The sequence below is a fragment of the Mytilus galloprovincialis genome, chromosome 7 (assembly GCF_965363235.1).
Source record: "Mytilus galloprovincialis chromosome 7, xbMytGall1.hap1.1, whole genome shotgun sequence".
Lineage (NCBI taxonomy): Eukaryota > Metazoa > Mollusca > Bivalvia > Mytilida > Mytilidae > Mytilus > Mytilus galloprovincialis.
In genome coordinates this window covers 50,363,833-50,417,754 of record NC_134844.1, presented here as the reverse complement: position 1 = coordinate 50,417,754, position 53,922 = coordinate 50,363,833, and the positions used below count along the sequence as shown (strand labels likewise).

Below are 53,922 nucleotides of genomic sequence, written 5' to 3'. Positions count from 1 at the left end.
TTATTCTGTGTCAGAAACCTATTACTAGTATGTGTCAAATATTTAATTTCAAATTCAGACCAGTATCAAGTGCGAGTATTGTGTCCATTTTTGTACCAACTGTTCAGGATTGGACCTCTGCGGTCGTATCCAGCTGCACTCGAAGAAGCAATTTATTTCATTTATTCCTATTTCTGGGTAATATATTACTGGAACTCTAACAGAAAAGTTTGAATGATTAATGGAAAGAACATCATCAAGTCATCATGTGAAAATGAATCATCTGGCTTCGTTGCTCTTCTTGTTTTTTTAAAGTTTCGGAAGGAACTTGAAGAAAATAAGAAGAGGTCGGCAAATGGATACACACAGTTCATTCCCATAGGAATGACGAGAATTTGTTGAAATAGATTACCTCCAAATTCAACAAATATTTTGTCAATACAAGAAACTCCAGCATACTGATCACTTGTTCCGCTGTGTACATGTAGCATGTTAAACCTTTTCTTCACTTTTAACAAAATATGCCGTATTGCATCCCAAAGTTATCAATCTATGGCATATGCTAGCACTTTTTTTGTTGGAAAGCATTGTAGATTTGTTTCTTAAGGCGATTTTTCAATTTCATATGGGGAATGGTGGTATACAGGGTTGAAAAGGCAAAAGTAATTTCAAAGAAAGATCGAGATTTAGAATTATCCTAAGAAGTTCTTTAGAGTTTCTTAGAATCCACTTATGCTTTCAAAATTGTCGATCATTCAGATAAGCAGGCAATGTACCGTTATTAGTACGGAATTTTGTGAAGCCTTAGTATTCAATGCGAATAAGTTAAGTCCTCCGATTTTCTATTCAATGTAATGTTCATTGAAGCCATGAAGGACTTTTGATTCGCCCATGTCAAATGGTTTGCTTTTGTGTGTTGTATTTCCTGAGTGCTAATTTACTCCTATTTTTACACGACACTCGCGGAAGTTCGATACATACAAGACAATATTATTTGAAGCTTTGTCCGCAGAAAAAACCGCATACTTATTGTGAATAGATGACAGACATTTCACAGCTTCTTTTGTCTCAAAAAACGGACTTTCGGAAAAAGAAACAGCTGTGGAAGTTTAGAGACATACTGACAATGACACGTATTAAAAACATATTTTTCCAGCATGGATATTTGATTTCTCACTAAAGAGTGGAATAACTGCAACAACATACGTAAAAGAGTCATGCCATTTTTAATTAGTCATCGCCAAGTCTCAATGGACCACTGTGTATGTTTTGAAATTTGCATTTCTTCCAATATTTCAGCCAGAGGTTTTGATCACTTTGACATAAGCCAATGTAGCTGTTGGGTCAGCAATGAAATTATTAGAATATAAGTGCGTACGGGAATCCATTTGGACGAAGTTTATAAATGGCAATATATAATGCACTCAAGTGTAACTTTAACATCTCTTCTGTTTCCTCATAATTTATTTATAGTTGTTGTTTCACAGTCAGATCCGAACATGGTATCAAGTTATAGGCCTGTTACTGTGAATGCATGCTTGAACAGCTAGCGTCAATAACTAGTTGGTACATACATGATAAGGAACACTAGCTGTAAAATACAAGTAAAATACCATTAAGCTTTTTTGTTTATTATGATTTCAGAATAATATTTCTTTAATTCTAGCAAGGTTTCGTAAAAAAATCAACTTTCTAAAGTCGGTATTTCGAAAAAGGCTAGCTATAATATATAGGGAAATTAATTGCTTATCTATGAAAACTATAGAAGGTTCCATTGTAATAATTTTCTCATGTACAATGAATATTTGTATCTTTAGTGGTAAGTATAGGTATGAAAGAATAAAATGTGTGAATTTTGCCTTGGTCTTGAAGTAGATATGTCGGTTAAATGGTGTATGATTTTGTAGAAGAAAATGATGCTTGTTCATATTTGCCTTTTCTCAAGCGTTAATTGTTTAATTCAAAATATACAAAGTACAGCATTTCAGTGACTGTGCTGATGTTGTGGTACATGTTGCATATTTACCTAGCTGGTCAGCGCGGGGTCATCTCAAGTTGATTTGTTTATGATTTGGTATGTGGGTGCTGTATGAATTACAGTTTAATTCTTTCTTACAAGTGCTATTTGTGCGTTTTCTCTCACTGTTTTTGAATTTACCTCAAATTTATCTTTTAAAATAAAGTACAGCTTAATTTTGTGTGGCTGCAGCGGTGATGTTATTTACATGTTTGATCCATTAAAGGACAGTGGCGGATCCAGAACTTTTCCTAAAGGGGGGCTGACTGACCTTAGGGGGGCCCGCTCCAGTCATGCTTCAAGTGATTCCCTATATAATCAACCAAATTTTTCCGACGAAAGGGGGGGGGGGCTCGGCCCCCAGCCCCCCCCCCCCTGGATCCGCCTATGAAGGATTTGTAAAGCCTATTACTATACAAATTCTTGTTCCATTTTATGTCAGTTTTGCTAGAGACATTAGGTCCGAGACCACAATTAATTCGTAGTGCATTTCTTTCAGAACATAAATGAAATCCTCCTCCTTTTCCTCACCTCCTTTAAAATTTGTAAGTTGAAAAAATGTTATTGCTTTCGTCATTACATATAAAACTAAATACAGAAAATTTCATGTACTTACTGTATATACTTAACTTTGACTGAACTACACCCGTATGGAACCTCAACCCGTATGGAACCTCATTCCGGGTTTTTCTTTCAGGAACATTTTTATTTATAATTCAATTCTGGGTTAGACATGCGCTTACTATCACTTAATCATGGATTGGTTTAAAGTTTGTTGATGACATTGATTCTTAAGAGAAGGACACGCTTCTGGAAAAATAAAATAAAACGAAGAAGCTTAAAACTTATATAATTCAACGGAAGGAAGGTTAAATTCTTGTCACAAAACACTGCTCTGATTGATAACATTATAGACGAAGTTTTTGTTTTTTATAACTTATTGGATAATAGGAAATAATAGTACATTGTAGTACGTGATGACGAACTATCTCACCTTGTCGTGTTGTTTACTATTTACATTGATAGTAGTCAACGTTTTAAGTTTGAATGGACAGTGTATTTCAAACACATCACGGATATTTTTGTCAGACTTTATGTACAATATAAGTGGGAAGGAAACTGTCACTTTAAATAAATTACAAACTGTTTTATATGACACAAGTTTACAATCAACCACAAATAAAACCAACAATTTTACATCATGTTCTAGTTTGACTAACAATGACGAGAGAAAAGACTGTGTTTTAAAACATGTAAGTTGGAATTTATATAAGCTTTTTGAAAAATATTTTCTGAAACAAAAAAGAAATGTAGGTCATGAATGTAGGTGAGTCAAGAAAAGCTATACTTCTATTCTAGTCCAAATAATTATGCCGTCTACAGAAGGTGTCCCAGAATTTTTTTTGAAATAGCCTTGCAAGACAGAATAACTATTTGGACTTCTTCTATATATGCACAAGCAGGGAAAATATTGTAATACTAAACACTCAAAAGATAGAGATTGAATTAATTTTGTGCATTTTGAGACATTTTAGCCACACAACCTGTTGAGATACTGGCTGTTCAGTCGCTACTATTTCTGCCACACAGTTTGGACAAAGCAGACCGGGGGTAATTGATTACATTTTTTCAAGTAATCAATGATTGTCATCATCATGATTATAAATCAGCTAAAAATCTGATTACATGTAATTTAATTCAATCAATTACTTTTGATAATACCCTGTATTGTGTAGTCCTGATTACTTTTTGATAACGTTATAATACAATGGAAGAAAGTAATTTTGTTCTGACTTTTTCTTCATGTTGTATTGTATTTTATATTGAACAAAGAGTTGGATGATGGATAACATCCTGAGTTGGTTGATCTGTTTCAAAAATGACAAAGCTGGTCCCCATCTACTCATGTGACCAACAATGTACCAAATGAGACATTAACATGATTAATGTATCACTGGGTTTGTATCTCTACATCATACATGAGCAACATAATTGGAGCAGGATATGCTAATCCTTCAAGAGCTCCTGAGATCACCCTCAGATTTTGGTCGGGTTCATGTTGCTCAGTTTTATACTGGTTCTACACATGTATGTCACGTATGTTGTGTGTGTCTTTTTCTTTTTTAGCCATGGCATTGCAGGGGTTTCATTATCTTTCATGTTGACCGGTACATTCCTATTTGTAGGTGGTACTTTTCAATGTATTCAATAAACATCTTATATAAAAATTCCTGAATTCAGGCGGTACTTACATTGTATCAGTAGCATACATGTAGGAGGGTAAAAGTACCGGGTACTGCCTCCTAATGAATGGCCTGGCATTGTCAGTTTAGTTTCAACTTATGAGTTTGAATTTCTTAACATACAAATGTCTTTGTAATTAACTAAATATACATGTAACGCTCTGACTGTTTGGATAGAAGTTTGTTTTGAAAGTCATTTTGTCATTATCATGATTACATGTACAGTGTATAAGCTGTGTAAATCTGAAAATGACAGACTTATTCAAGTCAATTTAGGCCAAACTGAAAGTATGTGAGTTTACTGCAACCCTACTGCCCTACCTACCCTAATTTTTATTCCCAACCCTAAAGTCATGAAAGTTTGTTTTACCATTTTTGATTAAGCACTGTTAACAAAAATGGTTAAAGGTCAAAATGTTGTTTAAAAGAATTTTAAAGATAAGAAAAATACCTTCCTCATGTCATGCATTTATACATGTGTACCTACATGTACATGACCTACATTGTACCCTATTTTTATTCGGCAAGTGACAGTTAACACACAAACTTTTTTGTTTGGCCTTATGCTTCTTAAAACACGATGAAAACACATTTGTGTGACTTTTTTTATCAATATAATTGTAAACTCAAATACTTGAGTTAACTTTTAAGTCAGAAACGAAAAACAGACTTGTCTTTATGCTTATATGTTCATTTATGTCTGAGATCCGACTAATAAGAACAATTTCCTTTTTAACTTTTAATAACTATCATTTCTTGTATCGTATGAATTCATTTTTTTAATTAATAATCATCTTTTTATAAATATTTTTGTGGCATTCATCATGTTCATTTGCCCCATAAGCATGAAAAACACATTCTTTTCTTATCAATAATCATGATAAATAATATAAATGATTTTGCCATTTATTTCTTACATGTCTTAGCGTCATTTTCTTTTTTCTCCTTATACATGTAAATGTACATGTTATATAAAACATGTAACAAGCCATGGCCCAAATTTTTGTAAGCTACAAATGTACATTGTAGGCTGTACTATAGCATGTATAGCTACATGTAGCAGTAACAGTAGTACTATACATGATGTACATGTATGACAGAAACTCAAGAATTCAATCTTTCAGTTGTGTTTTTTATGCCCCACCTACGATAGTAGAGGGGCATTATGTTTTCTGGTCTGTGCGTCCGTTCGTCTGTCTGTCCCGCTTCAGGTTAAAGTTTTTGGTCAAGGTTGTTTTTGATGAAGCTGAAGTCCAATCAACTTGAAACTTAGTACACTTGTTGCTTATGATATGATCTTTCTAATTTTAAGACCAAATTATACTTTTGACCCCAATTTCAAGGTCCACTGAACATAGAAAATTAAAGTGCAAGTTTCAGGTTAAAGTTTTTGGTCAAGGTAGTTTTTGATGGAGCTGAAGTCCAATCAACTTGAAACTTAGTACACATGTTGCTTATGACATGACCTTTCTAATTTTAATGGCAAATTAGATTATTTACCCAATTTCAAGGTCTATTGGACATGGAAAATGATAGTGCAAGTGGGGCTTCCATGTACTTTGGACACATTCTTGTTTAATTATTGTTAATTGGCTTATTAATTTATTTAAACTTTGTCATACATGTACATGTAGTTGTTTGGATGTTTGACAGTCAAAGAAATCAAGGGTACATTTTGTCATGTTTGTAGTTTATCACAAGTGTGATGTACATGTAATGGCAATAGTTTCATGTAGTACATGTAGTAGGTGTATTAGTAATAATACACCTAACCCTCTGCATTTTGATCATTGTATGGAATAACCTAACCTTGAACTGTATGACTGTTTCCCCGGTGTAAATAATAGTATTATCAACTGATCCAGTACATTGTTCTCTTTAACATCATCCCAGACTTACTAGGGCATAACGATCATTGACAACCACAAACTATTATTTTGTAAGATTTAAAAAAATTAAAAACAGGTGAAAGTTTATAATAATTTTAAGAAAAAGATAATCATGTACATAGAAATATCAATAAGTTTTAACCGTAAATACCACATAAATTGAATAAATGCAGAGGCGGATTTAGAGGGGGGGCCCAGGGGGCCCAGAGGGCCCGCCCCCCCCCCCCCCCCCTTTTGGAAAAAAATTTGGTTGCCTATATAGGGAATCACTGAAGCGTGACTGGAGCGGGCCCCCTCTTAGGTCAGTCAGTGGGCCCCCACTTATGAAAATTTTTGGATCTGCCACTGAAATGTACAAGTATTATCTTTCGTTTTTACTAATCATTAACTCTGAGGGTGTGTAAAGTTGTACATATTTAGGACAATTATATACATTATATACTTGAAAAACAAATGTCAAACTACAGTGTACATTATCATACTTGTAATAACCCTGCCATTGAGATTATAATAAGCTTTTAGTTTTGAAAATAAATAAATTTCAAATTATGCTTCCTTTGTTTACTACTTTAAACATTGTTTAAAATGAAAATTATTAAAGCTTGAGATAAGAATAAATTTAAATATATAAACTTTAGATGAAATACATGTACATTGTACATATTGTATGGAGTCATACATTTACATTGCTTATACAAGTATTTATGTACTTTCACATTAGCTCATTATACAAACATGTACATGTACCAACAGAATAAACAGAAAACAAGTATTAAAAAATGTTGCAGTTATTGTTTTCATCTTATTTTTTGTTTATCTGAATATCATGAGTATATTTGATTTTAACATTCCACTGTTTACATTAAATTTTTTTAGTAAGATATTTTCCCAAATTGATTGAGTTGGAGTTATTGATCATCTTTACAATATATATATACACCAGGAGCATGATATCTATTCTCAGTTTTATGATATAAATAAAAGCTGCAATATGGTTAAGAAAAAAATTAGTGAGGACTCAGCAGAGCCTTAACTTAGTGCAATTATTCTGTTTGCATAAATCTTTCAAAATTATAAAGTTCTAATGCGCTTAGAAAATTAATGTGAATATACATTTTTTTTGTACATTAATTGTTGTGAATATGTACGTAGCATTTAGATTATTCCTTATTTAACTTCTTTGAGTTAATTTGAAAAATCAGGAAATCAAGTCACAGTGAGAAGGGATAGAAAGGGCTTAATATGAAATAATGTATCCCCCAAAAATAAGTTGGTTTACACTTATATACCATGTATACATGTAATACACTCCCATTTGCAATACCCTCTTTGTCTTGAAATACATTACAGTATACAAAAAAATTACATACATGTATATATTCAAATGTATAATGCTATTGACAAGACTGTCAGGGATTGACTATCAGTAGTCAGTAGATTCAGGACTTTATCCCTGCTCACATATCACATGTCTGCACCAATAAACAAATGTGTGTTTGGGCCTTAATGAGCTTGTCATTTCAGTTATAAGATAGAAAAAAGTAATAAAAAAACATGCTTGAATCATTAAGAGTTTAAAAATAAACATCATGTTAATGTATAAATGTAACACATAGTTAACCTTTGGTTTGTATTTAGTGAATATATATATACTACATGTACATATATTTCTCTTATGGTTGGGGCCTGTTATCTAACTCCCACGTGAATAGATATTTTTCGTATCACACCGTACGGAGTGTGATATGAAAAAGTGATATTAAAATTACGTTAATTTGATTGGCTTATCTCGTAAATTTCCAATATTTTCATTGGCCGTTGATCAGGTCATTATTCACTGGAAAAGGTCATGCCGGGACTACTTTTTTTCTTGACAACTGATTGTTTACTTCCGGTTTTCGCAATTTTCGTCTGCTTTATCGTCTGCATTATCTAATATAAATCTTATCATGGACGAAGAAAAAAAGAAAGGAACCCGTGCACTTGTTATGAAACCTATAAAAATATAAAAAAAAGATATATCTGGGAGTCAATGGAACAGTATTCTGTTCACACAAGAACATACAACACAATAAAATAAAACCATATTAGTTCAAAAAGTATACAGATCAGTACGCGTTGCAAAGAAAAACGGCTGTAGCAACACAACTCGCAACAAATAGGCCACGCACATACAACTTTTTGCCATAAGAGAAATAGGTTTAACAACTTGTGAGAATTAGATATCGCTTGATATCAACTCTCGTTATTTAATTTCAATAATAATAAACTCGCCATAGGCTCGTTTATTATTATTGAAATTAAATAACTCGAGTTGATATCAATCGATATCTAATTCTCACTCGTTATGAAACCTATAAATATATATACTACATGTATATAGTAGTATATATACAACTCGTCTAAACAACAACCCAACAATGTTAGATCTGTAAATTTGCTTTCACAAATTTTTTGTTCTTCCCTTGCCGGTATTCGAACCCATGCTACTGAGATATCGTGACTATATGTACAAAATGTATATTAAGTTCAATGCTTCTTCCTAAGTACAATAACATGTAACTGAAACTCCAAAAGGATGTTATTGATATATTATCCCTTACTGATAAAGCTCAATGAATATATGGAAAATTTGTGGTAAACAAGATTTTATCAGTATGTTTGTGGTCTACATTGTACTTGAATAGTATTAATAACACTAAGGAATTATAGTTACATAGATGTAAGAAGTTGAGGTATGAGTGCCAGTGAGACAACTCTCCATTCAAGTCATAATTTGTAAAAGTAAACCATTATAGGTCAAGGTACGGTCTTCAACATGGAGCCTTGGCTTACACCTAACAGCATGCTAGAAGGGCCCCAAAACTGACTTGTGTAAAACCATTCCAACAGAAAAACCAACAGTATATGAAAATCGAGACACGAGAAACACTTAAGAACAACATCAACCAACGACAACTACTGAACATCAGATTCCATGATATATCATATATATATTTTGAAACTTTAAAGCAATAAGTTTAAAGATGCATATATATCTGTTAATCAAACCTTTAATTAAAGCACATGTTTAGAGTTAGAGATTTTACATAAAAAGTGCATGACTTGTTTGGATAATTTAGAAATTTGGTAATGTCTTAAGGTAAACCAGAGATGTTCAGAGATGTTCAGTGACAAATATTTCAAACTTATTCTAGTGAGGACAAATAGATTTGTATATTATGTTTTGTGTTATTGATTGTAAACTATCTATTTTAAAGACATTACGTAGGTTTACAAAAAAATATTTCACTCTATGCACTTTATGCCAATGAAGTGTTTTTGAGCTTAGACTTAAGTTATGATTAGCTCCCTTGAGAATTCCTTCCATCTTAAAATCTAACAAGGCATTGTCAATTGATAAGAAATGACATTTAACTAAACGGCAAATAATAACTACCATTGAATTTCATATTATTGTACATCTTCATGTTCTTTCTTTACATACATTGTAGTTAGTCAGTTATTGTCAGTATTAAGGATGTATATCAGTCAGGGGACTTACTGAAATAAGTGATTTTTAAATCACTTATTTGAGTAGCAAATTTGAAGTTTTGTCACAAATTGTGATTTTGTAGTTTTACCAAAATTTTAATTTAAACACATAGATTTAAATAATATCTTTTCATTAGTAAAATTGAAAAAAAAAAAAAAAATTTGCTTCTTTTAAGTAGCAAGGTTTATGCCTTAGATGGGGTTGGTGTTGAAATTAGTAGGGGTTATTAAAATAATGGTACTTAAACAAGTGATTTTTATGTCATTAATAAAATTCCTAGATTCAGTACAAGGTCATCACCTGAAATGACCTGGTCATCCTAGACAACACAGATGTTGGTTCTGATAAGTTTAGAAATATGATTAGTCCCTGGATCATTAGTATTCTATATTTAAAGCTACAGTAAAATTAAATCACTTCTTCTAGTGATTATTTTGTACTACTTAAATAAGTGATTATCAAAGAAAGACAACTCTTACTTTCAACCTTTATGGAAATAATGTTACTTGAAACAGTGATTTAGAAAATCACTCATTTAAGTAAGTCCCCTGACATAATATTGGTAAATATTGTCTAAAAAATCTAAGGTAATAATACTGCATGCACTTTTTTTTCTACTACATGTGTACTTATTAACTATTAAAACAAAGCAGGCTGTACTGAGGGGGGGCAAGGGGGGTTCCAATAACAGCAAAACAGTAAATTGATTTGGCTTAAAACAGATAACAAGGAATTGAAAAGGGACAATAACAGATAACAGTAAATGAAATCTTAAAATCAGTCCGGTCCAGAACCAATACAGTACTGTCAGTAGATCTTATTATATAACTGCTTGTATGGATCTGGTTCGGCTTTCACAGAGACATATATATTCACTTATTTAAAGGATATTTTATCGAGAAATTAGATTTTTGAAGCTGTTAAAGACACATCTTTAAATGTAGCAACAGTTTCTGAGCTTCACTTTTCACTATGTGAACCAGTTAAAAAGCGTTTGAAAAATTGATAGTCAGGGTTCTCTTTCATGTAAATACAAAGTAAAGGAGTAGAACTCCTAAATATGAATGCTAAAAGCAAAAGATGTTGTGTAATTCCCAAAGGCAATATTTCACTCACATGCTCAAACAAATGATACATATATACTATTTTTGTATTTTGTAAATAAAAAAGTATAAAAGGAGATGTATGATTGCCAATGAGACAACTCTCCAAAAGAGAAAAAAGACAAAGAAATTAACAACTATAGCTCATCATACCACCTTCGACTATGAGCAAACCATTTAATGCAGCAAAACTGCATAGTCAGATATAAAAGGCCTTTAAATGACAAATGAAAAACAATTCAAACGAGAAATTTAACAGCGGCGAGCCTGATTTATCTACAAAATAATAAACGAAAACAACCACTGAATTACAGGCTCCTGACTTTGGACAGGCACATACAGAATGTGGCGGGGTTAAACATGTTAGTTGGTGCCTATCCTTGGACAGTGGTGTAACAGTACAACATAACGTTTATTGTTTGGTCATTATATATGGTGTATCAATGCTTTTTTTATAACAAAATCCATATGATAAGTTATTGTAATAGTTATAAGTGAATTTTATACAAATTTTTATTTTTACAAATTATAATTTGTACAAAAAATATGTACAAAGTCAAAATACAAATTATAATTTGTAAGAAAAATGTGTACAAAGTAAAAAAAAAACCTATAATTTGTACCTATTTTTTGTACAAATATATAATTTGTACAATATTATACAGACAATGGAATTTATTACAAAGAATGATAATAATGTATACTGGAATGGTCCTGTACTCGACTGTTTTTATGTCAAGTTGTTACTGGAATTCTTCTGCAAATATGTGACCTCCATATCACCAGTGGAAAGACCCCAATAGTGATAATAAGATGATGTGGTTTGAGTGCCAATGAGACAACTCTCCATCCAAATCACAATGTTTAATTTTCTTCAATTTCTATTTAAGATTCAATTTGGCTGTCAAAATGCTAACATTCCAATTTTCAATAACAGTTAACAGCAAATACAATCTCACAATAACAGATAACAATAAAAATAATAGTCCTATAACAGCTAACAAGGAATAAGACAATAACAGCTAACAGTAAATATATTTTCTCTGCTGTTGTTTTTTATTTGGTCGGGTTGTTGTCTCTTTGACACATTCCCCATTTCCATTCTCAATTTTATTTCAGAATAACAGATAACAAAGAATTAAATTACCCCATAACAGCATAACAGTTAAACCCCTTGCCCCCCCTCTGTACTTTTGATAATATTAAAATCCAATTAAATGGCATCATAAAAACTGATGGTATGTACATTAATGAATTATGATGGTTTACCCTATGTTATGTAATCCTTAAGGTACATTTTGAACAAATGCCACGAATACAGAGAAATGTTAACAGATATGGTTCATTTCCAATTCATGTTCAATTTATAATAGAATCTTTTCCATATTCATGATATTTTGGCAGAAGTTTCAGTGGTTTTTTTTCACTTTTGGTCAACATGGTCAAGTAATTGTTCAACCATTAGTCATGTTAGTCAGGTTCAGTAAGTGTTTAGCAGTCTTTTACATTATGACTATTACAAAATTCTTATATATCTACAATGGTCATATCTGGTCCAGTAATTGAAAGCATTTCATAACTTGACCTGAAAACCATGTACATGTATTACTGGACATTGCCACACGTCTGATTGACCTTAGGAATGGCAGTTATGGTCTGAGTATGATTTACAGCTTACACAGCAATTTTAATTTTCAAACTTACAATGTAACATCATGATGTAGGTACATTGTCACTGTACTTTGACTTTGTTCAAATTGTTGTTGATATTTGGAATAGTATTATTTGGCAATCATACTGTGACATCGGACTATCTCCTTAAATTCACATTCATATTTGTTTATAGAGTCAAACTTCAATTCAATGATTTTCAGAATTTTATCTGTTAGTTACAAGACTTTTGTAGTTTCTTTTGATCTCATCAATGCTCATGTAAAACCTCTTTATACACATATATGTTTGTAAAATTAGTGTTAATACATGTACATGTATCAGGTAAATGTATAGCAAATAATTTTATGTATTTTACAGTGTGTTTCCATAGAAGAAGTATTGAAACTTCACTCCATTCCATTGAACAAACCATTAACATTGGAAGATGTCAATAACATTGCTCCTGCTTTGTTGTTTCACAAGACGTCATGTCAAGGAATTGTGCATAAAAAAGAAGAAGGGGCTCATAAAGTTGAGGCCCCATCAGGACAAGGTAAGCAAGTGAAGGTTATGAAAATATTTTAAAATATGTATCATTGAATTTTAAAAGCATAATACATGTATATACATTGTACTTGTGTTTTGTACATTAAGCAAAAGGTAAGTTAACATAGCCTATTCAGCCGTAGAGAAAGGATCCGCTGGCAGTACAAAATACATGTCGTTAGTGTCGATAACTATTGAGTTAAACAAGGATATTGGGTTATCAGTATTCAAGCTGAAAACCTGTGAAAAGTTTAACCCTTATTTGTCTGTACATCTACATATATATATTTTGATGAAGTCACTTATCCTCTCTAGAGTTGTGCCCTTTTACTAATGGAAAAAATGCTGACTTCCACAAACTAAAGATCAGTTTGATTTAAGAGGGTGTCACTTTTATTGTTCTAGAGTTATGTCCCTTTACAATTTGAAAAATTGCTGAATTTTTCTTTGCATTTCAGCCTAAATCAAAGCAAATGTTATGAAACTTATACACAATGCTTATTACTACAAAATGCAGATACGTTTTGTTTTATGGGGGTGTCACTCTTATTGTTCTTGAGGTATGCCTCATCATGCTCATTACAAATGGAAATATTGCAGAACTTTCCATTTCCTAACTTTTAAAGTTAGCCTCAACTAAATGTTATGAAACTTATACACAATTGTTATTACCACAAAACTCAGATCAAGTACAAATTTCGGTAGCATCACTTTTGCCAATTTTCAGTTATATCCTTTTATAACTTCATATGATATACAAGCGAGGGCATCATCTGTGTCCCATAGACACAGACACATTCCCCATTTATTTGTTAATTCATGTTTCTTGACACGCTTGATGTTTACTTAAATCAAAATGCATCATACTGTCTGAAATTTTCTAAACTTATTCAAATTCATTCATTTGAGGCAGCTTGAACCTATGGTAACAGATAATGTAATTATAGATTATAGTCGATCATCTCAACCAGATTGATTTTCTCGCTTGAGCCGGGTCGGCAAAAGCGAGAAAGGCAATCGAGTTGAGATGACCAATGATAATCTGTTTATCCCTATTTTACCTATGAGGACGTTGTCAATTTCGTTAGCAACGCAGCGTGCCTGCTTAGTTTCTAGCTATAATTTTCCATCTCAAGCGAGTAGGATGATATGAAAAATTATCACAAAAAAAGATCAAAGGTAAAAAATGCACAAAATAGCGATAATTAAATTTATTAAACGGTATCAATGCACTAATTTTAAGATTATGCAATTTTTCAAGTCAATCATTGTGTTAATGGATGAAAATGTTAGAATAGGAGAATTTTAATCTGTTTCAATATTTTATGAACCGAAATGTGTTGCTGTTAAAGGCAATAGGTTGGGTCAAAAACATTGCGAATTATGTTAAAATGACTGTCTCTTAGGAAAGTCTTGAACACTAAAAAGTAGGACAATATCGGGTAAAAAATGTAAATGTCGGATATATACATGTATGATGGTTTTGGAAGCCATTGTCTACATGTGCATATGCATTGTATTATTTAGCTTTTGTTACTTTTCATGGTGCCTGAATAAGAAATTAAAGTTACTATTTTAACATATTATATTGAGACAAAAATCACTCTTGATGGGAAAAGAGAATTCTAGATACTATTATTATATCGTGTATGAGTAGTTATCTTCAAAACAGTAATGTATGTTGCACACACAAGATAATGGTATCTTACTAGTAAAAGTTGTGTGAAACACTGTTATACTGTTTGATTGAATCTGATATTAATTCTTCATTCTCAGGGCTTTCCCTTGAAATTGAAGTAGAAGGCTCAGTTAAAATTATAGGCGGCTGTGTCCTTGTTTATCGTGACCGCGACTTTGCGACAATACGTCTCTCGGCTGCCTGTAAACATTTGAAAAAGATATTTTTTCATTTTGAATTTATATTTTTGTCAGTGAAGTAGCCAGCACTTGAAGCCACCGTAAACGGCGGATTTCCGCCAGCTACCAGCTTCAATGGAAAGCCCTGCGTTCTTGAGGTAACAACCATGTCATACATTTTATATCCTGTCCCAAGTCAAGAATCTCTGCCCTTTGTTAGTCTTGAAAGTCTTTTAGTTTCGTTTTATTTATATATTTTTTCAGAGTTTTCTTGTGACCTTCATTTTCTTTGAACAAGTATACATTTATGTTTAGGGGCCTGCTAAAGTCAGCCTCAGTGTGCAGGATTTTCTTGCTGTGTTGAAGGCCGTTTGGTGTCCTTAAGCAGTGTTCTGCTCTTTGGTTGAGTTGTTTTTACGACACACTCCCTGTTTCATTCTCAAATTTACAATTCTTCATTATAAAACTAAATAGATATGGGGTGAATCGCCAATGAGACAACTATCAATCAGAGTCTCAATGGTGTGGATGAAAGCACCTAAATGTCACTGTTTAGCCTTTAACAATGATCAAAACCAATTTGGTTTATATAAAAAAGAAGAGAAGATGTACATGTAGTAGGATTGCCAATGAGACAACTCTCCACAAGATGTAGTTTGCTATAACGGTCCTCAACATCACAAAACCTGAAGGAATTGATACAGGTAAACAACAATCTGATTTATGACAAATAACACGTTAACTGAAAAACTTATGTGACAAATTGTAATTAATGACACTGCTGAACTGCAGGCTCCTGACGTAGTACAGGGTGAAATCAACAGTTTTTGAAAATGACATCATATTTGAGGGACCATATGCATAAGTGACCCCTAGTGGTGGTACTGTCATTAAAGATACTGGAATAAAAGTAGATATCACTGATAAAACTTAAAACATGATACTTTTTCACCATTTATGTTAATAAAAAGGGATTGCCCTCCATGGTTATTTTTTAGTCGGGAACAACCCCTAGTTCTTATACGAAACTGTTTGTAACTCACACAGGCAAATACATTGAATTATCATGATTATAGGAATATTTAAAGGTTAATGCACCTGTTGTACTTAAAGTTAATTAATGGCCTAAGATCACCAGAAAACATTTAGAAATATCTCTTGTGTACAACATGACAGGTTCATAGATCAGAGGGTTATATCTTCCAAGTACCACCAATCACTTGGAATGAAGTTCAGATATAACTGTATCTATAATTAAAAAGGGGATTTTAGGTTAAAAAAAAGTCTTTGAGGCAATGTAATAACACAAATCTACAAGTATAGACTTATGGTCAACAAATATTTCTACTTAATTAGTGCTAGTAGCTAACTTTTTACTTGAGCCATTTTTGAGGGGGGAAAAAGTCACTTTGGTGGCTAGCTGTCTCATTTTCAATCATACCTCATCTCATCATTATTTTTATATATTTTTGTAGCTGTTGATTAGTTTGGTTAATTGCCTTTTGTGATGTCCAGTGGAAATGTTTATTAGGAATTATACAAATGATACTAAAATCTGATTTCAGATCATTTGTTTTAAAAAATATCCCTCTGATCTTAAACATATTATACTTAATCAATCAAAATACTAAATCATCTAGATATTGAAATTTGTTGCTATTGGAAACAGTTTATTGTAAAATAGAATTATTTTGTTTTGCAGTTGTGTAATTACCATTAGTTACCATTAGTCATTTGTTAGTTATATCATTGTATATTATGATAAAATAACAATTTGTATTCTTATTTTTCAGTTTGGGGATTTGGGTTCCTGTTTGTGACCATTATTAATATATGCTCATTATCTGGAGCTGTTGTATTACCATGTATGAAGAAGACATTTTACCAGAAAGTCCTTATTTTCATGGTGGGCTTAGCTGTAGGGAGTTTGGCTGCCAATGCACTTTTGGTCTTAATACCTGAGGTAGGTACTCACCATACTTACAAGGTGGATGTTCGAGATGAAGTCAAATAGAGAAAAATATGCAGTATCAGAAATTGAAATTGATGGTTTAAGTAGAACAAGACATACTTATGAACAAATAAATGCTATGATTATAAAGATGATTAAATTTTGTTGAATTTACAGAAATTAAATATGAGGAAGAGTAGACCAAAAGGGAAAATCAAAAAAAACCAGACAATAAAATTGTTGAAAAAGAAAAGAGAAAAATGAAAAACAACAGTCTGCAATACACCACATAGAAAATTAAAGATTGAGCAACATGAACCCCACAGAAATGGCAGATATCTCATGTGTTCCAGCATTCTTCCTGCTTACATAGTAGATTTACAGATTGTGCTGCAATAAGTGTTTACCAAATTTTAATTTCGAAAAAATGAAGGACTTGGAAATCCATAATTTCAATTATCTTACGTATTTATAGATTATCACTTTTATCTCTATGAGATAAATTTTCTCGCTTGAGCCAGTGCGGAGAAAGTGAGAAAAGCAATTCATTTGAGATGGCCAAAGTTAATCTGTTTATGGCTATTTTACCTATGGCATGTTGATTTCATTAACAAAGCCACATGCCCCCTAAGTTTCTAGTGACAATTTTTCATATCACTTGACTCCACTGAGAAAGGAAATTATCAGTCATAAAGATTAAACGAAAATTTGGTAAAATAATGATGATAAGGATTCGTTATCATTCAAAGGATGCCAATTTATTTTTGATTTGTTAGTTAATGTAATATATATGTTCAACAAAGTATATAAAATGATATTTAAAAAAAAAAGTCACCAAAGAAAGGATATCACTGAGCTTTATAAAAGCTACCAATCATATATTTTTGTCTTGTATGTGAAACCAATATTATAATCTATGTCTATTTTAGGATACTATAGATAAATGTTTTACAAATCATACAAGACCGCAAGCATGACATATGTAATCACAAATTATAATTCATTTAAACTGTTGGCTTAATGACACTTTTAAATGTTTTTGTAGACCACAGCTGTTAAAATTTAAAAAGATATAACTTAATATATAAATGAAATATTGCTAACATGTGTTTCTTTCAAATTTATAGACATGTCTGCATTGTGTCAACAGGGTATACAATGAACATTTTTCATTTCACAATTACAAAGTTTAGTGAACTAAGGAATATTGTTGTGTCCATTTGTTTACTGTTCCATTCATTTGTCTGTTCGACTGTCTATTTTGTTTATTACTCTTACCTACTGGTATACTAAACCAGTACTCGTATACTAAACCAATGAAAAATTTATTATATACAATGTATGTATTTTTTGCATATTATCTTGAAAATTATAAAAGGTCGACACACTTGAAATAGCAAAAATGACGAGCAATACAAGATCTACAAAATTCAACATAGCAAATATTTTCATTCAACTTCTTATTGGAGTTATTGCCCTTTAATGAAAAAACTTTGCAATTATTTCCAAGAAGGTTGCAATGATATTCCTGACATTATTGATATACAGACTGAATGCAGCAACATAAAACTTTCAATTCATTTAAAGGAGGATTATCACTTATGGTTTTGGTTCCTCCCTGGCCAAGATAAAGGAGGATTATCACTTACGGTTTTGGGGCCTCGCTGGCCAAGATAAAGGAGGATTATCACTTATGGTTTCGGGGCCTCGCTGGCCAAGAGTTATAAGTAGTTCTACTACCAGTCAACACTGAGTTCAAACCCTGCCTGTGCTGGTGCACTTGACTCCAATCTTAATTGACTAAGATTGTCAGTTTTTCTATCAAAGGTCGATGATTTTACAAAGGCACTCTGGCTTTCTCCACCAATAAAAACTGGCCGCCACAAAATAGCCCAAAAGTGGCCCTTAAAGGTGGCGATAAAACATCAACAATCAATAATTTACAATTTCCTAACATATTTTGACTTCACATTGTAGGCATTAGGACTTATGTATACAGAGGACCATGAGATCAGAGACAACTATATAGTCAAAACTGCTACTGTAATTGCTGGAGTTTATTTGTTTTTCCTCATTGAAAGATTTTTGAAAATAGTTCTGAAAATTAAACAGGTAATACCATGCACAAGTATATTAGTATATATATGTATATAAGTGTATCCCTAACATTGCATGAATTCAATGTATTGTTTAGAGCTTTAAAAGGAATTGCTGTTTAAAATTATTTTTGAATATGACTTTTTGACTAATAAAGTTCATATGAAAGGTAGTAGAAATGCAGTATTAACACAAAATCTGTATTTAATTTATTGGATGAGTTTTGAACATTTAAACAACAAGCTAATTTTTAATATTTTAAATCATTTTATCTTAAAGTAAAATTGAATATTTTGAAAACAATATGAAATATGTTCTATGGTAAAATTTTCCTCAGGAAAGTAGTGTACTTAGCAGATTTGAAAGTTGACACCTATATGTCTTACACAACAAACCTATTTGAACTTGAACTTGTTTCATTAACACATTATCATTCAGCTGAAATTTTTTTTCAATTGAAACTGTACCATAGTAATTTCATAAAGTTATTTTCACTCAAAAAAGACTGTTCTTATATGATTGCCAGGGAAGAGGAAGTCACTAGTCTCAGTAGCTTATATTGAAAACCTAGAATATTATAAACTGCATTTCTATTTTCACTCTGCATATTTTTACATTAATTAATACATTATGTACTACCTTGTAATCCCCCCTTAAATGTAAGAGTTGCCTGGCAACCATTGCTTGTATTGAATAAATGAATCTAGAGAAAGAAAGTTTAGAACAGTTTACTTAGTAAAGAATTTAAAAATTTGTTACTTCTTTGCCATATATTTTGGCACACTATATATATGCCCAATCAAGACAATTTTGGATATTTCCTGTGACACTAGTTGATGTTGTTTACTATTTTTAAAAGAAACAACACAACAGAAATGCTTATTTTCATGAGATATATACGGTGAAGAGGCAACATTACTGAGTTGTTTAGATTCTGAACAATAAAATATATTTAAACTACGAAAATATGAATAAATGGAGATGTGGAGTAAACAGCAATGTCACAGCAACCCAACTACAGAAATAACCAGAAGAAATTCATAGGGTGACATAAAGTCTTCAACAACAGAGACAAGTATCCATAAAATATGTTTTAAAAGCTCTAAATTTTCCTAATTATAAAAATTATCAACCGTGTATATAAAGGTCATTCTCTGAGTACCAATTAACTTAATATGAGTGCTTACCTTTTGAATGAGGTTTATAATGTAAAAGTTTCATCACAGCAGAAGGAATGGATTACCTGAAAATCCAACAGGTTTTCATCTAAACATTGGTAAAAGATGTGATGTTTAAAGTAGTTTTGAGTGTATTGCTATATGAAGAACATTTATGGTGATCTTTAAATGTCTGTTTTGTGAACCTGTGTGGTTTGGCTGCTCTTTTATTGCAGTTGTATACCTATTTGTATTTTAAGTTTTCCTTGCACATAGATTTATAAATTTGTATTGTACTTTTTGCATTGTTGTTATCAAGAAATTTGTTAAAAAAAGAAATGAATGAAATTTGGTTGATAGCATGTACCCACATACCAACTGAACTTATGAAATAAGTTACAAAAATGCTTTAGAATTCAAAATATTACTGCATCTTTTTTGACAACATTCAATGCCTTCAGTATTTTTCCCAAACTCCTTTGCTAACCCAAAATGTATTCAATGTTTTGTATTATGCATGATATAGCTTAGTTAAAATGCACTTTTATAACTTTTTATACAGACACCCACACATAGTCATGGACATGAATATTATGGAGTTCCAAACGAGGTAATTTATACGTATTATTACATGTTTCACATGACCATGATGACAGTGTCCAGCAAGGGCCACACCTATAAGGGATCACATATGTGGTTTGTACTGCACTTATACATGAAAAAACTTGACAACATTCAACCAAACTTGAACAGTCAAACAATTAAGCACTATTTGAATTTCAGGTCTGAATGATTTTATGTGTTTTCCATATATCATGAAATCAGGAACATATAGTCTTTGCCATTTCTGCCTATATTATTTAGAGATGACAGGCAACACATATTCACACATTTTCAGAAAGCAATATTGAGAATTAATTTCATGAACTAATCAGAACTTGAAATTGCAATTTTTACTGTATACAGTGAAAACTTGCAGTTATAAGTTAATCATTGAAAACAGGCCATAACTTAAGAACAGGATATTGAGCAGACACAGCCTTATTAGATTGACAGTCCACTGGCATAAGGGCCTTAACAGGAAGCCCAAAACCATCAATAGTCATCTTTGCTTCCATAGCTGTATCATCTTTTAACTGACAAATTACTTTCAAAATGTTTCACTAAAACATGCAAGAATTAAAGCTTTGACAACTGGACAGAAGGTTACCTTGGCCACTGCAGGTCATTTTCACTGGTAATCACATATAAGTGCATGAATTGTTAGGATGCTATAAGTCTCTTTTCAATGGAATATCTCTTTTCATTATACATGTTATAAAAGGGATAATAAGTGAATTGTTAGATTTTACAGAAGGAGAAAAGTTCTAAACAAATTTGTTTCCTGTGTGTTTGATTGGTTTAAAACAAAAGTAGGACTTTAGTTAATGGAATGTTAAAGTAGGACTTTAGTTAATGGAATGTTATCTAATTTGTGATTGTCGGCCATAATTGAAATACCAAACTCTTTAGAATCTTATTTTGCTATGACTTTTGAATGAACTCCCCATACTACTAACGGCACGAAGTGAAAAGCTTTTCTATGAAAGGATTTGACATGTCTGTTATTAGTTTCCATCTATAGGATAATAGGTAAACATGGTGTAGGTGAGGTATGATCTTTGATCGATTTTCACAGTTTCTTCAGACAAAGAAGTAAGGCCGAACAAAAAGTATGTGTTAAGTGTTACAAGCTGAAAAAAAGGGTAGAAATTTTAAAAAATTTAGTATTTTTTTACATTGAGTGTATGGGAGCATCTTTAAAATGCTAACTCAAAAAGAGTAAAAAAAACTTCAGGGTAGGTAGGGATACAGTAAGCACACATACTTTTTGTTTGGCCTAATATAGATGTTTACAAGGACATTGTCAGACAACTCCCTCATTCAAGATGATCGTCAGACTACTATCTATTCTAATGTTAAACCTGTTGTTTGAAGTGGTCTGTGTTTGTTTCATGAAGTTTGTAGGCACTTGTACCATTGATTTTGTTTATTTGTTATTTCTATATTGATTCTACATTTCACAGTAATAGATCTGCAGACGTGAGAAACCAAAATATAAAACTTAATTGACTTGGGAAAAGAGGAGTCAATAAAATCATCAATTTATGAATAGCAATTAGCTAAGTTACAACCGTAAATCCTGATATTTATTAACTCTGATGGCAGAAATGAATTTTATATAGTCTTGTTAAAAATATGATCTATTTCAGTCAGTCGTGGAACATGACAATCACAGACAAAATAGGATACTTGTTTGTTATCTTTTATAAAAGGCTTGTGAATTCAATTTATATTATCCTTAATCGCCTACAGTTATGATATTCAAAGATTTACAAATTTAGAATATTTAATCTTTTTGTATGTGAAAGTTCTTATTTGGTAGAAGATTTAACCATCAAAATTCATTCATTCATTCAAAATTGGACAATTGAGATTTTATGAAAAATCAAACTTTTTAAGACTCCACTGTCTACTAAGAGAGTTAGGTTACACATGCTGTCATTTATTCATTGTGAACAAATCTGGTGGTAATTGCACCTTTATGAAACAAGGTTAAGAAATGAATTCTCTTTTTTGTTTTGTATGAGTGATTTGTATCTCTTCCACAATTTTTCAAAAATATTTCAAGTTTTCTTTCAAGGAAATGAATTTTTTTATGAAAATATTCTTGTTTATTAACTTGAGCCTTATTCTTCCTTTTTTACAAGTTCACTTTTATTATTTAGTAGTTAAAGTACTTTATGATTTATGAAGTGGCTGTTCAAAAAATAAAGAGAAATAAACTGGTATATGATAGACTTGTCTTGTAACATCTAAGGCATTGTATTTGATAGATTTATAATAACTATTTATGCCCCATTCATGGGCATTATGTTTTCTGGTCTGTGAGTCTGTCCGTTCGTCCGTCCGTTGTCTGTCTGTCTCGCTTCAGGATAAAGTTTTCAGGTTAAAGTTTTTGGTCAAGTTAGTTTTTGATGAAGTTGAAGTCCAATCAACTTGAAACTTAGTACACATGTTTCCTATGATATTATTTCTCTAATTTTAATGCCAAAGTAGAGATTTTCTCCCATTTTCACGGTCCACTGAACAAAGAAAATGATAGTGTTGATGGGGCATCTGTGTACTGGGGACACATTCTTGTTTAATTTTCAAATTCAAGTGTAAAAAGTTAATTCCATCACACCTTTTCCTATTTTAGAATACAAAATCAAGTCAATCATTAATTTACTAAAATGTAATTGCACTTGCTTGTTAGGATAGAAAACCTCTGTAAAATTCATATATTTTTTGTTTATTATTTCAGCCAAATGAAGAGGAGAAGCAGTATCCAAGTATTAAACAAAACACACCAGTGAATGTTAATGCTAAATACAAAAACACAAATACTTTACCAGTACATCTCCATATGAGTAAATCAGAATCATCATTTTCAAGTACTCGGCCATTAGAGGATAAAACTCCTAGCATGGGAAGTTTTGACACACTAGAAGAAAATCTTGATACGGATGAACGCAGTTCTAATAATGGCGGGGTATGTTTAGTGTTGAATACAGAAGATAAACTTAAAAAATGATTTAAAAAAAAAACAGACTGTTTACAATCTATTTTGTTAAATATAAATATAGATTCTTACATTGATACCAGTGGATTATCGAATTTATCCAATCAAGATAGTTAACATGGTTCAATTATAAATTTTAAAGTCTGAGCCTTGGCAAGGACTTTAAAATTTATAATTTAACTATCGAGATTGGATTAATTCGATAATCCACAAGTAACTATGTAAGATTTTTTTCTCTAATGATTAAAAAATAAATTTTCTGTTTTTGTTAAACGAAAATCCCCTTCGAGTGCCTTTCATATTCAAAGAAGTTGTCAATTTCATTAACACCTGTTAGTATATTTTGATTCATCCAGTTAGCTAAAGAGGTTATGACCCTTAAAATCATCCAATGATCTTTTGAGATCACCTGCAACCACACGTTGATTAAATTTTTTTATACAATGTGTTCAGAAAGAGATAAGCTTCCATAGAATTAGAGTAATAGATATAACATGCTAATGTAGATATGTAAATTGGTATATATATACATATATATTATGTCTTTAAAGTCTCTTGCAATTCTTTACAGAATGGGACATATATTTTACTGTTTTAATTGTTTAATGTGTCTGTGTGAAACTAATATATTGTATGTTAGTAACATTAGTAATTGGTGAGACTATGATAGATAATGGAATCTACAGATATTAAGTTTGTATGTCAACTTTTTCATCTGATTCCATAAAGGATGTAAATATTGTAGTGCTTAAGTTGCTATCTTGAACATGATAAAAAAAAATGTGTGTCCTTACAACTTATATAATATAGGAAAACTTTGACATTGATGAGATACAATTCAAGCAGTACCCTTAAAAATTTGTAGCGATCTTAAATAGAACTTTGAAAATATAAATTCTGAGTAATTTTATCTTTGTTGTCTCCTGCATTAATCTATAAAAAAATTATAATGTAAGCGCTCTCAAATGTACAATTATTACCAGATTAAAATCAAAGGTTTATATATATGGGCAATGTCTGTGACAAATTTGAAAAGCAAAATCAACAATTCGTTTTAATGAATAATGCCCATTGGAAATATTGAAGTTATAAGTCACTGTTTTTCATTATTGTCCTTTTCGTGCATAGGTGAGTTTCTTAAATGGTGTTGCAAAGACATTGACACCGTGTATCATCGTACAGCGGATATAGGTACTAACCAAGCGGGCGTGAGCGATTTTGATCTTACACGGTAACGAAAATCTTTGTTTTGTTCACATAATATCTATGTGTACTTCAATCTAAACATAACTGCTGTTTTAAGAAATGATTTGATCGTAGGTTGATGATTAGAGATGTCTCATTATTTTCCCAAAACAAGAGGGATTACTTAAACATTGTAAAAGCATGTGCAAATACTTGTCAAAGAAGGTGACCCTCGTCTCATCCGATATAATTCTATATTCATTGCAACTCTTTTTCTGATAAAAGGTCAATGTGTGTGTGTAATAAATATAGCTGTTGCAATAATTGGCATTGGAATCTTTCATACATATGTTATTTTTCGTTATTTTGGAGTTTTATTGAAAGTGTTTTAGACTTTTTTAATTTTGGACCTTCTATTAAACATTGGATCACTACTTTTTATACCAAAACTCAATCTGCAGTAACTCAAAATTGCCATCTCTCAGATTTTTTTGAGATTCAGAGGGGCTGCCGACAAGGGGATCCCCTATCACCCTATATATTTTTACTATGCGCAGAAATACTTGGTATACTTATACGAAATAATGACAAAGTTAAAGGAATCACTATAGATGACTCAGAGTATCTCATCTCACAATATGCAGATGATACCTCTCTTATACTTGATGGATCACCTGAATCTTTGGATGCATCTCTCCGTACTCTAGATAAATATGCAGATTTATCAGGTCTTAATATAAACTTAGACAAGACCAAGGTTGTTTGGATTGGGAAGAAAAAGTTTAGCCAAGAAACTATGTGTGTTAAGTGGGGATTGGAATGGGGTTCCAGCAGATTTACACTTCTTGGGATAAATTTCTCAGTGGATATTAGTGAAATTGAAAATTTAAACTATAACCCCAGGTTGAAAGAAATTGAAAACATTATAAAAACTTGGACTAATCAAATACTCTCACCAATTGGAAAAATAACAGTGATAAAAACACTTATAATATCAAAATTAAACCATCTATTCCTGTCCATACCTAGTCCAAATAGCACAAAGCTTAAACATTTTACTGAAAAAATATTTTCCTTTATTTGGGATAACAAACCAGATAAAGTCAATAGAGACACCTTATCCAAACCGCACTGTTTAGGAGGACTAAAAATGATTAATATTGAAAACTACATAAAAGGTCTTAAACTAACCTGGATAAGAAGAATAAATAGAAATAATTCAAAACTAGTAAAACTATTCCTCTTTTCAGAAAATCTGAATTTTTTGGAAATGCAATTTCTTGGTCCTTATAAAAAGTTGAATAATCCATTTTGGAAAGAAGTATTTGATGCTTGGCAAGATCTTCAAAATGTACAAAATAACTCTCAAATTAAAACATGCCCCTTATGGAAGAATGATGGAATAAAGATTGGTAACCATTCAGTATTATATAAAGATTGGACAAAAAAAGGGGTTTGGCTGATCAATGACTTGTTACAGGAAGATGGAAACTTTATGACTTTTGATCACTTTAATAATGTATACAATATTAAAACTAATCTTCTCACATATCAAGGCCTAATTTTGTCAATAAAAAAGTATTTAAAAGAATATCAAATATGTCCAAATGACTTAAAGAGAGAAAACGGTCCAGTTTTGCCCTCAGTATTAAAGGTTTTTTTTAAATCCCAGAAACACTACAAACTCCTCAGAGTCTGAATTGACCAGTTTTTGTGCTCGACCAGTAAAATCGAGCACACATTTTACTCGACTAGTCTCGACATTGTCTCGACTGTACTTAACTGTACTTAAGTGTACTCGACTAGGTCTCGACTAGGTCTCGACTTTACTTAATTAGTCTGATTCAGTACTTGATGATCTTTGTGTAGTCTGAAATGGTCTTGACCAAGGCTCGACCTGTCTCGACCTGTCTTGACTAGTCTCGACCTGTCTCGACTATTCTCGACTCAGTCTCAACCAGTCTCGACCTGTCTCGACTAGTCTTGACCTTCAAATTTAGTTTTGACTGGTGTAAATCAGCCCATCTAACTAAATTAAATATTGATCTTAAAAAATTCAAGCTTATTAGGTAGTTTGATTTATTACTGTGAAATGAAAGAATTTAATTTTACAATATGTAAAAAAAAAATTATTATATAAAAATTCAGATAGGCATCTTTAATTTTTTTTATAACTTTTTCAAATCAACTTGGATTTTCATCAAACTATGCAGATATCTTACATATATATCAAGCTTACTGAATCCCATTTCATTTAGTTTTTTGTTGTATTGCTGTAAAATTTAAGAATTAAAGTAATCTTGGTATACATGGTATAAAAAGCTAGGATTTGCAATTTGGACAAAATAGAGATAGTACACTTTAATTTTTTTAATAACTTTTTCAAATCAACTTGGATTTGCATCAAACTATGCAGCTATCTTACATATATATCAAGCTTACTGAATCCCATTTCATTTAGTTTTTTGTTGTATTGCTGTAAAATTTAAGAATTAAAGTAATCTTGGTATAAAAAGCTAGGATTTGCAATTTGGACAAAATAGAGATAGTACACTTTAATTTTTTTAATAACTTTTTCAAATCAACTTGGATTTGCATCAAACTATGCAGCTATCTTACATATATAGCAAGCTTACTGAATCCCATTTCATTTAGTTTTTTGTTGCATTGCTGTAAAATTTAAGAATTAAAGTAATCTTGGTAAAAAAAGCTAGGATTTGCAATTCGGACAAAATAGAGATAGTACACTTTAATTTTTTTAATAACTTTTTCAAATCAACTTGGATTTTCATCAAACTTTGCAGCTATCTTAAATGTATACTAAGCTTACTAAATCCCAGGTCACTTTGTTTTTTGTTGTAATGCTGTCAAATTTAAGAATTAAATTAATCTAGGTCAAAAAAGCTAGAATTTGCAGTTCGAACAAAATAGAGATAGTACACTTTAATTTGTTTTATAACTTTTTAAATTCAACTTGGATTTTATTGAAACTATATAGCTACCTTGGTGATGTATTCTTCTTACTGAATCCCAGGTTGTTATAAAGTTTGTTGTATTGCTGTCAAATTTAAGAATTAATTTAATCTAGGTAAAAAAAGCTAGGATTTGCAGTTTTCACAAAATAGAGATGGTACACTTTAATTTTTTTCATAACTTTTTCAAATCAACTTAGATTTTCATCAAACTCTACAAATATCTTAGCAATATATTGATCTTACTGAATCATAGGTTGTTATTTTGTTTGGTGTATTTCTGTCAAATTTAAGAATTTAATTAACCTAGGTCAAAAAGCTACGATATTAGAAATATATCTTTTCTCATAATTTGGGAAAAAGTATACATAAAATATTAATATAATTCCTTTAATGTTTTATTCCTTTTGATATACACTATATAAATATATCAAAAAGGGATGAAACATTAGAAATTATTAAAATAGTTCTTCTGATTTGTGGTGATTTATAAAGCAATACCTTCTGCTTGGGGCAAACTTATTAAAAAGATCACATCTACCAGAGTTTTAAATTCTAAATAACATTTATTCAAAGTTGCAACATCCTGTTAAATCTAAATCGCAGGGCTTTTAATTCACTAGATAAGTAATACACGAGTTTAAGAAAAGTAGGGCTTTCTTTTTACCTGTAAAACTCACGTGTACTGATGTAATTAAATCATGTATAGTGTCATGTCATTAAATTTGAAAAAAATATATTTTAAAACTTCATAACAACCTGGGATTTAGTAAGATCACCAAGGTAGCTATATAGTTTTAATAAAATCCAAGTTGATTTGAAAAAGTTATTAAAAAGCTTAAAGTGTACTATCTCTATTTTGTTCGAACTGCAAATTCTAGCTATTTTGACCTAGATTAATTTAATTCTTAAATTTTACAGCAATACAACAAAAAACTAAATGAAATGGGATTCAGTAAGCTTGATATATATGTAAGATAGCTGCATAGTTTGATGCTAATCCAAGTTGATTTGAAAAAGTTATTAAAAAAATTAAAGTGTGCTATCTCTATTTTGTCCGAATTGCAAATCCTAGCTTTTAATACCAAGATTACTTTAATTCTTAAATTTTACAGCAATACAACAAAAAACTAAATGAAATGGGATTCAGTAAGCTTGATATATATGTAAGATAGCTGCATAGTTTGATGCAAATCCAAGTTGATTTGAAAAAGTTATTAAAAAAATTAAAGTGTACTATCTCTATTTTGTCCGAATTGCAAATCCTAGCTTTTTATACCAAGATTACTTTAATTCTTAAATTTTACAGCAATACAACAAAAAACTAAATGAAATGGGATTCAGTAAGCTTGATATATATGTAAGATAGCTGCATAGTTTGATGCAAATCCAAGTTGATTTGAAAAAGTTATTAAAAAAATTAAAGTGTACTATCTCTATTTTGTCCGAATTGCAAATCCTAGCTTTTTATACCAAGATTACTTTAATTCTTAAATTTTACAGCAATACAACAAAAAACTAAATGAAATGGGATTCAGTAAGCTTGATATATATGTAAGATAGCTGCATAGTTTGATGAAAATCCAAGTTGATTTGAAAAAGTTATTAAAAAAATTAAAGTGTACTATCTCTATTTTGTCCGAATTGCAAATCCTAGCTTTTTATACCAAGATTAATCCAAGTTGATTTGAAAAAGTTATTAAAAAAATTAAAGTGTACTATCTCTATTTTGTCCGAATTGCAAATCCTAGCTTTTTATACCAAGATTACTTTAATTCTTAAATTTTACAGCAATACAACAAAAAACTAAATGAAATAGGATTCAGTAAGCTTGATTTATATGTAAGATAGCTGCATAGTTTGATGCAAATCCAAGTTGATTTGAAAAAGTTATTAAAAAAATTAAAGTGTACTATCTCTATTTTGTCCGAATTGCAAATCCTAGCTTTTTATACCAAGATTACTTTAATTCTTAAATTTTACAGCAATACAACAAAAAACTAAATGAAATGGGATTCAGTAAGCTTGATATATATGTAAGATAGCTGCATAGTTTGATGAAAATCCAAGTTGATTTGAAAAAGTTATAAAAAAAATTAAAGATGCCTATCTGAATTTTTATATAATAATTTTTTTTTTACATATTGTAAAATTAAATTCTTTCATTTCACAGCAATAAATCAAACTACCTAATAAGCTTGAATTTTTTAAGATCAATATTTAATTTAGTTAGATGGGCTGATTTACACCAGTCAAAACTAAATTTGAAGGTCAAGACTAGTCGAGACAGGTCGAGACTGGTTGAGACTGAGTCGAGACTAGTCGAGACTAGTCAAGACAGGTCGAGACAGGTCGAGCCTTGGTCAAGACCATTTCAGACTACACAAAGATCATCAAGTACTGAATCAGACTAATTAAGTAAAGTCGAGACCTAGTCGAGTACACTTAAGTACAGTTAAGTACAGTCGAGACAATGTTGAGACTAGTCGAGTAAAATGTGTGCTCGATTTTACTGGTCGAGCACAAAAACTGGTCAATTCAGACTCTGAGGAGTTTGTAGTGAAAGGTTCAAAAGATATGTATAATATTTTGAATGGTAAAAAGTCAAATCCTAAACAAAAATGTGAACAAAAATGGTCATTAATTCTCAATGCGAACTTCAATTGGAAAAATATCCATGTATTGCCCTTTTATATTACAAAAAATTCAAAATTGCAGTGGTTTCAATACAGAATAATACATCGAATTTTAGGCACCAATGAACTTCTCCTTAAAATAAAAATTAAAGATTCAAATATTTGTAGTTTTGGGTGCGGAGGGGTCGAAACAATAGAACATATATTCTGGACTTGTCCATATATATCAAAATTATGGGAAGACCTTGACTCCTGGATATTTGAGAAGACAGAAATAGAACTAACTTTAAATATTGATTTGGTTTTATTTGGTATTTTAACAAAAACCGATAAAAATGATATAAGAAACATAATACTTCTGTTAACAAAATTCTACATTTATAGAAGCAAATTAGCTATGGAACAAACCAATATAATAGCACTTAAAAATTATTTAAAGGAAAACTTATTAATAGAAAAAAATATATTCTGTAAAAATAAATTACTCAGTAGGGCAGAAAACTGCTGGAACCCCTGGACTCCTTTATTATCATAAAAACAAAAAACAAAAACCAAATAGACTCCACATATAATGTATATATTTCGTATCCAAACAACCTCTGTCTTAAAATCATTATCTGCAATGTATCAAACTAAAACTACTGTGTCTATTAAATAATATATTATATATCTTCTTTTTAGTGTATATAACTATTATGCATACAAAAGTGTGTAACTTATTATGTTTATGTGCAAATAAGAAAAAAAGAAATTTAATACAAAAAACAATATATATATATATTTTTTCTAAACCTGTGCATTTGTTATACAGATAATTATGTTTGGAAATCTTAATAGTAAACTTCTTTCTTTTTGAAATTACTGACATGGTATATTTTTTTTATTTTTTTCCAAATATTGAAAATTGAATGTATAATACTAACAAATACTAACAACTGTGTAAATATGATATTTACTAATGTTAACGAGGCCGGGATAAGGTACCGGTACTTGATGTTTTAAACTAACAAATGTACAGATTTCAATAAAATATGATAAATTTAAAAAAAAAAAAAAAAAAAATTTTTCGTTATTTTATCCCTAAAGAAGAGTTGTGTACGGTGTTTAGCTGACCACATAAATCCTTATGTACGGTGCATAGTTAAGTTGTTGTACACCGTACACAAAAACTTTATTTTCATACTCGTTTATTACCCAAAAAGTTTCAAGGAATAAGTAATCACAGGTTGGTTTGTGATTGGTAACTATTACTTTTGCCCTGTATTAGGTTTCTTTAAGGTAAAACATGTAAATGTCTCAACAACTATGGAAATTGAAAATTGCTGTTGACATTCACAACTATTTGTGCATGTATAAGTTAATTGTTCTTATTAGAATATCAAAGTTGTTTTATGAATAGAAAAAAAATCGATGCGAAAATTATTTGGGAGCAGGAATTTCAAATGTTGAGAAATGTACATTGAATATTGATAGAGCAAAACAAAGATTTTCGTTACTGTGTAAGGTCAAAATCGATCATGCCCGCTTGGTTAGTACCTATATCCGGTGTACTGATGATACACGGTGATTGAAGTTAGTGCACTTGTCTGAAACAGCCCAGTAGATACCAGAGGCCCTCTTGATTATACTTGTATCCAAGATCTACCATCAACTTTAAAGATAAATTACACTAAAACGGCTTTGAAACAAACCATTGAAATAATGTATAATTTTAAGTTTTATTTGTCATTAAACAATCAGTCTTTAATTTTAGTTTCTAAATGGTGAGGCAAAAAGGCCAGTAAAAAAGGAGAAAAAGGAAGTGGCTACTGTAGCATGGATGATCATATTTGGAGATGGTTTACATAACTTTATAGATGGTTTAACAATAGGAGCAGCATTTACAGATAACATATTGGCAGGGATCAGTATATGTGTATCTGTTTTCTGTGAAGAGTTACCTCATGAACTAGGTAAACAAATATTTTAAATGTATGACATTGTTGGTTTGAGATGTAGAATAGCAATTAAAACGCTTTTCCTAACCTTCAGGTTTTTGATAAAAAATGCATGGAATGCAATCAAAACCCTATGATACTGCTTTGATATCTAAATCCTCCAAAGTTGGTCTGGACTTTTGAGATACTCAAAATATAGTACATTGATCTTAACATCTATGAACATTTCCAGAAATTCCTCAACTAAAGAAATGCCCAGATATCCAAGTTATAAAATCATATAATTCTTATCAAGAATATTATATAACTTGTGCAAGCTGCAGGAATTTCTGTGCTAAAAAAATCAATGATGTCATTGTTAAAGTTATCTTTTAAATTGGAGTCATCTTCCTTTGTCCATAATTGTAGTTGAATCATCTAAAATCAATATTTTATACAAGACAATGTTTAAATTTACTTTGATAAATAAAATCAATTTTTACCTGTCAGTGCTTACAAGCACTTTGATTTAATTTGCTTGTTGTTATTGGTGTTGAATTGATACACCATATCCTTTCCATTATATGGTTTCTATTAATTTGGTCCAATAATTCATGAAGAAAAGAGTGACGAAAGATACCAAAGGGACAGTCAAACTCATAAATCTAAAACAAACTGACAACGCCATGGCTAAAAATGAAAAAGACAAACAAACAACAGCACACATCACACAAAATAGAAAACTAAAGAATAAACAACACGAACCCCGCCAAAAAACTAGCGGTGATCTCAGGTGCTCCGGAAGGGTAAGCAGATCCTGCTCCACATGTGACACCCGTCGTGTTACTTATGTGATAACAAATCCGGTAAATAGTCTAATTCGGTAGGTCACATTCATGAAAGGGAAGGGGATGGTGGTTACGACGTAAGGAACATATTTGGATATCATTTGTGAAATGTTTTTCCATAACGGTCAACCAACTCGTGATGGCGTCCGTAAAATTTACGAAGGGATGATTTCAACTTCACCATTTGGAACTCTTGGTTTAATAGCTTCCTTGTGAGCAGCAACCCTCTATCAAGAAAATCAAGATAGGAAATGCAAGCACGGGAATATCGTATCAATTGGGAGATATATACCCCGTATGTAGGTGCTGCTGGAATGTTGCTACTTAGAAATGGAAAGTTCACAATTGGAAAGCTGAAATCATCTCTTTTTTCGTAAAGTTTTATTTTCAACCGACCTTCATTGTCAATTTCTAGATGTAAGTCAAGATATGAGACCGACTTAACTGTATCTGTAGTATCCTTTATCTCTAGCTCGATGGGATAGATTTTTTTTATACACTAGTGAAATGAATTGTGCAAGTCTGCTTAAAAACTTAACAATAATCTGCAATACAGTCTGAAACAATACTTTACATTTTCTCAAAAGGCCAGTCTGCATTGAACCATTTCTTTTCAGACTGGTGAGCTTGGTATATTTGTTACATTATGAAAAAATACCCCCCCCCCCCAAAAAAAAGAAAAACAAAACAAAACAGTCCCCCTTTTCATTTTACACACCCCTAGTTTTTGAGAATTAAAGTATTATCAGTTTTACCCTAAGAAATAATTAGTTTTTCATTAATAAATCTGAGCAGTTAATCGAAAGGAAATTCTTACTGTCTATAAATAGCAATGAAATTTAACTGTTTCCTGTTAAGGGGTTTCCCAAATTTTTCCGCCAAAAAGTACATGGCATTCAACAACTGTAAACAAAGCATTCACTTTGTGATCATGGTTTACAGCTTTAATAAATTCAATTTGGATATAGATATTCAACTTAAGGTACAGTCAATCAATGATTTTACTTTCTTCTGGATTAAAACTAATTTGAAAGATCAGTTTAAAAAATAAAATCATCTTTGACATCATTCATCAAAACAACAGACGATCTGAAATATTCAGTGACCCATATATTGTTTGAACTCTGCTCTGCAAAGGTCAAAGTTATGTCATTTTTCAAATCGATGATTACAACTAATCAACTGCGCTTGATATATAAATAAATCAATAAATTAACAATGTGAAACATACGATTTCAAAACATAAAATTTATACTGCAAAAGGTTTACTTTCCATAATATTTATCATTAAAACAATTTGAATTCCCAATTCTATTATGTAATCGAAGTCTTGATTTTGAAACACCAGTTGAGTTTTGTCACTTCACATTATATTACTTATATAATGAAAATTTCACACATAGCGGGATGCATGACAGCCAAATTTAATGCGTAGAGGAACTGCAATGCATGAATAGCCTAGGGAAAACACTGGACAAAGGAAAAGCGTGAGATTGCTGTGTAGCAAATCAGAATAACGTTTTATAATGAAAAATACATCTAATGTTATTATATTGAAATATAAACACTTTGCTTGGAGAATGTTTCTGTATATAACTTTGGTAAACATGGTATGTTAGTCTTTATTGTGCATTTTTTTGTGATTCTGTCTACCAGTCTTGATATCACATGAATCTAATCTTGAGCTCAAGTTTACAATAATCTATATGTGATTGTTTATATTCGCATGAGGAATTTGAATACATCTAATATTAAATTATAAACATCTTCAATTTATTAATTTCTTTTTAACTTTCAGGTGATTTTGCAATCCTGTTGAATTCAGGTATGACCGTGAAGAAGGCTCTGATGTATAATTTCCTATCAGCATGCATGTGTTATTTTGGTCTCATTGTTGGTATATTACTGGGAGAGAATACAACAGCACACGACTGGGTGTTTGCCATTGCAGCTGGAATGTTCCTGTATATATCATTAGTTGACATGGTATGTTAGTGTTTTAGTGTATGAAAAGGAAACATTTAAGGGGAGATAATTCAGAGTTTTTACATTATTATCTCCCCTATAGTTTGTCAAACACCTATCATGTAAAAATAAAATAAGTAAAAGTGAATTGATTAAAGTAAATATATAATAAAAATATGAAAACTAGGTAAGTTCTGATCCAAGAAATCATCACTACGAAGTGGCAAACGTATTTCAGAATTATGTAAAAGGTAGAGAAATCCCAATCAAGATATAAAAATAAAAAGATATGATATGATTTCTAATGATTTACATGCTGATTACTAGTGGAACTCATATCAGTTACAATTGTAAATATCAGTTGATTAAAATGTTTGTGATTGACACTTTAGCTTTTTATTGCCCCACCACAATATGGTCAGGACCATATAGTTTTATCCTTGTCTGTTTATTCTTATTTTGCAATGAACAGGTATACAAACTTTTTTTCTAAACACCTTCTTTTATTGAGGTGATTTTTAATATGTGAGACTACTATGATGAGTTACAGCTTGATTTTGCTTTTGATTCCACTTCACTGATATTTGCAGAAAAAGAACAGCTCCTAGTACAGGGTTCTGTAGAATGTTTTGGCTAGATGTTAATAAAGCAGCATCTGTGCAGTAACGACCTCATACATTTGTGTTTTTTTTATTCCAGATGCCAGAAATGAATAGTGCAGCAGAGTCAGAAGAAAATAAAAAGAATATAGGTTCATTGCAGATCTTTATTCTACAGAATGTTGGATTGGTTTTAGGATTCACTGTTATATTAATAATGTCTCTTTATGGAGGAGAAATTGACTTTCAACAGTAAAGAAGACACATTTGATTTTTGTTGAAAAGAAATATAATATTTAAAATGAATTATAAAATTAAAACTATGTAGTTGAAAGTTTGAGTGTGTAACTAATGTGGGATATATATTTTGTATACTGTTTGAAATAATATAACAAAGGAGGGATTATTATAATTCATAACACTTATATATATTAATCTTTTACATTCATGGAGTGGAAATTGAATTTGAAAGTGAAGTGAACTATGTAGTTGAAAGTTCAAGTGTGTAAACTAATGTGGGATATATATTTTATTTTATTAAATGTTACTGTTTGAAATAGTATAAAAAAGGAGGGATTATTATAATTCATAACACTTATATTAATCTTTTACATTCATGGAGTGGAAATTGAAGTTGAAAGTGAAGTTGAAAAAATGCAGTGGAAAATCATCATTTGAGCTGGGTCGGATAGAAATCGAGCTTATGCAAGTTAGTGTGAATATGTACACGTTCAATACTGTGATTTTTTTTTTGAGTATTCATTAACTAAATACAATGAAATTAAAGATGAAGTTTTGTCCGTTTTGTTGCATTTGATTAACAATTCAACTTGCAAACAGTCCAAGACTTTCCGTTGAATTTGTTGTCGAAACCTTAATATGTTAACGGATGCATTGATGTTCATTTGCATAATTTCCATTTCTGTCTGAGGCAGCTCATTTGATAAATAAAAACATTGAAGAAAGAGTTTAAGAATGTAATGTGGGATATATATAATTTTAAACATACAAGATTACTTTTTGAAACAGTTGTGTAAAAGAGGGATAATTATAGCTCATGACATTTTTATATCTATGATTGTATTACATTAATGCCAAATTATTATTTTCCTTGCATTCACAGTGATATGTGATTTTCGTCTGATTATTGTTGACCTAAACAAAGTTATACTTCTACCATTAATAGTTTTTATATTGTGAATATGAAACAGCTTTCCTGTCTTTCAAAACAATTCAAGGAAGAATGTTTGGCCCTCACAATTGTATGAAAGCTGCCTAGTCACATCTTTATAGATATTATATATCAAGGTAAAGTTATATTTTTTCATAAAAAAAATCTAGAAGGAATTTCGACATCAAGCCAATAAGTTGAATTAAAACTTTCTTTTTCATGTTGGAAAATTAAAATGTTTTATGTATATTATTAATAAATATAGATTCCTACACTGCAACAAGTGTATTACGATATTTCTCCACTCGAGACAGTTAAATTTTATTATTTAAAGCGCGAGGCTTGCCGAGCTCTTTAAATAACTAAAATTTAACTGTCGAGAGTGGAGAAATATCGTAATACACGAGTTATAGTGTCGGAATCTGTTTCTCTAATGATTTTTATCCTTCTTTTTCAAAGATTTTCAGAAACTTGTGTTCTTTATATGCGACGTCATCAGGCATTGTCGCCTTTTTTCATGACGTCACAATAGGAAAACTCAGAAGAAAACAAAACATTTAGACGTCATAATCAAATTTCGACTAATCATTTGCCGAGAACAGATTTTTCACTAGTGAGGAGAAATATTTTTCTCACACCGGTCAGGAAATGTGAAAATAGCACAAAAATTAGAGAAAAATACATCTCAAATGCTACTGCTATGTGGCACTTTTATCTGTCTTATAATTACAGAAAGTAACAAACAAATAGTCCAAAGATGAGATAATTTGTTCCTTTTAACCAAGGTAAAGAAAAATATAAAATAATCTATTTACTAATTTAACAAATTGCTTTAGAAATTTATGCTTGAAATGTTATGAATTCTAAATAATTGTCTGACAAAGGTCAGTTCTAGTAGAATTCCAGTCAAGTCATGTATAGTATATATTTTTTCACTGATCATTATATATTTGATATGCTAGAGGTTACATGCACATTGGGTTTTGCTAATTAATTATCCACAACATATATCTAATTTACAGAGACATTTTGAATTTAATCATTTGTGTACTGATTTTAAGTTTTTCATGAAATAATCATTCACATTCACTCATAATTCAAAAGACAATCAGTGTACATGGTTTTGACAATTTTATATGTATCGATATTTCTCCATAGTTATATAATGTTTGTTGAAATTTATCTAAACTTTGATGAAATCATTAGTTGGATAAACAAAAAAGTTTTGGAAGGAATAAAGACAAAAATTTAGCATTGGTTTCATTTATAAGGCCCATTTCATATAGAATTTTCTTGAAACTCACTTCAAAAGCCTAAATCTATTTATTGCATGTAGCTGTAAGAGCAAAGATGGGTCATAATTGAGTCCATATAGTTTTTTTTTGGGTGACATGTAATCCCCTGAGTTGCTACTTCATGAACTAGTACTTTGAAAATCCTTCTCAGTGTGACTGTGTTCGTCTAGTACAGAACAGGGTTCATATTCATGAAACATCATTATATTATCATTATATTCTAGTCTTGAATATGCATTTATTTTGCCACTGTATCATATATTGGTGTGTCTTGACAAAAAGATTAATTAATAACTTAAGGGGGCTAGCGGGTATAAATCAATTTTTTTCCAATATAGGATTTTGCTATATATTTTTATAAATGAACTTTATCATATACCTAATAGAAAAATGAAATAAAAAAATGGGGTCACCATTCATTCAAGCTCACAATCTGCCTCCGAAAGAAGCATACATTTTTGTTAATGTCCTTTTTTTTCTGTTGCACTAATAGGAGAAATAGAGATAATATCGAAATAAAAAAAGAACTAAATTACAGAAATCGCTTAAATTCTACAATTATTAAGTTTATGTACAGCTAATTTGAAAACAATGATAAAAAATATAGGTCACCTATGAGTTAAAAAAGATATTTCAATTTTAATGCCAAAATATGGCATTTTTGCACTAAAGGGAAATAATTTGGAGCTTTTTCAATGATATAACCATTTTGAAAGTCATCTGGGGCCAAACCGAATCGATTATTTGGGTTGATTTTTGTACCATATCATAAAGTAATAACTAATTGTGTAATAAATAAAATTTGTATTGAAAAAACAAATGTTTGATTTTTTGCTGAAATTTTTGTACCCATGAGCCTCCTTAAAGGTGGTATATAACCTTGTGTGCAAGAATTTTATGTATATATCAAATTAAGATTAATATGAACCAATCAATGTGTGCAACGCTAACTGTTTGTGCAGAAAATCATTAGTTCAAAAAAAAATTGCATATCAGCATACAAAAAAATAATGCATTTATTAAGATCTCAATTTTCTGTTACACAAAATTCAGATTTTTAAAGCTTTGATGTGTCAAATGTATTTATTTTTGCACAAAGTCTAGTTGAAAAATGTTTTGCACCAGGCTATTGTAATTGTATTTGTTGTGTTGTACATTACATTTGTGTCCTGAAATAAGGAGATACAAGAAAAACTTCAAGAGTCATAACAAAATATATTTTCCTGTTTAATTTATATGTCTTTATGATTAATCTAGTCTTTTTAAAAATACACATATTTGTTATACGGAAAAACATATCTCTTAATCTGAAACTAAAAGCTAAACAAAAGACTGTCAGAGTTCCGTTTTCTTTTTCATTGTAAAGTAAAGTAATGTATACATGTTGTAGACAGCTATTACTCTCTAAATTGTAACTAACACTTAATACTATGTAGAATTATAAAAAGTTTGCCAATGAAATCTGCTGGTTTTATTAGTAATTAACCATACAGGGAAGAACCTTAGTGCCATTGTTGTAACATTAAGGGGCTTTGTTAACAACTATTATAGTGAAATAAAGTATCTAAAGTTGGAAAAAAAGAAAAGAAAAACATATCCATGGGTTTTAGATAAATTAATTAATATAAATATAATGCTGCAGACAGATTTATATTTCTTTGTATAAAGGATGAAATTAATTGACGTAACATTTTTGCATGTAAATGTATTATTATATTAATATATTTTTAGTATTATAAAGGGTAAAATTTTATTATGGTTTATGTAATTGTCTCTTTCTATCTGTTGAGTGTATTCACAAAAACAATTTTTGGAACTGATTTACTTTAATAAAGTACAGAATAACGATTATTTTGGAACCTGTTGTTCTGCCTTCAAATAAGTATATTGCATAGACAGGTTGTATTTCAGAACACATTTATTTCCTGAACATTTCCTGAATAAGTTTAGAAATTGTTTCTATAAGTTAGTTATTTCTTTAAACAGTATGTAAATAAGATAAGTTCAATAAACAAATATAGAAAATACTGTATAAATAGTAAATTTAGGTACAAAACAACAGTATTTGTATATATGACTTGAACCATGCATTTTATGTAAGTATGTTTAGTTAGAAAGATGATTTGATTATAATTTGTGTATAATAAGGGATGTACAATGTTCAAGGTATTGTCAAATGTAACATTTTTTTTTATCATCAATCAAAATACATGTACATGAAGAACCCATGTCAGTTATATTATTGTTGTTTGAAGCAGTCTTATTGATATTAAGCATTTGTATATTAACAGCATTTCTGAAGTGGTGTTTTATGAATTTGTGTATTTTGATTATTTTATGTATTGCAAAAATGTCTATGCTTGTCAGAATCAGTTAGTTTTACAACATACATTTGTTTATTAAGTCCATAAGTCAAAGTATACCTCAGATGAATTTAGCTATCCTTTTAAGGTCTCTTAGGTCATAAATCTTCTAATAAGGCAACTTATTTTTACATCCCTGTCAAATATTTATGTTTGAGTATTTCTGATGTAGGTGAACCAGATAAGTGCTGTGGAGGAACAAAACTCATAAATTGTTTATTTCCATTTATCAGACAGATTTTTGAATGCATCACACAAAATTTGAAAATAATCTGTTTCATGTACACTCTAAAAGAAAGCCTGCTTAGCCAAATAAATAATCAATTTAGAAGGAATGTTTTATTTTTAGCCATAGCATTGTCAGTTTATTTTCAATTTATGAGTTTGACTGTCCCTCCGGTATCTTTGGTCCCTCTTTTACCTAAGGGATGTTCTAAACATAATTGCATTTTGGGTCAGAAAGATTTTAGATTAAACTGCTATTTGTAAATTTGCACACCCTCCCCCTTCCATCTCTCTCATCTTTCAATTACATTTTTAGCAGCACAATCAAAATCTTCTTGTAAGGCCAGTCTTGCTTTTGGGAGGTAAAACCTAAGGAAATGACACTTTATATCATCTATCTCTACATATAATTCTATCATAAAGATCATTTCAAGTCATGACTAGGACATATCTAACAGTTGAAGGGTTGGATTATGGATCTTGCATTAAAACATTACTTACAAAATGATTTATTTGACTAATCTAAAAACTTCTAAAACTAACATGTTCTCCATTATTTTTGTATGTTGATCTTTTAATTTTTGTATCTGTCAACTGATATTGTTTTGAGTTTGAAAAATTAAATCACATGACACATACATTTACAGACCATATTTTTCTATTTTTAGAATGGTATAGACCCATAAAAAGAGGTTTGTTTTGTTTTGTTTGCTTTATATGATTAATTGTGTGTTGTTTTGTAACGCAAATTATTCAACATGGAATATCTCTTCTATAATTTGTGTTGTTTATTTGAATTATTCTATTCAAATGTTTATACAAAATGCAAAGTAATGATTGAGGATTATCATGAAGTACTATCAGCAATCTTGAGTGTCTAATTACACAAAAAAAAAGAACTATTTATTTCAATTATACAATAAGTTGAAATCAAATTTAAAGCATTTTGATATAATTCTTGACATCATCTGCATAAGTATTTATATTTATATGAATTGTTTTCATTCTTGAATAAATATTAAGTTAACATCAAACATGCCGATATCATTAGCATATTTTATTGAAAAATATTTGTTTAATTAAAGTTTTATTAAGAGCTTTTTTAAACATTGTTACTTGCTAAAATCAACCTTTCAACTCTTTCTTTTGTGAGTTTGAATCCTGTAAGTGGCAAGTTGCGCTTGACTCTGATCTGAATTGACCATTTTCCAGCTGATGGTGATTTTCTTCAGGGTAATCTGGCTTCTGTATATGGCAAGAACAGGTATATATGAGGTGGTTGAATGAGGCATTTATATCAAAGTAAAACGAACACATAAAACTCAGTAAATCAGAAGACCCCAAGATAACTGAAGATATAATACCATGATAGACATAAGTTTCGCTTGAGCAGTTTCAATTTTGATACAATTTTAATTGAATTGATTAGTTGCAAAAATCAATGGTTAAAGTGTTTTTTGCCCCAGACATAGTGGAAGGGGCATTAAGTTATTTATGGACACATTCCCCATTTATTGCTGTGAAAGAAAGTTTGAAATCAAATGATGTGTTAAGATGTGATCTATTTCTTAAATAATCACATATAATGTGATTTGGTTGGTTTTTCATGCAAGCCATAAAAATACATAATAAAAGTATGTAATTGTGCTCACACTATGTAGACAAAGTTAAATGTATGTATAGTTTGGTACCGATTAAAAAAAAATCTTTTGGAAACACAAATAGAAAGAATTTGAGTAAGATTGAAGAGAGGAAGGATGATATCTAGTGATATATTCCGATAACTTACACAAAGGCCACTCTCAGACATTAGCAAAATATATCCAATGAAGTGATTGATCTTAATTTCTATTGTTTACCCTAAAACAATATTTCTTACAAGCACAGTAAGAATGTACTTTGTAGAAATCAGTTTCTACAATAATGTGTGGGGAAAATGCCTAAATTTAGATTAATGAATGAAGTCTTTCATCACTTCAAGACAAATGATGCAATATCTTTATTACTACTATTCCTTTCATGTTTTTATTTCATGACTTATTATACATGCTATATGATCATATTCTAACTAACAGGTTTCTATATTTTTCTATCATAACTGTCAATCAAAGTTTTTATTTTTTTTTATTTTAATATTGGTAAAAGCATATTCTATTAAGTAGAGGACTCTTCTCTGCACGTCTGCACCTTTTATGTTGTTCTGGTTACTTCAACTGATCATGCCAAAAGATATTAATATATAACCTCAATCTCCTCAATATTTCAAGCTGCTCAAATATCATACCTTTAACATATTGTAGTAAAATAGGTACTCCATTTGACACATTTAAGCATTGTTTTAAGCATTACATGTAGTCTTAACATTTACAGAAGTTTTTAAGTTCTTAACATTTACAGAAGTTAAGTCATATGGAAAGATAAAAGATCTTCAGACAATATTGAAATATAAAGAACTATTAAATGTGTGTAACTGTTACATGAATGCTATTTTTAAAATGATTATAAGTGTATTATGATTCTTCTTTTTCATGTATAGGTGGTTAAAGAATATATTTATTGTAAAATTACACAGAATTTATACTCAACTCAGTCAAGCAAACACACTGTTGAGTTTTTGGAATGTTATATACATTGATCTCATGACTTAATGTTTAATAGTTATTTTTATATTGAATATTTTTATGATTTAAAAGAATTCATAAACAATTTTGCAAACATTGCCTTGAATGTTGATGATGATTTTTAAATGGGGAATGAATACTTTTTGGCTATTATTATAAAGACTTCATGCTCCAAAGCAACACATAACGTATATTGTATATATATCAGATTTGTTTTGTTCTGCTATTTTGATTTCAACTGTAAATTCGAATATACCAAATCTATGTTTTCTAAGAATGATTTATTATTATTATTATTATTATTATCTTTGGTTTTACAGTCCGACTATCCGAGAGGATATCGTGGACTTTCATCTACCTACTGTAAAGGTATTAAATTATAAGCCTGGTACCTTTGATAACTACTTAGTCTATTTAAGAAAAAAATAGTTATGAATAAAAAGGTAAATAAAAATGTCTACATTATGCACTTTTAAGCAAGTATTTTCATTTTATGAAGTAAGTCATTAACTAGCTATAGGGCATGTTAGTTTGTGTTCACCATAACATTAGGATAACATGATAATATGAATGAAAAATAAGTGTGTTTTAAATATGATTGTCTGAAATAAAAACACAATATTATCCAAACAGTGTTCAGTGTTATAATTGTTCTTAAAATAAAACTCAAATTGAACTCTTTTTACCACACCATGTCTCTCTGCTTTTAGAGTTCATGTTATTCCATAGTACTAAGCTTTAATAATATGGTAGATTTTACTTTTTCATACATGAAACTATTGTAATACTTTTGTATCTTTTTGTCTAACGCTTTTAAACAACTTGTTAAATGTTTAGAATTCGATATTCCCTCCATAAACTGCCATGATAAGTATGACACTGAAGCCAACGCCCATTCCAAAGTTCTGAAGAAGGAAGATCTGAAGAGGGCCTATGTTCTTTTTATTTTCTTCTGACTCTGCCTCACTGTTCATTTCTGGCATCTGAAATAGATTAATATAAATATTTAAACAATTAGAAATAGGAACTTATATGTTTACCCACACCACTCCATTATTATGTAAGAAATGTAGTTTTGTTTACTGTATACTCTAGTAAGAAAAATGGTATCAAATAAAACCTGCAATAAATGTATTAAGCACAAGACACGAGAAGGTCAAATTCCTCTTTATCTTGTCCTTCCTGAATAGGAGTGTATCATAGTCTTTTAATAGTCCACCGTGCAGTGATTTGGTAATTGTTGAAGTTCTTGATTTTTCCTTGTTATATGTTGTATAGTCTTGCCTGAATTTCAGTCTTTAAACATCTCTTGTAATATTTCCTAGTGGACCAACAATATCTCAAGATACATTTTAATACGAATTTGTACAACGAAAAGAGACACACACTGTAAAAGTTTTTAAATTTTACCAACAGAAGAACCAAATGCTTTCATTTAATTTCAAAAAGAATAAATTTTATAGAAAAGATAGCTTCAGATTACAAGGTTTTATAACGTACCATGTCCACCAATGATAAATACAGAAACATTCCACCGGCTATAGCAAATACCCATTCGTGAGCTGCTGTGTTTTCACCCAATATGGTACCAGCGATAAGACCGAAATAGCACATACAAGCTGATAGAAAATTAAACATCAATGCTTTTTTTCCAGTCATGCCAGAATTCACCAAGATTGCAAAATCACCTAAATGTAGATAAGAAGAAAAATAACACTGAGGTATTTGAGAAAAAAAAACTTCACAAGTATATTAAAAGAAAATCAGCTATGTGTAGACAACACATTAAAAAAAGATTTGTACAAAAAAGCTTTACCATCATAACTAATGTGTTTTTAACTTGCAAGTGAATAATTTAATCTGATTTGAATTCATATAAATGTCCCTTTCAATCTAACCCCTTAGCCCGCTCGAGATAAGTTAAAACGCGAATACAAGGCGTTCAGCTATTTAAAGGTTGTTGATCACCCTGAGATCACCCCCAGTTTTCGGTGGGGTTCGTGTTGCCTAGTCTTTAGTTCTATGTTGTGTCTTGAATATGTTCTATTATTTGTCTGTTTGTCTTTTTCTTTTATACGACCGCAGAAGAATGTTTGCGTCGTATAATGCTATCATGCTGTCTGCATCTTCGTCGTCGTCCGAAGACACATTTAGTTTCCGGATAATAACTTTAGTCTTAGTTAATGGATCTTTATAAAATTTTACCAGAAGGTTCATTACTACTAAACGAAGGTTGAGATTGATTTTGGGGTTTATGGTCCCAATAGGTTTGGAATTAGGAACCAAAAAGGGGGCCAATAATAAGCATTTTTGTAGTTTTCAAACAATAACTTGTGTTTAAGTGTATGAATCTCTCTGAAAATATACCACAAGTTTTCATACCATGAAGGGCTAGTTAGTATTGATTTTGGGGGTAATGGTCCCCATAGTTTAGGAATTAGGGCCAAAAAGGGGCCCAAAATAAGTAGTTTTCAAATTTTTGAAAAGTTTGAAGAAGAAGAATTTAATGGCAAAATATTGTGCAATAGATTTGTAAGATCTTGACATTTGTTTTGTGTAATAAACCCATATTATGTCAAAAATTTTAGCTGTATCAAGCTTGAATGTTTTGTCCAAACTTTCCCCAACTGTTCAGGGTTCGACCTCTGCGGTTGTATAAAGCTGCGCCCGGCGGAGCACTTGGTTTAGCCATGGCGTTGTCAGTTTATTTTTTATCTATGAGTTTGACAGTCCCTCTGGTATCTTTCGTCCCCTTTGTTGAATGATTCGATCGGAAATCATTCTTATACAGGCAAAAACGATGATTATCATATTTATATAACGATAACAAACATTTTTATTCAATCATTTCATGATATATAAATACCTAAGTAGACAAGGTCGCCTACTTAGGGAATTATCATATTTTTAAAACCAATAACATACATTTAAACAGACCTAGAAAATCCAATTGCACGTGTTCTTTATTTATTTATATAAATATGTCTATCGGGTTCTATGACCGTCGAAAGTCCTTGGAGGTTATCTCGATGGAAAATTATATGGCATCTAGACAAGGGTACACACAAAAAGCGTACGCAAATTAATGAAGTCCTTACATTGTTTATTAATTTTTTTTCTGATAGAAGTATGTTATATTTTATGACATTTTTTGTCATTGTGGCTGTCACAAATCTTATGCAAGTTTTAAGATATTACCTAGTCCGTTAGGCAATTCCTCGCAGAATATCGAAACACTGATACTAATGCCAGTTATCAGACTCTCTGTAAATGCCGCTCCGATTGTTAAGCCATCAATGAAGCTATGAAACCCATGTCCAACTATAATCATCCAAGCTACAGAAGACACTGTTTTCGTGTCACTTCTTATCGACTTGCTGGCATTACTATTAATCATCTGAAATTTATTTTATTGGCATTTAAAATCCTGAAATGCTTTTCAAGTATTTTGGAGGAGTTCAGCAAGCTATAAAACCGGATTTAATCCACCATGTCCTACCTAAGGAAATGCATGCACCAAGTCAGGAACATGACAGTTGTTTTCCAGTCGTTTGATGTTTTGAGCTTTTGATTTTGCCATTTGATAAAGGACTTTCCGTTCTCACTTCTTGAGTTTTCGGTATATTTGATATTTTACTTTTAATGTACTATTGAACCTAATAGTTGAAAGTCGATCTTTGAAATTCGATAATGTCTCGATTAAATAAATCCGATAATCCACTGGTTACAATGTATGAATAAATATATATTAAACATCTATCACCCCAAGTTTGTTGTGGGGTTCGTGTTGCTTAGTCTATAGTTTTCTATGTTGTGTCTTGTGTACTAATATTTGTCTGTTTGTCTTTATATTTTTTTACCCATGGCGTTGTTAGTTTATTTTCTATCTATGATTTTGACTGTCCCTCTGGTATCTTTCGCCCCTCTTTTACACATACAAAAATCGTTATCACTTGTACAATTTGAGTTAGAAAATCATGAATAAAATAGTCCTAATATGAATAAGTATGTACATTTTTCTTTCAATTTCTAAACTGCAAATAAGGCCATTACACTTACGTCATTTTTATTTATGCCTTCGTCTTGGTTCAATTGATCTAGTAAATCAAAATCACCCATAACAACAGATCCGTCATCCATGGAAACAGCATCAGCACAAATTGAACTCGAGCTAGTAATTTTTATCTTTGGAACGAGCGCTAGACTGTCTTTGTACTTAGGCTATACGAGAAAAGACAATGGCCACAGAAATCAAATTAAATGCAACATTTTAAGGTTACTTGTAAAATTTGTTTAGAAGGTTCGAATATCTTAGCGAATCTAGAAATGAAAACATGAAACATTAGTCATGTGATCAAAGTCTAGTGTCTAGTATAACCCTGATAGGAATGTTCAGTAGGGTAACGTTCAATACATAGAAATACATTTATATATTTTTGTAAATTAAAACGAGAGCAGAAAAAAAAGATTTCAATGACAGTTCAAGAATTAAATTAAATCATTGATGTAATCACATAACTTACGTATGAGAGGTTTAGCGAGCTTTTAAACCAGGTTAAATCCACCCTTTTCTACATAGGAAAATGCATGTACCTATTCAGGAATATGACAGTTGTTGTCCATTTGTCTAATATGTTTGAGCTTTTGATTTTGCCATTTGATTACGGATTTTCCGTTTTGAATTTACCTCAGAGTTTAGTATTTTTGTGATTTTACATTTTGCTATTGAAATGTGATAAGAGAATTATCAATGCACCCGGGGCTTATATATACATTTTATTTAAATCACCGAACTTTATCAAGTGTCCGGGTACATTATTGATGGCATAACTTATAATAATACCTTTTTGATTTGCACAAAATGTTGTAAAAACCTTTCAATGACGAAAAATAAATAAATACTTCCAACAACAGTACTACATTTCCATATATAAGTTTGTCTAATCCCTTCTATATGCATTAGTTCTAGTGCCTGTAATGGAGAAATTATACTTTTAAATGATCAACTACTAATTACTCAGCTAAACTTAATCACCTGCTCCATCGTATGATGTTTACAATTTTAAAGTAATATAATTTGTTTTTATAATTTGTCATTAATATAACATAAAATTATGTAATGGTTTGCAATATCTTTCATAAATGTTTTTTTCAAAAACACAAATAAAATAAAACATCTGTAGGTATATTGAAACTGTTATTTATATATGCACTTTATAATGATACATACCTCAGGTATAAGAACTAGCAATCCATTAGCAGCTAAACTCCCTACAGCCAATCCCACCATAAAGATCATTATTTTATGGTAGAAAGTTTTCTTTGTACATGGTAAAAAGACAGCACCAGATAGTGCAAACATATTTCTGATTGTAACAGACGCAAATCCAAATCCCCAAGCTACAAAATAAATTGTAATGTTCATGGGTATTACAATATTGGCGAGTACTCAATGCCAACAGTAATATACATGTATTAATAAAGATAAATACTAGCATATTTTTTTTATTAACGTATAGCCCATTTTTTAAGTTGAAAAAAAAAACATTATCATCATATGTGTTTATTAATTTGGTTGAAGTAAAAGCGACAGAAAACGAAACGGACATCTATTTTAACAGAAAACATTTAGTCATCAACTTCAAATACTATTTGTTTTAGACTTTAGTATGACGATAGTGTTATATTGATATAAAGATTCACACAATTATATATTTGGATACATATAACAAGTCTAAACTTCACGAGTTTGAGTTTTTTAAAAATGTAGGCCATGCAATGTTCTATTGAAAATTATTCAAAATACACAGAGTTGAACATTCGAATATCAATTTTACTGTTTGTTTTTTTTTTTTTTTTTTTTTTATAAAAACCATTAGAAATATAGTTTGTGATGCATCATGAACAGAGAAGCGGAGAAAGTTACGATTTAACTACATATTGAAAGGTAAAACAAGAACAAGTAACTGCGCGTTCATTGTAAATGAACTCATCATAAATACCAGGATTAAAATTTTATATATACGCCAGACGCGCGTTTCGTCTAGAACTGCTATGCTGGAAAGGGCATAACAATAAGTTACAAAGAAAGACCAGTTAAAATGTTTTGAAGATAGGGCTGTGTCTTTACAAATCTATAGAACATAAGAAAACAAAGATTTTTACCTTCATCTGACAATGGACTTGATTTCTGAACTTCTGCATTTCTGTTTTGTTCAACGTATTGGCATCCGATATTCTTGAACAGCAATGACGGAATGACACTATAAAATTCGTGTGCTGTCAGTGATTTATTCCTTGGTAGAGTGTGCAGTTGTAGAATATCGTCTATGGAAAGGCACTGTAATAAAACAATTTGATAGATGTTGATAATATAAAATTCCTGAAAGTTTGATATTCGCGTGTCTATATAAAAAAGAAGATGCGGTATGATTGCCAATGAGACAACTATCCACAAAAGACCAAAATGACACAGAAATTAACAACTATAGGTCACCGTAAGGCCTTCAACAATGGGCAAAGCTTATACCGCATAGTCAGCTATAAAAGGCCCCGATAAGACAAGGTAAAACAATTCAATTGTATGTCAATTATCTCTTATTTTTTGTTTTAATAAGAATGTGTATGCTATTCAAATTTATAATGTTCATAGAACAAGGCCAAGCGACTCCGTGTTCCTTCATAACCTTTTCATATGTTTGTTCGTATACGGGTCTTTTGTAGTTTTGTTGGTTTTTTTTAATACGAAACTGTTTAGCACAGTGTATGACTATACGTATCCGTCGCATACAAAAACTACATTTCAAAAAATATTGTAGGTTCATTTCTGGATGTTATTTGATATGTACCAACAGAAATATAATTGTCATCTTTGTCATTTTTGGGGGTAGATATTTGTAGTTAAGCGTTCTACTTTTTTGGTAATATAAAATTTCACATATTTCGTGTCGATATTTGCTATATTTCAACCAAATTATAATAGTAAAAAAGTGTTATACACCTTCACATCAGGAAAAAAACATGCAACCGAAGAAACATCTTGAACAAATAAACAAATATACTTAAAACAATTCTGCGTCTTTGTATTAAAATTTGGTGTGCGCTGTGCAACCACTGTCCAAATACGAATCTGTCCAGTGTCTATTACATGTACCTATTATCCATTGGATGTCGTTTGTTGTTTTGCTGTTCATATGTATCTTGTTCGTTTTTCGTTTCTTGTTTTGTACAAAATCAGGTTGTTATCTTTCTTTTTTTGTTTTCTTTTTGAAATTTAGGGATTGTTATAGTTGGGTTGGAAGTATGAGTTTTGCTCATTGTTGAAGACAATGCGTTGAGTACTAGTTGCTAATGTCTAGGTAATTTTTTGTTTGTTTTTAGGATAGATGTCTTTGGCAATAAAACCACATCTCATTGCTTTTTCGATTTATTTAAACAATTTTCGTTATGACATCGATATGTTCATCTAGAATTATCAATAATTTTAGACGTACAACTTCATGTAGGTGTTTTTATCGAGGTTTTACTTCTCTTTGAGATAGGTTGAACCAATGGCAATTTACGGCTCACCTTTTGACGAAACGCAAATCAAAGTGAGCACTTATAAATTAATATCGCATGAACCTTAAACTTAAGTTTTATTGGAGATGCAAATGCATATAGCTATAAATTAAGGCAACAGATACTTATGGCCATGCATTTTGGAAATGTCAAAATGATGAACTATAGACATGTTATGATCTTACATGATATACGTTTATTCTATTTATAAAAAGTGAACTGTTATTTCCTATTAATGTTCTTTCTTTTTCAATCCTCATTCTTCTCTCAGTCTTTTAGTAAATTTGTTCAAATATTAAACTTTATACATGGATTCGGTGAAATGACATATACTAACATTGACCATAAGTCTTCCTTATTCTTAAATGTAACATTCAAAAATCAAGCACCAGATTTGTATGGTGTTCATATGTATCAAGATTTTAGTGTTGTTTTCAATTATGAAACATTATCAAGGTCTAGTTTTAATGTCACGCCAAAGACAAAGTTTGCAGAATTACGAGGGATAGGGATGACAATCCGGCGGCGGCGACGATGACGTACGCTTTTTTTTATGAAGCGTTTTATTTCAGAGGGAAGAAGTCCTTGATAAATTATACATTGGAAGCACATATCGTAAGTAACGAAGTTTCCGTCAGTCATATGTACATTGTCCTTAATCTCATTGGTTTGGTTGAACATTTTAAATTTTTGACATATAAAATAGTCACTTATTTCAAGTTATCGGAGAATCATATTATGTATATGGGACCCTGGTGATGTCTACATGACTGTTAGACAGAGTTCAAATGACCACGTATTTCATGGATCACTGATCGCAATTTTATTTTCGTGGCCAAGTCCATATCCCCCATACTATAAGTAAAATGTCAACTTAATTTGGTGGATAGAATGATTATAAGGTATACATGTCAAACTGACAGGTTTACCTAACATTCACCTTTAGTTCATGGCTCCTTTGATTATGTTATAATTTGTGGTTCTTTTTCTTGGATCTATTAGAAACATCGCCCTATAATCAATGATGATAGGTGTACTGTAAGTCTGTCAGGATTCATATGATTTAACCTCAATTTTCATGGTTCATTGGTCAATATGAATTTTCAAAGGTTTGTAAGTTAATCAGATACAATCAGCAAATACGTCAACCTTATTTAGTGTTTTGGAATAATTGTAAGGTGTACATGTCTGTCTGCCAGTGTTCAGTTGACCTTGCACTCATTAGTTGTATACAATTATTATATAGAAACATAGAAAATAAGAAGGCTTTAAAGTGTGTGTACTCTTGTTATTTATAGCCCTCACAGTTTTGTTAATCTTAATTATTTATATTAATTTCGCCAACTTTATATATTCTGATATGATATGGAAAACACATTTTCATTTATGCTTTTCGATTCTTATCAAATTCATATACTGTAAAAATTAGATGGTTTGGTAAATACGTCTCCTATTGTGTTCCTCTTATTTATCATTTGTCAGCAAAAGCAACACCTGTTTTAATAGTTTATGTGTTTCCCCTTGATATCTATAATTACTGCACAAAAAAGCAAAAATTATCAAAATGAAAAATGAAGTCATATTGTATAATCTAGAGTAAATTAATAACATATGTTTATTTGTTAACACATTTAAAATCATAAAGTTCTTATTAATGACTTTGTGAAACATTTCAAAAAGTTGAAAAATCTGCGTAACAAAGAATAGGTAAATTTTTAGCTGAATACACTTTTCCTGTTTGATTTCATATATATCAAAGGTTAGCTGTATACTTTTCCTTGTTTGTTTTTCATATACTAGTATATCATTAAATTTAGTGCAAAAAGGCTTATTAGTGACCGATATGTTCTGAATAGCAAAAAATCAGTGAAGTTTAGTTGTATACCTTTTCCCTGTTGAGTTTCATATGTATTATTAAATTAAGCACAAAAAGATTATGAGTGACCAATTTGTTAATTTGTAAAACATGAAGTACATTCCGTGAGAATATTGTTAGTGTAAGTAACACCTGTATAAGTAGGATTTTGTTTCTTCTTTATTAAACTTATGACTTTTATGTACTTCATAAAGTCATAAGCGTATTATGGAAAGCATAACATAGCAATTCTAATTTCAAATTTTGTTTTTAAGTTTAACATCTTTAACCATCATGAAAACAATCTTGAAAAGTGTGGAACATACATCTCATATTTTCATTCTCTAATTTTAATTCCAAAGGATGCACTGGTATAATGTATATTATCTGCAAAGAACTTTGATCATTACGAAGAAAAAATACATACGTGTGCTAGAATACAATTTTCCCTGTCTGTGGTATTCGATAGCCCAGAACAATCTGTAAAGTTAAACGTTTGTCCAGTTTCGGATGATGAACCAATGTTGAATGCTGTCTGTAAGTCCTCAACAGTAATAGTATCATTTCCATTTATTTTATAAATGACATCAGATAGGAAAATACGTGATACGTCGGAAATGCATTGCTCCTTTACAGCTTTGATGGAACATGTCGTCAACAAAAGGAAGCACCAAAGTGAGAAGATGTACATAATTCGAAATAGTTATTGTCTTTGAATTCTCTAACCAAAAATACTTTTATAGAATTGAAAGCACGTGACTTTCTACGACGATTTTATTTTGATAAAACATGTTTTTATGACTAAGTAAAGTATTTGGAGGCAAAGAACAAATACATGAACGCAAAAATGTAAGACAAATAGTAAATACGAATTAATTTTTAATATTACGTAATGTTGTTTACCTTTTGTGTGCTTTTTTTTAATTAATTGTTTACATTTGTGTAAAAACAACCAGTTGATTTTATTATACAATTTAATATAATACCCTATGGGTAAGGTCTACATTTAGTTGAGACAAGTGTGACTTAAAATGAAAATTAACTACCCGGGTTGCCATCTTGCAAGCATAAAAAACAAAT

General features: G+C 30.6%; 2 protein-coding genes and 1 long non-coding RNA gene across 4 annotated transcripts; 1 reads left to right on the top strand and 2 right to left on the bottom strand.

The window, feature by feature from the left end:
• Positions 1 to 321: 321 nt before the first annotated feature.
• On the bottom strand, positions 322 to 23,602 carry LOC143083214 (uncharacterized). Its single transcript, XR_012980586.1, has 3 exons — positions 23,462 to 23,602; positions 2,613 to 2,806; positions 322 to 1,570 (listed from the first exon to the last, which is right to left on the bottom strand). It is a non-coding gene; the product is annotated as an uncharacterized LOC143083214 (long non-coding RNA).
• LOC143083211 (metal cation symporter ZIP14-like) lies at positions 2,780 to 44,057 on the top strand. 2 transcript variants are annotated; one of them, XM_076259460.1, is made up of 9 exons: positions 2,780 to 3,249; positions 12,798 to 12,972; positions 16,616 to 16,785; positions 18,751 to 18,885; positions 20,590 to 20,637; positions 23,374 to 23,601; positions 32,178 to 32,376; positions 34,987 to 35,174; positions 35,853 to 44,057. In XM_076259460.1, exons 1-9 carry the CDS (start codon positions 2,974 to 2,976, stop codon positions 36,006 to 36,008), a joined length of 1,575 nt encoding a protein of 524 aa, XP_076115575.1. In that variant the 5' UTR covers positions 2,780 to 2,973; the 3' UTR covers positions 36,009 to 44,057. The 2 variants fall into 2 exon arrangements, with proteins under 2 accessions (XP_076115575.1, XP_076115576.1); XM_076259461.1 differs by lacking the exon at positions 20,590 to 20,637.
• LOC143083213 (metal cation symporter ZIP14-like) lies at positions 42,773 to 53,655 on the bottom strand. Its single transcript, XM_076259462.1, has 8 exons — positions 53,270 to 53,655; positions 49,593 to 49,767; positions 48,658 to 48,827; positions 48,271 to 48,399; positions 47,487 to 47,648; positions 46,626 to 46,824; positions 44,928 to 45,115; positions 42,773 to 44,410 (listed from the first exon to the last, which is right to left on the bottom strand). The coding sequence occupies exons 1-8, from the start codon at positions 53,531 to 53,533 to the stop codon at positions 44,261 to 44,263; spliced, it is 1,437 nt and encodes a 478-aa protein (XP_076115577.1). The 5' UTR covers positions 53,534 to 53,655; the 3' UTR covers positions 42,773 to 44,260.
• Positions 53,656 to 53,922: the final 267 nt, after the last annotated feature.

Coding starts and splice junctions, on each gene's coding strand:
- LOC143083211 (XM_076259460.1), top strand. CDS start 2,974: ATGACGAACTATCTCACCTTGTCGTGTTGTTTACTATTTACATTGATA. Junction 16,786..18,750: donor TTTTGGTCTTAATACCTGAG/GTAGGTACTCAC, acceptor TTCACATTGTAG/GCATTAGGACTTATGTATAC. Junction 32,377..34,986: donor AGAGTTACCTCATGAACTAG/GTAAACAAATAT, acceptor TTTAACTTTCAG/GTGATTTTGCAATCCTGTTG.
- LOC143083213 (XM_076259462.1), bottom strand. CDS start 53,533: ATGTACATCTTCTCACTTTGGTGCTTCCTTTTGTTGACGACATGTTCC. Junction 48,400..48,657: donor TGCTAGTTCTTATACCTGAG/GTATGTATCATT, acceptor TCTCCATTACAG/GCACTAGAACTAATGCATAT. Junction 46,825..47,486: donor AAGGCATAAATAAAAATGAC/GTAAGTGTAATG, acceptor AATAAATTTCAG/ATGATTAATAGTAATGCCAG.